We start from the raw sequence: 72,089 nt of genomic DNA, 5'->3' as shown, positions 1-72,089 counted from the left end.
GATTTTAATTCAATTTTAATTACATTTTGTTATTGTTTTGTTATTACATTACATTTGAGTCTAACCTTATTAGCACACAACAATAAAATTGAATTACATCTGAATAGCAAAGTTATAGACCAAGCACTCAGACAATCAACATGTAAAAGTGATGACTCATTGTCATTGTTTTGTCTGCATGTAATGATGGTGGCTCATTTGCAATTGCTTGGTCTATAGGTTTACCATTGAGTTTCACAGAATGATGGGTCATTGTTATAGTCTGATTGCAGTATCACACGTTACAATAATTGTCGTATTTACATGGCATGGTAAACAAGTGGTCATTTGAACTAGAGATGTCCCGATACTATATCGGTATCGGAACAGTACAGCCCTTATTTGGTCATATCGGTATTGGCAAATATGCCAAAATAACCACCGATCCAATACAGGGGTAAAGGTTTGACACTATGTCAGGTAAATAGCCTACAATGTTGGTGCATGTGGAGTGAGGAGTCTGCTATAAACACAACACTATAGCTAGATAGCTAGATAGCTATAAACACTATTCCCGGTCGGTGGACTTCAAAATAAGATCATTATTTTTCCATTATAAATATTATTCCCTGGTATCGGTATTCAGTATCAGCTAACACAGAAATTGTGGGTTCGGACCGGAAACGAATAATCACATTATCTGAGATAATAAACCCTGTTTTTTGTTTGTTTTTTGCAGTTTCTGTGTACTATAAAATGCACTGTGTATTTTAAGATAGGATACTTTCGATATAGTTAGCATATATTGAAGAGGGAATCTTGAAAATACAATAGTTGCAGCACACGCTAATAGCCAAAGTGCCTAGGCCTATATTTGTATTAGGATGCAGAGTAAGACATGAATATGTCTTCATGTCTTCATTATGGGTGAAGTTGACTTTTACCAGTCACTTTCAAGTTAGATATCTGTACTTTTAATCAAGTATGCAGAAGATGCTGTTTCATGTGTTTGTTTACTTGATTAGATGTTTTAGTGTGTTACAATGTTTTCTGTATTATTTTAATTACAATTATATCGCTTTTACAGTCATTAGACATGGGACAAGGTGAGATGACATAGTCAGATGTTTGGTTGTGAAGTTGATAATAATGTACTTGGTTTGAGTAGATAGAGCTAAATGTTAATTTAGATCTGCAGTAATCTGAAGGGTTAAGTGGGGGCAGTTAAACAACTCGTCTGGTTTCTGACCCCCCCCCCCCCTCCACATAAGCTCTCTGATTGGCCCACCAGACCACCCTCTGAGTATTTAGCAGGGCTGTGTTGAGTGGTGATAGTTAGTGCAGCAGAGGATAACACAGTGAGAGGAACCATATCATTTTCTGCTGTACTGGTTTCCATCTTGATCTATTGTCTAGATTTGAACTACTGATTTACTCAAAACACTGGACTTCTTAATCGAGCAACTCCACAAGCCACTATCTACGGCTGCTGCTGAAGAGACATTTGGCATCGCTAGATTAATCACATCAGAGTACGAGGAGGAAGCGCTGCGCTCCAAGCAGGAAATTGACCGCCAGCGCAGACTACTGGATATGGTTTTAAAACCAAACATCAAATTGCACAGAGCAGGTTAGTAAATGTTCTATGATTTGAAGATACAACCAAGTAGTTAAGATTTTGTGTACAGCTGCAAAGGATTGCTAACTTGGAGTTTGTTTTACAGATTAACCACAGTCTATATTACAGTGGATGCTTTGAGAAAATAGAGAACAAAACAATGTAAGCCTATATTTCCCAGTCTAATGTTACTTTGCCCAACATGGGGAAAGATGTTTAATACAAAATAATTGATGAAGTTGTAATGCAACATGTAATTAATTTCTCTCATTTAATCTTTTCTTTAGAATCTCTGCAGATGTGTGAGGGGGTTTCCTTTGAACCACTAGACCTATCGCTATGTCCAGACCAACACCTCCCTGTGTGTAAAGAGGAGGTTTCTTCTGAGCAGCAGGAGGTGTTGGAGTGGGAAGAGGTGTTGGAAGAGGTGTTGGTCTCGCTATGTCCAGACCAACACCTCCCTGTGTGTAAAGAGGAGGTTTCTTCTGAGCAGCAGGAGGTGTTGGAGTGGGAAGAGGTGTTGGAAGAGGTGTTGGTCTCGCTATGTCCAGACCAACACCTCCCTGTGTGTAAAGAGGAGGTTTCTTCTGAGCAGCAGGAGAGGAACCCTGGTCTGGCCCAGGAGGAACCACAGGGTCCACAGGTCAAAGATGAAGAAATCAGAGAGACAGAGTCTCTAGTCAGCACCTCAACTGAAATGGAAAGACAAGCAGAGGACTGTGGAGAACTGACTGATGACCAGCTCCTCATCTCAATCAATAATACATTGAACTGTGACGAGTGGGAAGAGAACAGGCAAGTTCAGAAATCACGCAAACGAAAGAATGTGAATGATGAAATATTGCCTTTGAGCAAAAAGCTGTCCTACTTTGAGGAACTGAAATCATCGAAACAGTCCAAATCCCAAACCATGAAGATTAAAATTGTGAAGAAAAGCAAGAAGAGATACAAGATCATACCAGTTAGTTCTAGTTGTACCGTTTGTGGCAAATCAGTGTACGATATGAACTCCCACATGGAGATTCATACAGGGAGATATAGATATAGATGTCGGATCTGTGCCCAAGGATTTCAACACCATGCCGATTACTGGCCCCACGTGTTAAAGTGCATGCCCTGCTTTCACGGTACACTGTACACCGGCATGTGAATGAAGAGCATGGACTATTGGTCTTGCTTCATAAACACACCTCAACATTTACCACACAATGCATGTACTTATGTTTATATTATCAATTCGTACTACAATTTGTATGCATACAGGGGGAAACAATTTAGTTGTTCATATTCTGATTAATTATTTACTGTTTTAAACCTGTACTTTCCCCCATAGTGCTATATTGCAAGTGACTGCAAAATGCAGAATAATTGCTACCTTTTCTAACAGCAAGATTTGTTTTACTTGCAATTTGACATAGCTCTTTTATTATAAATTTGTTTAATACCATAATTGCACTTTTTTATTCTAGTTTGGTTTTTCTCGTGTCAATACAGTTGATTGAATCAAAAGGGGGCCTATATATAATATAATCACCAGTTTTGAACTGGAACTGGAACTATTTTTTACTACAACAGGCCGTGTAAGTTCATATAGCAGCTCATATAGCTAGTGTTATTGTCTGTTATACAAACTGTACTCAGGAATATGAATAAAGAGATTTTAATTCAATTTTAATTACATTTTGTTATTGTTTTGTTATTACATTACATTTGAGTCTAACCTTATTAGCACACAACAATAAAATTGAATTACATCTGAATAGCAAAGTTATAGACCAAGCACTCAGACAATCAACATGTAAAAGTGATGACTCATTGTCATTGTTTTGTCTGCATGTAATGATGGTGGCTCATTTGCAATTGCTTGGTCTATAGGTTTACCATTGAGTTTCACAGAATGATGGGTCATTGTTATAGTCTGATTGCAGTATCACACGTTACAATAATTGTCGTATTTACATGGCATGGTAAACAAGTGGTCATTTGAACTAGAGATGTCCCGATACTATATCGGTATCGGAACAGTACAGCCCTTATTTGGTCATATCGGTATTGGCAAATATGCCAAAATAACCACCGATCCAATACAGGGGTAAAGGTTTGACACTATGTCAGGTAAATAGCCTACAATGTTGGTGCATGTGGAGTGAGGAGTCTGCTATAAACACAACACTATAGCTAGATAGCTAGATAGCTATAAACACTATTCCCGGTCGGTGGACTTCAAAATAAGATCATTATTTTTCCATTATAAATATTATTCCCTGGTATCGGTATTCAGTATCAGCTAACACAGAAATTGTGGGTTCGGACCGGAAACGAATAATCACATTATCTGAGATAATAAACCCTGTTTTTTGTTTGTTTTTTGCAGTTTCTGTGTACTATAAAATGCACTGTGTATTTTAAGATAGGATACTTTCGATATAGTTAGCATATATTGAAGAGGGAATCTTGAAAATACAATAGTTGCAGCACACGCTAATAGCCAAAGTGCCTAGGCCTATATTTGTATTAGGATGCAGAGTAAGACATGAATATGTCTTCATGTCTTCATTATGGGTGAAGTTGACTTTTACCAGTCACTTTCAAGTTAGATATCTGTACTTTTAATCAAGTATGCAGAAGATGCTGTTTCATGTGTTTGTTTACTTGATTAGATGTTTTAGTGTGTTACAATGTTTTCTGTATTATTTTAATTACAATTATATCGCTTTTACAGTCATTAGACATGGGACAAGGTGAGATGACATAGTCAGATGTTTGGTTGTGAAGTTGATAATAATGTACTTGGTTTGAGTAGATAGAGCTAAATGTTAATTTAGATCTGCAGTAATCTGAAGGGTTAAGTGGGGGCAGTTAAACAACTCGTCTGGTTTCTGACCCCCCCCCCCCCCTCCACATAAGCTCTCTGATTGGCCCACCAGACCACCCTCTGAGTATTTAGCAGGGCTGTGTTGAGTGGTGATAGTTAGTGCAGCAGAGGATAACACAGTGAGAGGAACCATATCATTTTCTGCTGTACTGGTTTCCATCTTGATCTATTGTCTAGATTTGAACTACTGATTTACTCAAAACACTGGACTTCTTAATCGAGCAACTCCACAAGCCACTATCTACGGCTGCTGCTGAAGAGACATTTGGCATCGCTAGATTAATCACATCAGAGTACGAGGAGGAAGCGCTGCGCTCCAAGCAGGAAATTGACCGCCAGCGCAGACTACTGGATATGGTTTTAAAACCAAACATCAAATTGCACAGAGCAGGTTAGTAAATGTTCTATGATTTGAAGATACAACCAAGTAGTTAAGATTTTGTGTACAGCTGCAAAGGATTGCTAACTTGGAGTTTGTTTTACAGATTAACCACAGTCTATATTACAGTGGATGCTTTGAGAAAATAGAGAACAAAACAATGTAAGCCTATATTTCCCAGTCTAATGTTACTTTGCCCAACATGGGGAAAGATGTTTAATACAAAATAATTGATGAAGTTGTAATGCAACATGTAATTAATTTCTCTCATTTAATCTTTTCTTTAGAATCTCTGCAGATGTGTGAGGGGGTTTCCTTTGAACCGCTAGACCTATCGCTATGTCCAGACCAACACCTCCCTGTGTGTAAAGAGGAGGTTTCTTCTGAGCAGCAGGAGGTGTTGGAGTGGGAAGAGGTGTTGGAAGAGGTGTTGGTCTCGCTATGTCCAGACCAACACCTCCCTGTGTGTAAAGAGGAGGTTTCTTCTGAGCAGCAGGAGGTGTTGGAGTGGGAAGAGGTGTTGGAAGAGGTGTTGGTCTCGCTATGTCCAGACCAACACCTCCCTGTGTGTAAAGAGGAGGTTTCTTCTGAGCAGCAGGAGAGGAACCCTGGTCTGGCCCAGGAGGAACCACAGGGTCCACAGGTCAAAGATGAAGAAATCAGAGAGACAGAGTCTCTAGTCAGCACCTCAACTGAAATGGAAAGACAAGCAGAGGACTGTGGAGAACTGACTGATGACCAGCTCCTCATCTCAATCAATAATACATTGAACTGTGACGAGTGGGAAGAGAACAGGCAAGTTCAGAAATCACGCAAACGAAAGAATGTGAATGATGAAATATTGCCTTTGAGCAAAAAGCTGTCCTACTTTGAGGAACTGAAATCATCGAAACAGTCCAAATCCCAAACCATGAAGATTAAAATTGTGAAGAAAAGCAAGAAGAGATACAAGATCATACCAGTTAGTTCTAGTTGTACCGTTTGTGGCAAATCAGTGTACGATATGAACTCCCACATGGAGATTCATACAGGGAGCTATAGATATAGATGTCGGATCTGTGCCCAAGGATTTCAACACCATGCCGATTACTGGCCCCACGTGTTAAAGTGCATGCCCTGCTTTCACGGTACACTGTACACCGGCATGTGAATGAAGAGCATGGACTATTGGTCTTGCTTCATAAACACACCTCAACATTTACCACACAATGCATGTACTTATGTTTATATTATCAATTCGTACTACAATTTGTATGCATACAGGGGGAAACAATTTAGTTGTTCATATTCTGATTAATTATTTACTGTTTTAAACCTGTACTTTCCCCCATAGTGCTATATTGCAAGTGACTGCAAAATGCAGAATAATTGCTACCTTTTCTAACAGCAAGATTTGTTTTACTTGCAATTTGACATAGCTCTTTTATTATAAATTTGTTTAATACCATAATTGCACTTTTTTATTCTAGTTTGGTTTTTCTCGTGTCAATACAGTTGATTGAATCAAAAGGGGGCCTATATATAATATAATCACCAGTTTTGAACTGGAACTGGAACTATTTTTTACTACAACAGGCCGTGTAAGTTCATATAGCAGCTCATATAGCTAGTGTTATTGTCTGTTATACAAACTGTACTCAGGAATGTGAATAAAGAGATTTTAATTCAATTTTAATTACATTTTGTTATTGTTTTGTTATTACATTACATTTGAGTCTAACCTTATTAGCACACAACAATAAAATTGAATTACATCTGAATAGCAAAGTTATAGACCAAGCACTCAGACAATCAACATGTAAAAGTGATGACTCATTGTCATTGTTTTGTCTGCATGTAATGATGGTGGCTCATTTGCAATTGCTTGGTCTATAGGTTTACCATTGAGTTTCACAGAATGATGGGTCATTGTTATAGTCTGATTGCAGTATCACACGTTACAATAATTGTCGTATTTACATGGCATGGTAAACAAGTGGTCATTTGAACTAGAGATGTCCCGATACTATATCGGTATCGGAACAGTACAGCCCTTATTTGGTCATATCGGTATTGGCAAATATGCCAAAATAACCACCGATCCGATACAGGGGTAAAGGTTTGACACTATGTCAGGTAAATAGCCTACAATGTTGGTGCATGTGGAGTGAGGAGTCTGCTATAAACACAACACTATAGCTAGATAGCTAGATAGCTATAAACACTATTCCCGGTCGGTGGACTTCAAAATAAGATCATTATTTTTCCATTATAAATATTATTCCCTGGTATCGGTATTCAGTATCAGCTAACAAAGAAATTGTGGGTTCGGACCGGAAACGAATAATCACATTATCTGAGATAATAAACCCTGTTTTGTTTGTTTTTTGCAGTTTCTGTGTACTATAAAATGCACTGTGTATTTTAAGATAGGATACTTTCGATATAGTTAGCATATATTGAAGAGGGAATCTTGAAAATACAATAGTTGCAGCACACGCTAATAGCCAAAGTGCCTAGGCCTATATTTTTATTAGGATGCAGAGTAAGACATGAATATGTCTTCATGTCTTCATTATGGGTGAAGTTGACTTTTACCAGTCACTTTCAAGTTAGATATCTGTACTTTTAATCAAGTATGCAGAAGATGCTGTTTCATGTGTTTGTTTACTTGATTAGATGTTTTAGTGTGTTACAATGTTTTCTGTATTATTTTAATTACAATTATATCGCTTTTACAGTCATTAGACATGGGACAAGGTGAGATGACATAGTCAGATGTTTGGTTGTGAAGTTGATAATAATGTACTTGGTTTGAGTAGATAGAGCTAAATGTTAATTTAGATCTGCAGTAATCTGAAGGGTTAAGTGGGGGCAGTTAAACAACTCGTCTGGTTTCTGACCCCCCCCCCCCCCTCCACATAAGCTCTCTGATTGGCCCACCAGACCACCCTCTGAGTATTTAGCAGGGCTGTGTTGAGTGGTGATAGTTAGTGCAGCAGAGGATAACACAGTGAGAGGAACCATATCATTTTCTGCTGTACTGGTTTCCATCTTGATCTATTGTCTAGATTTGAACTACTGATTTACTCAAAACACTGGACTTCTTAATCGAGCAACTCCACAAGCCACTATCTACGGCTGCTGCTGAAGAGACATTTGGCATCGCTAGATTAATCACATCAGAGTACGAGGAGGAAGCGCTGCGCTCCAAGCAGGAAATTGACCGCCAGCGCAGACTACTGGATATGGTTTTAAAACCAAACATCAAATTGCACAGAGCAGGTTAGTAAATGTTCTATGATTTGAAGATACAACCAAGTAGTTAAGATTTTGTGTACAGCTGCAAAGGATTGCTAACTTGGAGTTTGTTTTACAGATTAACCACAGTCTATATTACAGTGGATGCTTTGAGAAAATAGAGAACAAAACAATGTAAGCCTATATTTCCCAGTCTAATGTTACTTTGCCCAACATGGGGAAAGATGTTTAATACAAAATAATTGATGAAGTTGTAATGCAACATGTAATTAATTTCTCTCATTTAATCTTTTCTTTAGAATCTCTGCAGATGTGTGAGGGGGTTTCCTTTGAACCGCTAGACCTATCGCTATGTCCAGACCAACACCTCCCTGTGTGTAAAGAGGAGGTTTCTTCTGAGCAGCAGGAGGTGTTGGAGTGGGAAGAGGTGTTGGAAGAGGTGTTGGTCTCGCTATGTCCAGACCAACACCTCCCTGTGTGTAAAGAGGAGGTTTCTTCTGAGCAGCAGGAGGTGTTGGAGTGGGAAGAGGTGTTGGAAGAGGTGTTGGTCTCGCTATGTCCAGACCAACACCTCCCTGTGTGTAAAGAGGAGGTTTCTTCTGAGCAGCAGGAGAGGAACCCTGGTCTGGCCCAGGAGGAACCACAGGGTCCACAGGTCAAAGATGAAGAAATCAGAGAGACAGAGTCTCTAGTCAGCACCTCAACTGAAATGGAAAGACAAGCAGAGGACTGTGGAGAACTGACTGATGACCAGCTCCTCATCTCAATCAATAATACATTGAACTGTGACGAGTGGGAAGAGAACAGGCAAGTTCAGAAATCACGCAAACGAAAGAATGTGAATGATGAAATATTGCCTTTGAGCAAAAAGCTGTCCTACTTTGAGGAACTGAAATCATCGAAACAGTCCAAATCCCAAACCATGAAGATTAAAATTGTGAAGAAAAGCAAGAAGAGATACAAGATCATACCAGTTAGTTCTAGTTGTACCGTTTGTGGCAAATCAGTGTACGATATGAACTCCCACATGGAGATTCATACAGGGAGATATAGATATAGATGTCGGATCTGTGCCCAAGGATTTCAACACCATGCCGATTACTGGCCCCACGTGTTAAAGTGCATGCCCTGCTTTCACGGTACACTGTACACCGGCATGTGAATGAAGAGCATGGACTATTGGTCTTGCTTCATAAACACACCTCAACATTTACCACACAATGCATGTACTTATGTTTATATTATCAATTCGTACTACAATTTGTATGCATACAGGGGGAAACAATTTAGTTGTTCATATTCTGATTAATTATTTACTGTTTTAAACCTGTACTTTCCCCCATAGTGCTATATTGCAAGTGACTGCAAAATGCAGAATAATTGCTACCTTTTCTAACAGCAAGATTTGTTTTACTTGCAATTTGACATAGCTCTTTTATTATAAATTTGTTTAATACCATAATTGCACTTTTTTATTCTAGTTTGGTTTTTCTCGTGTCAATACAGTTGATTGAATCAAAAGGGGGCCTATATATAATATAATCACCAGTTTTGAACTGGAACTGGAACTATTTTTTACTACAACAGGCCGTGTAAGTTCATATAGCAGCTCATATAGCTAGTGTTATTGTCTGTTATACAAACTGTACTCAGGAATGTGAATAAAGAGATTTTAATTCAATTTTAATTACATTTTGTTATTGTTTTGTTATTACATTACATTTGAGTCTAACCTTATTAGCACACAACAATAAAATTGAATTACATCTGAATAGCAAAGTTATAGACCAAGCACTCAGACAATCAACATGTAAAAGTGATGACTCATTGTCATTGTTTTGTCTGCATGTAATGATGGTGGCTCATTTGCAATTGCTTGGTCTATAGGTTTACCATTGAGTTTCACAGAATGATGGGTCATTGTTATAGTCTGATTGCAGTATCACACGTTACAATAATTGTCGTATTTACATGGCATGGTAAACAAGTGGTCATTTGAACTAGAGATGTCCCGATACTATATCGGTATCGGAACAGTACAGCCCTTATTTGGTCATATCGGTATTGGCAAATATGCCAAAATAACCACCGATCCGATACAGGGGTAAAGGTTTGACACTATGTCAGGTAAATAGCCTACAATGTTGGTGCATGTGGAGTGAGGAGTCTGCTATAAACACAACACTATAGCTAGATAGCTAGATAGCTATAAACACTATTCCCGGTCGGTGGACTTCAAAATAAGATCATTATTTTTCCATTATAAATATTATTCCCTGGTATCGGTATTCAGTATCAGCTAACAAAGAAATTGTGGGTTCGGACCGGAAACGAATAATCACATTATCTGAGATAATAAACCCTGTTTTGTTTGTTTTTTGCAGTTTCTGTGTACTATAAAATGCACTGTGTATTTTAAGATAGGATACTTTCGATATAGTTAGCATATATTGAAGAGGGAATCTTGAAAATACAATAGTTGCAGCACACGCTAATAGCCAAAGTGCCTAGGCCTATATTTTTATTAGGATGCAGAGTAAGACATGAATATGTCTTCATGTCTTCATTATGGGTGAAGTTGACTTTTACCAGTCACTTTCAAGTTAGATATCTGTACTTTTAATCAAGTATGCAGAAGATGCTGTTTCATGTGTTTGTTTACTTGATTAGATGTTTTAGTGTGTTACAATGTTTTCTGTATTATTTTAATTACAATTATATCGCTTTTACAGTCATTAGACATGGGACAAGGTGAGATGACATAGTCAGATGTTTGGTTGTGAAGTTGATAATAATGTACTTGGTTTGAGTAGATAGAGCTAAATGTTAATTTAGATCTGCAGTAATCTGAAGGGTTAAGTGGGGGCAGTTAAACAACTCGTCTGGTTTCTGACCCCCCCCCCCCCCCCCTCCACATAAGCTCTCTGATTGGCCCACCAGACCACCCTCTGAGTATTTAGCAGGGCTGTGTTGAGTGGTGATAGTTAGTGCAGCAGAGGATAACACAGTGAGAGGAACCATATCATTTTCTGCTGTACTGGTTTCCATCTTGATCTATTGTCTAGATTTGAACTACTGATTTACTCAAAACACTGGACTTCTTAATCGAGCAACTCCACAAGCCACTATCTACGGCTGCTGCTGAAGAGACATTTGGCATCGCTAGATTAATCACATCAGAGTACGAGGAGGAAGCGCTGCGCTCCAAGCAGGAAATTGACCGCCAGCGCAGACTACTGGATATGGTTTTAAAACCAAACATCAAATTGCACAGAGCAGGTTAGTAAATGTTCTATGATTTGAAGATACAACCAAGTAGTTAAGATTTTGTGTACAGCTGCAAAGGATTGCTAACTTGGAGTTTGTTTTACAGATTAACCACAGTCTATATTACAGTGGATGCTTTGAGAAAATAGAGAACAAAACAATGTAAGCCTATATTTCCCAGTCTAATGTTACTTTGCCCAACATGGGGAAAGATGTTTAATACAAAATAATTGATGAAGTTGTAATGCAACATGTAATTAATTTCTCTCATTTAATCTTTTCTTTAGAATCTCTGCAGATGTGTGAGGGGGTTTCCTTTGAACCGCTAGACCTATCGCTATGTCCAGACCAACACCTCCCTGTGTGTAAAGAGGAGGTTTCTTCTGAGCAGCAGGAGGTGTTGGAGTGGGAAGAGGTGTTGGAAGAGGTGTTGGTCTCGCTATGTCCAGACCAACACCTCCCTGTGTGTAAAGAGGAGGTTTCTTCTGAGCAGCAGGAGGTGTTGGAGTGGGAAGAGGTGTTGGAAGAGGTGTTGGTCTCGCTATGTCCAGACCAACACCTCCCTGTGTGTAAAGAGGAGGTTTCTTCTGAGCAGCAGGAGAGGAACCCTGGTCTGGCCCAGGAGGAACCACATGGTCCACAGGTCAAAGATGAAGAAATCAGAGAGACAGAGTCTCTAGTCAGCACCTCAACTGAAATGGAAAGACAAGCAGAGGACTGTGGAGAACTGACTGATGACCAGCTCCTCTTCTCAATCAATAATACATTGAACTGTGACGAGTGGGAAGAGAACAGGCAAGTTCAGAAATCACGCAAACGAAAGAATGTGAATGATGAAATATTGCCTTTGAGCAAAAAGCTGTCCTACTTTGAGGAACTGAAATCATCGAAACAGTCCAAATCCCAAACCATGAAGATTAAAATTGTGAAGAAAAGCAAGAAGAGATACAAGATCATACCAGTTAGTTCTAGTTGTACCGTTTGTGGCAAATCAGTGTACGATATGAACTCCCACATGGAGATTCATACAGGGAGATATAGATATAGATGTCGGATCTGTGCCCAAGGATTTCAACACCATGCCGATTACTGGCCCCACGTGTTAAAGTGCATGCACTGCTTTCACGGTACACTGTACACCGGCATGTGAATGAAGAGCATGGACTATTGGTCTTGCTTCATAAACACACCTCAACATTTACCACACAATGCATGTACTTATGTTTATATTATCAATTCGTACTACAATTTGTATGCATACAGGGGGAAACAATTTAGTTGTTCATATTCTGATTAATTATTTACTGTTTTAAACCTGTACTTTCCCCCATAGTGCTATATTGCAAGTGACTGCAAAATGCAGAATAATTGCTACCTTTTCTAACAGCAAGATTTGTTTTACTTTGACATAGCTCTTTTATTATACATTTTTTTAATACCATAATTGCACTTTTTTATTCTAGTTTGGTTTTTCTCGTGTCAATACAGTTGATTGAATCAAAAGGGGGCCTATATATAATATAATCACCAGTTTTGAACTGGAACTGGAACTATTTTTTACTACAACAGGCCGTGTAAGTTCATATAGCAGCTCATATAGCTAGTGTTATTGTCTGTTATACAAACTGTACTCAGGAATATGAATAAAGAGATTTTAATTACATGTTGTTATTGTTTTGTTATTACATTACATTTGAGTCTAACCTTATTAGCACACAACAATAAAATTGAATTACATCTGAATAGCAAAGTTATAGACCAAGCACTCAGACAATCAACATGTAAAAGTGATGACTCATTGTCATTGTTTTGTCTGCATGTAATGATGGTGGCTCATTTGCAATTGCTTGGTCTATAGTGTGTGAGAACGTGTACGTCACCAAGAGGGGGGCGGCGTCTGAAAAGCTTGGGACGGCCCTCTCGTGGGCATTAAATTCTAGCCCACATCACTCAGAATAGAGTGACGGTGGTATGTATTTGTAAATATTAAGCTCGTTCTTGGCGACAACATAGTGAACCAACACCAGGATGGATAGAAAGAACGTCGGGCCCAAATACATTACAAGGACAAGGAAAATGTTGTGAACAAACACGGCTGTGCTTAGATACTTTGTTGAACATTATGTATCTGCGCCCGTGCGCCGATCCAAGCCATTCTACGTCTTTTTGTAAACTCGTCAATCTGGGTTCCTTGATGCTGTCTCCATGCTGGAAAGCTGAACATCTAATTCCGTTTTCTGGCTCATTTCCTCGACGTGACCTGCTGTGGCACTTATTTACTGAGCAAGTCTGCACCATTGTGAGGTCAGTTTAAAAAAAGAACGTATACAAGCACACGGATAGTCGCTCAATGTAAACAAACCAGACAAGCCAGCAAGTATGGCGGCCGCTACCACGTGACACATATGTTGACGCCCCCTCCAGGAGATTTTGGTACACCCTATAGGTTTACCATTGAGTTTCACAGAATGATGGGTCATTGTTATAGTCTGATTGCAGTATCACACATTACAATAATTGTCGTATTTACATGGCATGGTAAACAAGTGGTCATTTGAACTAGAGATGTCCCGATACTATATCGGTATCGGAACAGTACGGCCCTTATTTGGTCATATCGGTATCGGCAAATATGCCAAAATAACCACCGATCCGATACAGGGGTAAAGGTTTGACACTATGGCAGGTAAATAGCCTACAATGTTGGTGCATGTGGAGTGAGGAGTCTGCTATAAACACAACACTATAGCTAGATAGCTAGATAGCTATAAACACTATTCCCGGTCGGTGGACTTCAAAATAAGATCATTATTTTTCCATTATAAATATTATTCCCTGGTATCGGTATTCAGTATCAGCTAACACAGAAATTGTGGGTTCGGACCGGAAACGAATAATCACATTATCTGAGATAATAAACCCTGTTTTGTTTGTTTTTTGCAGTTTCTGTGTACTATAAAATGCACTGTGTATTTTAAGATAGGATACTTTCGATATAGTTAGCATATACTATACGCTAACTAACCCTATTGAAGAGGGAATCTTGAAAATACAATAGTTGCAGCACACGCTAATAGCCAAAGTGCCTATATTTGTATTAGGATGCAGAGTAAGACATGAATATGTCTTCATGTCTTCATTATGGGTGAAGTTGACTTTTACCAGTCACTTTCAAGTTAGATATCTGTACTTTTAATCAAGTATGCAGAAGATGCTGTTTCATGTGTTTGTTTACTTGATTAGATGTTTTAGTCACATATATCCTCAATTGCTCATTACCGTCAGCCGGTCAGCAAGTCGACTCATGAATGTATGCATATAAACAATATTTCAGGCAAAAAACTAAACAAAACTAAAACAATATAAATTTCCTTTAAACAAAAGAAGCCTGTTGGCTGCCAGACTACTAGTGGTGTTAGCCCAACTCTCCAACATTTACATTTTTTAATTTACAAGAGGGTCCACCATGTTCAATTCATCAAAACATTTAGAGACGTACAAATAGACACTTCTATATAGTCAAAGAACATAACAGGAATTCATCATAAGGGAGGTAAAAAGGGAAAAGAAAAATGTACAGTGAGGGAAAAGGGGGTGGGCGGTGGGGGGGGGGAATTCAGATTTTACGGAGGCCAGTTTCGAATTGCAGCCGTCCGTAGGTGCCCTTTGAGAGCAGTTTTGAAGGAGTCAAGGGATTCACATTTCTTAATGACTGTTGGTAGGGCGTTCCACATTTTGGTGGCATAAGAGCGAAAATAATTTAGTCCCTTGTTTGTGCCGAATCTGGGTTGTACATGGTTCGTTGCACTTCCTCTGGTGTTGTGGGTGTGGACTTCGTTAACATTAAGGAAGTATCTAGACAGGTACATGGGTATCTTGGTGGTGTATCGAATCTTGTGGACCAGACCCATTGCAAGATGCTGTACTCTGTCGTCGACCCTAAGCCATTCCAGCCTGTCAAAGTGGGCAGGGGTGAGGCCAAGTAGGAGCCTGACCAGTTTGTTTTGGGAAGTCTGGAGCCTAGTTTTAAGGGCCTTTGAGGTGCTGTGGTACCAGGAGGTGCATGCATAGTCAAAGAAACCTTGTACGAGGGCTCCTGTTAAGGTCTTCAAGGTGTTTTTGTTGACCAGTGAGGAGATCCTGTAAAGGAATCTTGTTCTTTGGTTGACTTTTTTGATTACGTTGGTGGCCATTTTATCACCGGAAAGATTAGCCTCCAGGATGGAACCTAGGTAGGTCATTTCATCTTTACGTGTGATAACATTGTCACCCACTCTAACCAAGAAGCCATTTGCCTTGCTGAGATTACTATTAGAACCAAAGAGAATGGATTACGTTTTTCCCAGGTGTAAAGATAGTTTGTTATCAGCGAGCCAGGTGCAGATTCTACCGAGTTCAGAGCTGAGGGCCTTTTCAACCTGTAGTTTGTTCCAGTGCCGAGTCATCTGCGAACAGGAACAAGTTGCAGTCACAAGCTGATGTCATGTCGTTTACATATATTAGGAACAGTAAAGCCCCTACTATGCTTCCTTGTGGAACGCCACAGCTCACTGGGAGGGGGGGGGGGGGGGGGGGACGACGACGACGACACAGGGACAGTGTTCCGTTCACCTCCACCATCTGTTCTTTCCCCTCCAGGTAGGATTGCATCCAGCTCACTGATGTGCTATCGAAACCAATAACCAATTGCTTTTAGCTTGTTAACCAGTATGGAGTTGTTCACGGTGTGTTGTTCCATGTTAAAAGATGAGTCAATAATATAAAAGTAGTAAATAAATAAATGTAGTACAAATTTAGTAAAAATGTAGTAAAAAATGTAGTAAAAACAAGGTGAATCAGTTCATCTTACCTGCTGTGTTTCAGGGTTGAGCTGCTTAACGAACACACTGTTTTCAAACTAGCACAACAATATACTTCCCAACAACAGTATCTGTCAATCAAACAACACGGATGGATAATTTAGTGATTTATATCAAGTGGATTATTCAGAGAGGGTGGATTTCACTCCTACCTCGCAGAGAAACAACATTGTGAACTAAAATGGCCGCCCCCACCAATGAGGTCACCAGCTGCACAGAACAGAAACAATAGAAAATACCACAGTGCCCTCTGGTGGCAGCACCAGTCAATTCACCTCCTTACATTTGTATTGTTGTAGTTAAATGAGGTGAGATTAAGGCTCTTTCCCAATTCCTTTTTTAACCCTACCCCTCATCCCTTGGCCCTAGCCCTTATCCCTTGGCCCTTCCCCTTGCCCCTAGATAATGAGTGTCAAGGGGTAGGGGGATAAATCATCACCCTAGGAATTGGAACGTCCCTAAATATTGAACGTCCCTTGTAGATATTGATATACAACCTGTTCTCAGAAAATAGCTGATATGCAAGCTCACTACAGGCCAGTGGTCCCCAAACTTTTTCATGTCAAGGACCCCCAAATTGACAATAATTAGCCCGCAGACCCCCATTTGAAGAGATATGCCAGGGACCCCATAGATTTTTACGAATCTAGCAGTGTCACGGACCGCCAGTGTGACATGCATTAGTCCATGGACCCCCATTTGATGACATTTCTGTCTCTGGGACCCCCAATTTATATTGTAAAATCAATGTTAATTAACTGAGTGTACAAATGGACCCTTATGGGTCCATTTGGTTACAAACTATCATTTAGCTGGGGACCCCCTAGCTACCTCTCTGGAACCCCTCTGGGGGTCCCCATAACCCACTTTGGAAACAACTTTCTATAAGCTGTAGATCGGCTATTTTGGGAGAAGAGATGGAACGTAAACATTGCTGTGGTTATGATGAAATAAATATATTGTAATTTTGTCTCATCTTGGTAGCCCACCAGAATGTAATTCAGCTAGATATAGCTCATTCTGACACCTGCTCAACAGTTGTCCCTGATTCATTGATTATTGTATTAACAGTTTGTATAGAATGGGTACAGTTATATCATATACAGGGTTAAAAAAAGGAAAAACAATTTACAGTATAGAAAGAAGGGGCTGTGGTCACTGTGTTCATTGTTTTTAATATCATTAAGAAGTAATTTTTTATCATGTCCTATGACAAGTCGTGGTATGCTACATATGAATGATATGAATGACAATGTTTCAAATTCAACAACATTTAGGACAAATGCCATCGTGATTCATCTCCATCCAATTTACAGGCTGTACAGCAGCTTGCAGTCTGTTCCATAGCTGGTTTGCCTGGGGAAAAAAACAACACCATTGCTAATTAGTTATGTAACTTTTGCAACTTGTTGGGATTAGCATAACATTGGTCATGATACAACCATACCAGCTATCACTGCAGCGAGTAGCCAACGTTATGCAGCGACAGCGTTGTGTAGGTACAGTAGGCTATTTCACGGCTTTAAAGAGCTCCAAAAACTGCAGAATGTTGACATATCGTGGTCTGGGGGGGTCTGACTAATGCCTGCTAGTTAAGCTATAGCTTGCATCCGAGTTGTTCCACCGGCGGTAAATAAAAAATAATAAAGCGCCGATGTGAAAAATGAATGGTTAACGTTACCGTAACGTTGTATGAATGCAACGCCGTACGCATATTGTTAGTTCAAGTGAGGTAACGTTAACCTTTGCTAGAGATTGCGATATTTTTGGCGATGCAGATTGTTAACACATTCAAATAATATTGGTTATTATCATATTCTTCCATAATAAAGGACGAAAAAGACGTCTTACCTCGTCCGCCTTCCGCCCTCTGATGTCCCTCCGTTGTGTTGCTCCGTTTTAAGTCTGGTCGCGAAGTCCCTTCGTTTGAAGGGGATCCTAACCCTACCCCTTGGCCCTACCCCTCGTTCCAAAGAGAATTGAGATAACCCTTCCTCCTCACGTGAACGCGCATCAGCAAGGGGAAGGGCTAAGGGCCATGGAGAAGGGGGGAATTGGGAAAGGGCCTAACTGTATAAACCCAACAAGGTTTTCTAAGTCTCACCTGCACAACCCTAAATAAATAATAATCTATATGCAATGCAGTAAAATAGACCCTTACGCGTCCATTTGGTTTCATGTTATGCTCCCAAGAGTTAAATTATTGTTAAACATCTGCATTACTTAATGTACAAGAAGTCTACACAATGTAGAATAATTGTTATTTTGATCAACGTTTGCCTGTTATCTTTCCTAATGGTACCAACATCATGTTCTCTCCTAATTGTACCAACATCATGTTCTCTCCTAATGGTACCAACATCAATACAGCCTGTTATCTCTCCTAATGGTACCAACATCATGTTATTTCTCCTAATGGTACCACCATCAATACAGCCTGTTATCTCTCCTAATGGTACCAACATCAATACAGCCTGTTATCTCTCCTAATGGTACCAACATCAATACAATACATCATGTTATCTCTCCTAATGGTACCAACATCAATACAGCCTGTTATCTCTCCTAATGGTACCAACATCAATACAGCCTGTTATCTCTCCTAATGGTACCAACATCAATACAGCCTGTTATCTCTCCTAATGGTACCAACATCAATACAGCCTGTTATCTCTCCTAATGGTACCAACATCAATACAGCCTGTTATCTCTCCTAATGGTACCAACATCAATACAGCCTGTTATCTCTCCTAATGGTACCAACATCAATACAGCCTGTTATCTCTCCTAATGGTACCAACATCAATACAGCCTGTTATCTCTCCTAATGGTACCAACATCAATACAGCCTGTTATCTCTCCTAATGGTACCAACATCAATACAGCCTGTTATCTCTCCTAATGGTACCAACATCAATACAGCCTGTTATCTCTCCTAATGGTACCAACATCAATACAGCCTGTTATCTCTCCTAATGGTACCAACATCAATACAGCCTGTTATCTCTCCTAATGGTACCAACATCAATACAGCCTGTTATCTCTCCTAATGGTACCAACATCAATACAGCCTGTTATCTCTCCTAATGGTACCAACATCAATACAGCCTGTTATCTCTCCTAATGGCTACCAACATCAATACAGCCTGTTATCTCTCCTAATGGTACCAACATCAATACAGCCTGTTATCTCTCCTAATGGTACCAACATCAATACAGCCTGTTATCTCTCCTAATGGTACCAACATCAATACAGCCTGTTATCTCTCCTAATGGTAACAACATCAATACAGGAAAAGAGAGGAAGCCGCACACTCATATGCTCCGAAGGATAAGTTTATTGACGACGTTTCGAGCCAAGGCTCTTCATCTGGTCAAACTCAAGATGTCAGTGATCCACCCACTTAAGTAGACACCCATGGGTCACGTTACTAGTGTGGGTGGAACCAACACAACATGGTCATTAGATCAATTAGTGAAATATCATTAAATATAGTGTTACACATTTCTCAAATCCACAGACGTGGAATAAACAAAAGGACATCATGATTATTATAGAATCTAGGATAGTGATTCACATAATCAGGTATTATTACTTAGGCAACAATTCGAATATATACAGTGTACAATAAAGAAATTATAAAAAATGGCTGATGGGGAAGTCCTCGTTCATTCCCTTTGGGGACATTGTATTCAAAGTGTAAATCCAAAAGGATTCACGTTGTAGCAATAGTCTATTTAGATCCCCTCCTCGCCTGGGGTATTTTACATGTTCAATCCCCTGATATCTCAGAGTAGCCACAGTATGTTTAGCGGACAAAAAATGCATTGCAACCGGGCTTTTTGGATCTTGGTTGCGAATGCTACTTCTATGTTCGCTCATGCGTGTTTTTAACGCCCTGTTGGTCTTGCCAACATACCCTAGACCACATGGACATTTGAGCAAGTATATAACATTTTTGGTTGTGCATGTTATAGTGCCCTTGATGTCATAGTTTTTACCCGTGAGTGGGTGCGTAAAAGTGTGGCTCTTAGTGGTGAAGTTGCATTGTGCGCAACGGCCGCATTTATAATTACCATCGGGGATTTGAGTAAAAAAGTTATATTCTGGCGAGATAGGAGTGAGATCTGATTTGACAACAGTTTGCCTAATATTGGGAGGACGTTTGTAAACAACCCTAGGTATTTCTTTAAAAGTATTGGCCAGTTTGGGGTCGCTGCTTATGATGTACCAATGTTTCTTTATAGCACTTTCAAATTCTTTTCCCAGGGCTGAGTATTGCACAATGCATAGGACCGTTACTTGAGGGGGTGTCCCGTTTGGATTGAAGAACTTCCTCTTGTGTGCAGTCGCTGAATCTGTCGCGTGCCTTTTTTAGCCATTCATCTGGATAGCCTCTGCTTCTGAAGCGCGCATCTAGGAGATCTGCCTGTGTTTTGTAATCTGCGTCTTCACTACAGAGTCTCCTCATGCGGCTATGTTGGCTTATTGGAAGGCTGCGTTTCAGCGGTAGCGGATGGAAACTATCAGCTCGGAGCAAGGCATTACTGTCTGTGGGTTTTCTATAAACATCTGTTTTGAAACCTTTGCCGTTGCGTATGATGCGTATGTCCAGAAAACTGATTTCCTTTTTGTCAAAGGTGATAGTGAATTTCAGTGATTCATTGCAGGAGTTGATATAGTCAAAAAACATTTTTAGATCATGTTCACTGCCGCTCCATAATAAAAGGATGTCATCCACATAGCGTCGCCAAAGTTTTATGTAGGTTAGGAAGGGATTATTGGGCCCAAAGACTGAATCTTGTTCAAAGAGGCCCATATAGAGGCCTGCGTAATTAGGGGCCATACGGCTTCCCATTGCGGTGCCACGTGTTTGGAGATAATAGTCATTCTCAAACATAAAGAAATTCCTTGTTAAAACTAATTCGGCCAGCTCTCTGATGCAGTTTGTACTGGGTGAGGGGTTTTCACGTCGGTTCATATAATAGGTGAGCGCTTGCAATCCCCCTGTGTGTGGTATACAGGTGTATAAGCTCTCAACATCCAAAGTAACCATGATAACTTCTTCAATTTCCCCCACATTCTTTAGGGTGTTAATCATGTCCATGGAGTCTCTTATATAGGCTGGGAGAGAAGTGACATGTGGTTTTAAAAAATGATCGACATATGTGGATATTTTCTCTGTGAGCGACCCGATTGAGGAGACAATGGGTCTGCCTGGAGGCGATTCAAGGCGTTTGTGGATTTTGGGCAGCGTGTATATGACTGGGGTGAAAGGGTATTCAACTTTCATGAACTCCAATACATTTTTATCAATTTCCTGATTGTCAAAAAAATGCTGTAGTTTTCCATGTATTTCTGTTTTGAACTGGGCTGTAGGACTGGATGGCAACTTTTTATAGAAAGAAAGATCTCCTAGTTGTCTTTTTATTTCATTTTGATAGTCCACCCGGTTCTGAATGACTATAGCGCCGCCTTTATCAGCGGGCTTTTTGAACCCAGCACCTCCATGAAGTGATGTGCGTATTTTACTATAGTTTCTGTACCAACATCAATACAGCCTGTTATCTCTCCTAATGGTACCAACATCAATACAGCCTGTTATCTCTCCTAATGGTACCAACATCAATACAGCCTGTTATCTCTCCTAATGGTACCAACATCAATACAGCATGGAAATGTGGACAAAATCTTATCCAACGACACCAACATATTATTTTTGGGGTCCTGCTAAATGTCATCAAATGGTGGTCGTGGCTCAAATGCAGAATAAATAATGGGTAACTGGATAACTCAACCCTTTTCCAACTGAGACATCTCACCACGAAAGTCCGGATAACTTACCGGTCATGTCGCCCGGAAGTCTGGACATGTCGCCCGAAAGTCTGGACTGTCACCCGAAAGTCTGGACATGTCACCCGAAAGTCTGGACATGTCGCCCGAAAGTCTGGACATGTCACCCGAAAGTCTGGACATGTCACCCGAAAGTCTGGACATGTCGCCCGGAAGTCTGGACATGTCGCCCGAAAGTCTGGACATGTCACCCGGGGTGAGATGTCTCTACTTCCGGGGTGAGTTATCCACTTGTCCCAAAAAAAAATGTGAACAGAGTGGTGCAAATCCCCCCCCCCCCCCCCCTCTCTGTCTCTCTCTCATTAGCAGGCAACATGCAACACTATCTCTCTCTCTCCGTTTCTGGCACAACAGCGCCACTTTTGGTACTGGTCACATAGTCACACACAAACACGGACACGGACATTGCTGTTCGTTGGAGTGGTTGCACCACTCAAAAACAGTGTGTGTGACAGAGAAAGAGAGCGAGAGCGCAAGAGGGAGAGTGAACACTAGATGGCAGGCAATAGAATAGAGTCGTATTTTTTTTAATAGTTTACTGAATATTTCTATTTCTACACAGATATATCAAATATGATGTAAATGGATGATCAAACTTTCTACAGAGATCATTTCTCCCCTAATGAGGTATGAGACCAGACAGTCGCATCGCTTTGCTCTGTGTTTGGTGATTGTGTTTGGCGTGCGCTCGCCCTCTTTTGTGTTCAGTGTATTCATTAATTACAGTTACACATCTTCCGTGAACTAATAGTGCTGTTGTTAATTATATAACGGCGCACTAGAGCCTGTTTATCGGATTGGATTCCAACTTCAAGCCTTGGAGGTAATAAAATGCCCCCAAAAAAGGCCGTGAGTTGGGATGAGATGGAGGAGATAAAAAGGACATTGGACTTTATGTCGGAGGAGCTTTCAACTGTTGTAAACCAGCAAAAGAAAATACTGGGACTGATGGCTGAAGTTCAGCAACTTAAACAACAAAATCTGGAGAAAGAAAAAAAGATTGGAATGCTGGAGGAGCGAGTATCGGATCTCGAGCAATACTCGAGAATGAATGACCTGGTCATTAATGGACTAAAGACAAGACATCAGTCCTATGCCAGGGCAGCCGCAAAGGAGACAGCCGGAGGGAGTGCGGAGCCTACCGAGGCCGAAGTGGAAACACTGGAGCAGCAGGTTGCTGCTTACCTGGAAAGCAAGGGCATAGAAGTGGAAAGGAGAGACATTGAGGCCTGCCACACTCTGCCCTCAAAAATGAAGAACGTTCCACCAGCGATATTAATTCGCTTTACTAATAGGAAGAACAAAAACGCGCTCCTTCGCCAAAGAGGGAAGCTAAAGGAGACCAAGGTGTTTTTGAACGAGCACCTTACTAAAAAGAATGCGGACATCGCCAAGAAAGCTCGCTCACTGTGGAAACAAGATAAAATTCAAGCGACCTGGACATGGAACTGCAAAATATTCATTAAACTTAACGGCGAGACACAAGAGGAAGCAAAAGTCAGCATCATTCGACACATCGGTGAGCTGGACAGTTTTGAGGACTAAAAACAACGAGCGAGGTATGGCTATCCACTCATGCATGCTAACGGCCTATATGACACACACGGCCTTATTCCTTTTATTATTTATTTTATTATTCATTTTATTACGACTGATGCAACGAGTAACCACTACGGATTGGATTGGAAGAGGATTTCCTTATCATAATGCGATGCTGCACGCATGTTTTTCTTTTTTCTTTTTGGAGTTGGCTTTATTAACATTGACTGACACACGGCCTAAAAGTTTCATTTTAACGTTCTATTTAAAATACAGACTTCTTTGCATGCAGGGCTTTCTTTCCTTGGAACATGGAGGACTAGGATGGATTATTTTTATTTTACTTTTTTACCTTTTAATATACATGGCGTTTGCAGGACTGATGTTAACCCACGTTCTAACGGAAACAATGACAGTGGCCGATAAATTGTTTTATTTAATCTCAAATGGACATTTAGCTCCTCAATGCATGACAGTTACTTTAATATCTCATTTTGTATGTATGTATGTATGGATCTCCTATGGATGTAGCATTACCTCAAGCTCAAGCTTTGCAGTTTACTTTCCTCTTGAAAACATCAATTAGATTGCTATTGACTAATAGAAGGTCTAATTCTGTTCTAAATAGAGTATGCTATAGAATCGAGTTTACTTCCTATGGAGTTCATATAGAAATAGGACTGTCCCCCATTCAAGCTATAATCTTCTCAGTAACAACTACACTAATAATGACGATGAAATTGATTTATTCCCAAGTGACTTCAAAGAGCCCTGCTAATCGGTGGTTATATTCTAATGAACATAGAAATCATGACAAGCATTGACATAAACCAGTTGTCTCCAAGTGGAGACAATGATCAACAAAAACTAGGGAAAAAGGATTATGAGACATTAGGACTAAAAACGTTTGAATATACAGAACATAAAATGTATGATATGGATAATGATATTGATCCTGAAAATAATTTCTACAATACTACACACAATCAATACGAATATTACACCGAGGATCAGATCAAAAGGAAGGGAAATATGGAAGGAGCAATAACAATAATCCACTTCAACTGCAGGAGTATGAAAGCAAACTTTTCTAAGATAAAACGGTGCTTGAGTGAACTGGGAAATCATTTCACAGCAATAGCCATCTCAGAGACCTGGCTAGAGGAGGGACAGTCAATTTTATATGAACTAGAGGGATACGAGCTATTCTCTAATAATAGGACCCACAGAAAGGGTGGTGGAGTTAAATTATATATTGACAAAGCGTACAAAACTAAATATGTAGGCAAAATGTCAATGGTAATAGATAATATGATGGAATGCATTACAGTAGAAATTGAGACTGAGAATTCTGGAAATGCACTGATAAGTTGCATTTACAGAACTCCAGGATCCAATATAGAAGCATTTAGAGATCTATTAATGGGGATGTACGATAACATATCTAATAAGAAAATGGTATTTGTCTGTGGGGACACCAATATTAACTTACTTTCCGAGAACAACACAACCACAGACTTTATTAATTCTATGTATAGTATGAGTTTATACCCAACCATCACTAGACCAACTAGAATAACAACAGAAAGTGCTACAATCATTGATAATATCTTCACTAATGTTATTGATAGAAAAATAATGAGCGGAATAATAATAAATGATGCAACTGACCACCTCCCAGTCTTTGCGGTCGTCAAGGGCGGTACTAAGACCAACAAGGACTCAAAAACACGCATAACAAAAAGACTTAAAACACATGAGGCAGAGTCTTTAAAAAGCGATTTAAAGAACCAAGACTGGAACAGGGTCTATGTAGAGGATGTGAATAAATCGTATAATTCGTTTTTATCCACATTTACTGATCTCTATGATAAAAACTGTCCTCTAGTAACGAAAACTCTAAAACAGAAATATGGTGGGAAACCATGGATAACTAAGGGAATACAGAAAGCATGTAAAAAGAAAAACACACTGTATAAAGAATTTCTAAAAAAGGACAACAGAGGCAGAACTAGCTTACAAGATATATAAAAATAAATTAATACGAATAATGAGAAATAGTAAAAGGGATTATTACAGTAAAATACTGGAGGAAAATAAGAATAATATCAAAAATACATGGAAGGTACTGAATGGCATTATAAAAAAGGGGGCGGGGAAAATAGGATATCCAAATTATTTCCGGATGAGAAACAATACAACCATTAATGAAATGAAATTAGTGGCAGATGAATTTAATGACTTTTTTGTTAATCCTGAGTTAGCTAAGAAGATCCCAAAGACTGATGATAAAGACAAGGTGGAAGGTGGGACCAGAAGGATAGCGAACGCTATATTTTAAACGGAACTGATGAAAAAGAAATTATTGACATTGTCAACAAATGTAAGGCCAAGACATCTATAGATAATAATGGAATTGACATGGCATTAGTTAAGAATGTTATAGAATATGTAGCGAAACCCCTTTCTTATATTTGTAACCAATCATTAAAAACAGGAACATTCCCTAATGAGATGAAAATAGCAAAAGTCATACCAATATACAAGACCGGAGATAAACACGAACTAACAAATTATAGACCTGTTTCCCTCCTTCCACAGTTCTCAAAAATATTGGAGGTAAGGTATTCTATAAAAGAATGGACGATTTCATTTGTAAACACAAGGTAATATGCGAACAGCAATATGGCTTCAGGGCAAATAGGACAACAACCCATGCACTTATAGATTTCGTTGAGACTGTAACTACAGCAATAGTAAATAAAGATTATGCAATAGGACTATTTCTAGATCTCAGCAAAGCATTTGATACCGTAGATCATGAATTATTATTAAATAAATTAGAGAAATGTGGAATAAGAGGGTTAGCTCTCTCTTGGATAAGTAGCTATTTGCATAACAGAAACCAGTATGTAGAAATAAATAACTGCAAGTCAAAACGGTTGAATGTTAAATGTGGGGTTCCTCAGGGTTCAGTGTTGGGTCCATTGCTCTTCATCCTGTATGTGAACGAAATCTGTGAGGTCTCAAAAATAATGAAAACCATAATATTTGCGGATGACACAAATTTGATCTGTTCTGGAAATAATTTGGAACAACTTTTGGAGACAGTGGAACAGGAACTAAAAAGATTAAAGATTTGGTTCGATTCAAACAAGTTAACTCTAAATTTAACTAAAACAAAGTATATAATATTCGGGAACCGTATAGTTAGTACAAACAAAAAACTTACAATAAATGAAATAGAAATTGAACAGGTGGCTGAAGTGAAGTTTCTTGGAGTAATAATAGATAACAAAGTATGTTGGAAGCCTCATATTAATTATATAAAAAGTAAAATAGCCAAATCAACTGCAATACTATATAAGGTTAAAGATTTTTTAAATAAAAGCTCATTATACATGCTGTACTGTTCCTTCATATTGTCATACATAACTTACTGTGCTGAAGTATGGGGTAACACATATATAACAAATACAAAGCCAATATTAATCCTACAAAAAAGATAAGAATAGTAAATAAAACTGCTTACAGAGAACCATCTAACCAACTGTTTATTAAAGTAAAAGCACTAAAATTCAAGGATCTAGTTGAGCTAAAAATACTACAAATAATGTATAAAGCAGAACACAAATCTTTACCGGAAAACATCCAAAAGTTGTTCCAAAACAGAGAGAGCCATTATAATTTAAGAGGAATTTGTATGTTTGAGCAGCCACTTGTGAGGACCAATGCAAAATTACACTGTATTTCTGTCAAAGGGGTTACACTATGGAACAAATGTAGAGATGAACTGAAGCTAAGCAGGACATGGAATGGGTTCAAAGGGATGTTCAAAAGCGACATAATTAATAGATATAAGTTAGAAGAATAGCCAATACAATAGTTAGTTATTACCATAATTATTAATTATTAATAATTATTATTATTCATTGTAATTATATATTTAGTTGAATGATCTTATATAGACTTGATTGTTTTTATTTAATTTTTTTGTATTTACATTCTGTTATTAATACTGTGAGTGTGTAAACAAAGAAAAAAAAATCAACAAGAATATAATTTTGATAATTTTTGATGTATTACACAAAGAAGGGGTAGGACTTGATAAGTTTTCAATAAACTTCTTCCTACTCCTTTTTCGAACATAAATATAAGTTAAGGATTATGAAAGATCACTATTATTATTTTTTGGACGCTTCTTTTTTTGTTTTTAATCTTTAATTTGTCTTTTATTGTTTATATTTAAAAATGAAAATGAGTATTATTTTAGATATATTTGCATGCGTACAATTACAATGTTTCATTTCAACAATGCTGTGCATTTCATTTCCGCAGGTCAAGTATAATGTAATATATTGAACAGGTCAAACCAATCAGACAAGTATTAATCTTATAATGAATACACATACTAATATATTAATCAAACCAATGCATTGGAGGGAAAAATAAACATTTTAAACAAATTAGTAACAATTTAGTCATTTCTATGTTGATTGGACATAACAGCAACAGAGTTCAGTCAAACACTGATTCCAAAAGGGAGAACACAAAAACAAAGTCCTTGCGGTCTTGTTTCCATTCAGGCCCTATGCAATCAATTCATAGACATGAAGAATAACAACAATCACACTTGTGTGAAGTGAGGGGCGCTCTTATCATCATACATCACATTCCATGCTCAGCCAATCAAATCATCACAAATGTCATTCCGGCCAATCACTTTTGGCGTCTTCACTTTTTCTGTCCTCACTGTTTTTATCCTCAACATGTACATCAGCCAATCAAATCATCGCTATGGGATGATGATCAGCCAATCAAATCATCGTGTTTGTGTTCACACAAAGACAAAGCCCAATAGGAGGAGCCAGCGCCCCTCAACAAAAAATCAAGTGGGAGAAAGTTAAGAGGGGGCGTGGTCACCTGTTTAAAGGAGAAGTGATCATTTCCTCTCCATTGAGCCTGCTGAAAGGTGGACTTTCAGGCCTGTTTTAAAAGATGTAAGTGATCTGCATTTTTTGAGGGAAGGGGTCAGGGCATTCCACGCCTGGGTGGCCGTGCTGTAGAAGGAGAATTTAGCCATATTTGTTTATTTTTTTCAAATATAAGAGCAGTATAATAATCCATAATATTGTCCTTGTCTATCGACCTCCCTACGAACATACAGCTGTTTAATTTGATCCTCCCAGTGATCTCATTTTTCATTCATTCAAGTTTTGTTTATTCTCAAAATTACACTGAGTAATCAAACTCATTTTCAGTGTCGTCCAGTAATACAATATCATATAGAAAAAACATTACAATACATCAGAAGATCAGGAAAAGAAAAACAAAAGATATACATGTGAATTACATAGGTTTACAAATAAAAAGATAAGACAAATTTCAAAACTATCTATAACAGTTACATATTGTGGGGGTCTGTACGCTCACCAAGGGTTTAAAACGACTTAAGGGTACCAATGTGGTCAGTTTCAATGTCGTTTGCAGGTCATTCCATGTATTAGGGCCACAGAAGCCAAAAGCAAGTTCAGAGCTAACTTTTGGTACCTTGAATTTGGGGAAACTACTTGACCGGGTGCGGGTGTACTTTAGAAAAGATGAGATGTATTTAGGACAATCTCCAAGCATGGCTTTATACAAGAACAGGTGACAATGCAGTTTTCGTCTCTCTGTCAGGGAGGACCATCCAACCTTTGTTATATATAAGATACATTGGTGAGTACCATAGCTATCACCCGTAATAAATCTACTCGATGAGTGATAAACAGAGTCTAGAGATTTAAGAGTGGATGCTGCTGCATGTCTATAGATTATGTCTCCATAGTCCAAGACAGACAGGAACACATAGTGGATACTTTATTTTTTTTACCCCATGGTGTGAATGCAATGGTGTCTTAGCAAGTGACCTGAGTTATTTAAACTTAGGTCACACCGTTTAAAGTGGACTTATTTTGTATTGTGAGAACTGAGGACAAGAAGGTGGTAACGAAGATTACTTGAATATTGAAACTCTTGTCACAATGTTTACATTGGAAAGATTTTTCTTCAGTGTGGACACAAAGGTGTGACTTCAGATGACTTGAATAATTGAAACTCTTGTCACAATGTTTACATTGGAAAGGTTTTTCTCCAGTGTGGACATGCTGGTGTGTCTTCAGGAGAGATGAGATTCTGAAACTCTTGTCACAATGTTTACATTGGAAAGGTTTTTCTCCAGTGTGGACACGAAGGTGTGTTTTCAAGGAGATGATGCAGTAAAACTCTTGTCACAATGTTTACATTGGAAAGATCTTTCTTCAGTGTGGACACAAAGGTGACTAAATTTGACTGAGGGACTGCCATTGGATTTTTTTTGAATTTTCGTTTTTTCATGTCATATGAAAGCAGGGAATCATAGCTTCAAATTGACATATTGGTTGTTCAGTTTCACCCACCGGTTTTGGAGATATGGCTTATAGAGTAATGTCTTGCAGAAAACAGCGAGTTGAGAAAACGGGCTTGAAAGGTTCACTTATGTGTTCTCTAACATTACACCTAGCTACATGTTTAAGCATTTATTTCATATTTACATGTCGATTTAAGCTCTGACACTTATTTCAGACATGCTCTAGTATGTGAAGAGTCTGCCTGTGCTATAAACTCATTTTGGGGAAAATAAATTAAAAAAAGTTTTTCTCCTCTGGTGAAAAGCTGTAATTTGCGCGATGGCAGTCTCTCAGTCAAATCTGGTCACAAAGGTGTGACTTCAGATGACTTGAATAATTGAAACTCTTGTCACAATGTTTACATTGGAAAGGTTTTTCTCCAGTGTGGACATGCTGGTGTGTCTTCAGGAGAGATGAGATTCTGAAACTCTTGTCACAATGTTTACATTGGAAAGGTTTTTCTCCAGTGTGGACACGAATGTGAGACTTATAATTAGATAACTGATTGAAACTCTTGTCACAATGTTTACATTGGAAAGGTTTTTCTCCAGTGTGGACACGAAGGTGTTTCTTCAGGTAAGATGACCTCTTGAAACTCTTGTCACAATGTTTACATTGGAAAGGTTTTTCTCCTGTGTGGACATACTGGTGTCTGTTCAGTTCATCTGGCCTACTGAAACTCTTGTCACAGTGTTCACATTGGAAAGGTTTTTCTCCAGTATGGACACGAAGGTGTGTCTTCAGGTTACCTGACTGTCTGAAACTCTTGTCACAATGTTTACATTGGAAAGGTTTTTCTCCAGTGTGGACACGCATGTGAGACTTATAATTAGATAACTGATTGAAACTCTTGTCACAATGTTTACATTGGAAAGGTTTTTCTCCAGTGTGGACACGAAGGTGTGTTTTCAGGGAAGATGGGGTAGTAAAACTCTTGTCACAATGTTTACATTGGAAAGGTTTTTCTCCAGTATGGACACGAAGGTGTTTCTTCTGGTAAGATGACCTCTTGAAACTCTTGTCACAATGTTTACATTGGAAAGGTTTTTCTCCTGTGTGGACATACTGGTGTCTGTTCAGTTCATCTGGCATACTGAAACTCTTGTCACAGTGTTCACATTGGAAAGGTTTTTCTCCAGTGTGGACACGCTGGTGCTTCTTCAGGGAACCTGAGTCACTGAAAGTCTTGTCACGCCGTTCGTCATCATCGTCTTCACTGGTCTCCTCCCAATCATCACTGTCTTCAGTGACTTCAGTGTCAGATTCAAGTTCAACTTCAACCTCAGAGCAGTGGGAAGATATGTCTTCTTCAACTTTCACTGCTAGTAATGTCAACGTTGACCCAACAGGTTCCTCTGGTTTTTGAAGTAGCTTATCCTGTTCATGTTTAAGCTCCTCCTGTTCTTCTTTAAGCTCCTCCTGTTCATCTTTAATGTGTGGAGGCTCTGGTTCCTCCTGGAGCAGACTGGGGCTCCTCGCCTGTTCAGGAGAAACCTCCTCTTTACACACAACCATGTGCAGGATGTCTAGGAGCAGAAACATAACATGATGGTCAACACTGGATTCCTAAAATGTAAACACATTCTTCTTCCATGTTCCATGTACAAAATGAGCTACTACCTACCAAGATAAGATTGACTAAACCGTTACTAACTAGAGGTTATTACTGTTCTGAAAGATTTTAGCAAAATATATTGTTTCTTCAGGAACAATATTTTCTTTCACATGAAACTTACTGAGGTGTGGCTGCTCTTCAGCTTCCTGTTTAATAGAAACGTCTTCAGCTTCCTGTTTAATAGAAACGTCTTCAGCTTCCTGTTTAATAGAAACGTCCCTGGCTGAGTCTGGAGAGTTCATCTTCACCTGGGAGTGATGCATCATGGGTATTGTAGTTCTTATGAGTCTGGAGAGTTCGTCTTCACCTGCAGTCTGGACTCCGGTCTGAAATCAAGTGAATAAGGAAGGACTTTATTAACTGCAGATATAGTCCGGCAGCCGGGGGTGTGGAGTGGGAAATGTGTTATATCGTTGGCCTAAAATATTGCCTATATACACTTACATAAATTAATGAGTCCACTTGCTGACCGGCCGTCGGTATTGAGCAATGTATTTTATAAGGTTTTATATGTGACCATACCATTACCTATATACGGCAAGATGTCAACATTTCATTATGCTTTAACGATTAGGCCGCCAGCATTTGATAACTTGTGATATAATTCACGCCAGCATTATTCCCTGTTTAACTCTTATTTTGAAGAGCAAAAAACCCAGACCGGAAGTTATGATCTTATGTTAGGGTCGATGCATCATCATTCCATGTTTACCGCGGGTGCTGCTAAAACATAATGGAGGCGCATCACAGTGCCGGCTCTGGGCCGTGGAATAAACCTTGTTTGGACGAAAAATGCCATGCCATGCCAATGCACAAGGAATAGGAGATACAGGTGATTTAAAGAAACAGATTTTTGGATTTTTATGGGCACGGCGATCAAGATGACACGATTCAGCGTTATTGACAACACCAACTAGCAACCCGATGCTAACGTGAGTAGCATTATGAGTTGATCAATCACAAGCACTATAAAAGACCAATTGCCGTTGATCTACGCCGGCAATGGCGGACTAAGTGTTAAGTAGCATGTGACGTGTCATGTGACTTGTCATGTGACGTGATGTCATGTGATGTGTCAAACTAGGGGGTTGTCATGATTCTGAATCCATTCCAAGCATTCGTTATGCACAAAAAACACTCATTGGGCTAAAAACGACCATAGCCGTCATCACAAATGTGACGCTCTTTCACTCATCACAGATGAGTGAAAGAGCGCCACCCTTTGGTCAACAATAAAAGTACAACCAATTAATCTATTTGGAAACACTTTGGTTTCAAGGAGTGTGGTGACGAACAAGAGACCAATACCGTGTTAAGATTTATTACAATAGGGCTTGCAAACCTCGCACCTTTGGTATGCAAATTCGGGGGGTGTGCCATTTTGGCTGTGATGAGTCACTACTATACCTGGCCAACGGATAGGCATAAAGTGGTGGAAAAAGTACTCAATTGTTTTACTTAAGTAAAAGTACCAATACTGACTGTAGAAAGTAACAGTACAGTAAAGAACTTGGGGGTCATTATTGATTCTGAATTGAATTTTAATTCACACATTAATCATGTTACCAAGATCGCCTTTTTTCATCTTAGAAATATTGCACGAATCAGAGCCTATTTGTCATTGGACGATGCAAAAACGCTAATCCACGCCTTTGTTTTTTCTCGGCTTGATTACTGCAATGCACTTTTTTCTGGACTGCCTAAGAAAACAACTGACAGATTACAACTTGTCCAAAATGCAGCAGCCAGAGTTTTAACTAGAACTAAGATGAGAGAACATATTACTCCAGTTTTGGCTTCATTGCACTGGCTTCCGGTTGTTTTTAGGATTGATTTTAAAATTATTTTACTTGTTTATAAAGCTCTCAATGGTCTCACACCTTCCTACCTACATGACTGCCTGCCTAAATATGTCCCAAACCGTCCCCTAAGGTCTTCCACTGCTGGCCTGCTCGCTTTGCCTAAAAAAATGGCAACTAAAAAATACGGGAAAGCAGCTTTTTGCTTCTACGGGCCGACGGCGTGGAACAAACTCCCACTGTACCTTCGACAGGCAGCCTCTGTAGACATTTTTAAAGCACAGCTCAAGACCCACTTCTACACCCTTGCTTTTAATTGATTTGTTTTTTTAATTTATTTTGTTATTCATGTCCTCACTGTATTGCATTACTGCTCTTGTTTTTTAATGTTTATGCCTTGCTTTTCTTTTCTTTTTTTTTCCTCTCTCTTCATTGCTCTGTAAAGCACTTTGAGCTGCATTTCATGTCATGAAAGGTGCTATACAAATAAAGTTGTATTATTATTATTATTATTAATACTGCAATTTAGAACTACTCTGTTACAAGTAAAAGTATGGAATTGAAAATGTACTTGAGTAAAAGTACAAAAGTATCGGCATCAAAATGTACTTAAAGTACTAAAAGTAAAAGTACTCATATTGCAGGGCCAGCAGACCACCATGGCCCATCACCATTACTTTTTTTTAACCGATATTGATAACATCCTGCTTCTCAAGACCGATACCGAAACTGATAATAAATTAAAATATATATATAACAAATTATAACGATATAGGCTATTTGTAAATGTATATTAATCTGTGTAGTATTAGCACACCTGAGGGTAACAAATACTAGTAGTGGGCAAAGATGGATTTAACATAGCTTTGACTTAACCAAATACAGTATATCATTATTCATTATCATGACTATTAAAACAAAACCCAGAATAGTTCTGACTGAATGAACATGTTTATTGTTTCAAGTCCTATGACACTGTTTTCCCCACAAGCAGGACTAAAAGCCTATGGGTGCTTTGTCACTTGTCATGAAAATAAAATGGACAATACAAATATGGTATAGCCTACCCTAATAATACTAGGGACTGTCTGAGAAGGACACTTCTCATTGAGGTTTTTACACACTAATAACACGAGTGTTCATTTAACTCTGACTCAGAGTTAAATGTAACTACTGAGGTTACTGAGAGTGTACGGGAGAGGTGCGCAAACGCATCCGCGATGTATTGTGGTGACCAGCTGTTGTAAATCACAGATGAAGAGACTCTCCGAATCAAATCTCCGCTTTGAAATTGTTTTTACGAAATAATGACTTTGACTCTCGTCTCTAAGAGTCTCAGTCACTCGATCTGTCCCAGACTAGTCGCTGCCTCAGTCAGACAGAAGCAGAAAGATAACGCATGAAGCTTAGCTAACAGGCAACATTGCCTGGATCATGCCTTCAAAGGAAAATCAACAGCAAACGCATCGATTATGTCACATCACCACATCGATGCAGAATCATGCACGTGTGTGTGTGTGTGTGTGTGTGTGTGTGTGTGTGTGTGTGTGTGTGTGTGTGTGTGTGTGTGTGTGTGTGTGTGTGTGACTGTGACTGTGTGTGTGTGTGTGTGTGTGTGTGTGTGTGTGTGTGTACAACAACTCTATGGTAACACACGGCTCGTTAAAAGAACCGGTGCGATGCATATTGGCAATGTTCACAACATACTAGATGAGTGGAGTTGTGCACGACGCACGTGGACATATCCTTATGGGAGATGGGGAAACACCACAAGAGTGACAACTGACAAGTGATCATCAGGCAAACTGCAAATATGTGTTCTATCTGCAGTAAATAAATAGAGGTTTTATGTTGCAGGCTAGTTTGTTGTGTTAGCCACCTATAGCCGAGCTTGACTGTCGCCGTCGGTCGGAGATATTAAATAATGAAATGACCGAGGTGGTGGTTTGACAGACAGATGGAGCAGCAGGTAGGAAACGGGTCGCCGATCTACTCACACACACAAATGTATAACGTGTGTGAGATATATGAGAAAGAGAGACAGAGAGAGGGAGAGAATAGTAGATCCATAATATAGCGCGAGAGAGAGTCACACTCAGGCGGCAGTGAGATGAATGCGTTTCACCGGCACATTCATCTATTTTATCCCCTTTATTCTGATTATTATGTATTACCTTTATGGTGAGAAGCCTACTTGTTGTATTTCACACAACAGTAGGCTACTCAAGTAGGCTTAATAAATCCCATGTTGGCGAACTGAAAGAGCTCTAGCACTGTGCACTAAACACTCAAACACCAACTTTATACACTTGATGCCGATCTAATATGTAGGGCTTGTAGGCCATCACAATGGCGCCGGTAGGCGTGACAGCCTACCGTGACGTCAGCCTTGCATTCCCAATGGTGTGTGTTAGGGTTACATTTCATGATTTCAATGGTGTGTGTGCACCACAACACAATAGGACATTAGTCAACTTCATTGTCACAAGTCAACTCCCACCATACCAGGAGAAGTTGAAAAAATAATTACAAATCAGATTGACTAAGATGTATGTGTTAACATTACAGTGGACAGAGTACAAATCCTGCTCATTTACAAACTACGTTTGCACCTTTGACAATCTGCAGCTTGAAAAGGCCTTCAACTCAGCTCTGAACTCTAGAATAGAGTAGAATCTGCACCTGGCTCGCTGATAACAAACTATCATTACACCTGAGAAAAACTGAATCCATTCTCTTTGGATCAGATAGTAATCTCAACAAGGCAGATGGCATCTTGGTTAGAGTGGGTGACAATATTATCACACGGAAAGAGGAAATTACCTACCTAGGTTCCATCCTGGAGGCAAATTTTCCCTGTGATAAAATGGCCACCAATGTAAAAAAAAAAAAAAAAAAAAAGGAAGTCAACCAAAAAACAAGATTCCTGTAAAGGATCTCCTCACTGGTCAACAAAAACACCTTGAAGACCCTAACAGGAGCCCTAGTACAAGGTTTCTTCGACTATGCATGCACCTCTTGGTACCACAGCGCCTCAAAGGCCCTTAAAACAAGGCTTAGGTTGACGACAGTACAGCATTTTGCAATGGGCCTGGCCTACAAGATTCACTACCACCTTAAGATACCCATGTAACTGTCGAAATACTTCCTTAATGTAAATGAAGTCCACAATCTCAACACCAGAGGGAGTTCAACAAACTACATGCAACCCAGATTCGGCTCAAACAATGGATTAAATTAATTTTGCTCCTATGCCATGTGGAACGCCCTACCAACAGCAATTAAGAAATGTGAATCCCAAATCCTCCCCCCCACCAACAAGTTACCATAGTATTACTGCTGCTACTATTAACTACTGCTTGTTTAGGATCATTTATAACGAACTGATTGATTGATGTATTTATTAACAGTTTGCAGAATTACAGTACATTTCAAGTACAACTCAATAAAGAAACTGTTGACTGTGGACGACACCAGAAAGCATTACTTGTTTACAATCGGGTCCACCCTTTTCAATTCGGAACATGTAGATACACTTCTATATAGTAACCAAAAACAGGAAATCATCATAAAAGGAGGTAAAAGGGGAAAACATCTAGGGCTCCATCTTGCGCCACCCTTAACCCTTATCCCTAAACATATTCGCCATTTTTTACTATTTTGAAAAACATTTTAAAATAGTTAAACTAGCCGATCTACATCTACACGTTGTGAGCTTGTAGATCGGCTATTTGAACTATTTTATAATGTTTTTTATTTAAATATAAAAAAATAACAAATTAGTTCAGGGATAAGGGGTGGCGCAAGATATACCCCATAGTGAGGGGAAAAGGGGTGGGTGGGGTGGTATTCAGACTCTACGGGGGGCAGTTTCAAATTGCAGCCGTCCGTAGGTGGCCTTAAAACAAGTTACAATATTATTACTGCTGCTAGTATTAACTACTGCTTGTTTATAACAAGTTACAATATTATTACTGCTGCTAGTATTAACTACTGCTTGTTTATAACAAGTTACAATATTATTACTGCTGCTAGTATTAACTACTGCTTGTTTATAACAAGTTACAATATTATTACTGCTGCTAGTATTAACTACTGCTTGTAGTTAATATGAGCGACCACATCAAACAAGAGGTGGACGCTGGCAAATACTGCGGCATGGTCATGCTGGACCTCCAAAAGGCTTTTGACACAGTGAACCACTCCATACTGGTTAACAAGCTAAAAGCAATTGGTTTCGAGCTGGATGCAATCCTACCTGGAGGGGAGAGAACAGATGGTGGAAGTGAACGGAACACTGTCCCCCCCCCCTCCCAGTGAGCTGTGGCGTTCCACAAGGAAGCATACTAGGGCCTCTACTGTTCCTAATATATGTTAACGACATGACTTCAGCTTGTGACTGCAACTTGTTCCTGTTCGCAGATGACTCGGCACTGCTGGTCTCGGACAGGGACAAACTGCAGGTTGAAAATGCCCTCAGCTCTGAACTCGGTAGAATCTGCACCTGGCTCGCTGATAACAAACTATCTTTACACCTGGGAAAAACTGAATCCATTCTCTTTGGATCTAATAGTAATCTCAGCAAGGCAAATGGCTTCTTGGTTAGAGTGGGTTACAATGTTATCACACGTAAAGATGAAATTACCTACCTAGGTTCCATCCTGGAGGCTAATCTTTCCGGTGATAAAATGGCCACCAACGTAATCAAAAAAGTCAACCAAAGAACAAGATTCCTTTACAGGATCTCCTCACTGGTCGACAAAAACACCTTGAAGACCTTAACAGGAGCCCTTGTACAAGGCTTCTTTGACTATGCATGCACCTCCTGGTACCACAGCACCTCAAAGGCCCTTAAAACTAGGCTCCAGACCTCCCAAAACAAACTGGTCAGGCTCCTACTTGGCCTCACCCCCCGAACCCACCTCACCCCTGCCCACTTTGACAGACTGGCATGGCTTAGGGTCGGCGACAGAGTACAGCATCTTGCAATGGGTCTGGTCCACAAGATTCGATACTCCACCAAGATACCCATGTACCTGTGTAGATACTTCCTTAAAGCGCAAATAACATGCATTTTAAAACTGCTTTTAATATTTAATATCATATTGTCTACGTCCCTCAAAGTTATTTCTAATGGTTTGAGCCTCAATCACCACTCTGATATAACCAGGCCTTGTCATTTCTTTCTGGACTTTGAAAGCAGTTTTGGCTGCAGTACCACAATGTCCTGAGGTGGTGGGGGTGCTGATATGCAGATTATTTAATATTTGAGTCATTATAATACTGATGCTAGATAAAACCAGGCTTGTTTCCATTCCATGCCAGCTTGGAAAATCAACAATGGTGGATATTGTAAACAAAGTGGAAATGCAAATTTGCAACTGAAGACTGAAGAAGAGGAGGAATTATACAAAGTAGGGTGACATTGATGACATCACGATGAGGCCAAAATCAGTTGAGCTGTTCCTGAGAGCAATTTCCAGTAAAACACCCATATGATATGAAAGCCTGATTGTTCAAAATTGGTTATTTGTGGGGTTAGAAAACACATATGGGAGCCCCAAAAACACAAAAGAAATTGAAAAAGTTGAATTTGATGTTATAGGTCCTTTAATGTTAACGAAGTCCACACCCACAACACCAGAGGGAGTGCAACGAATCATGTTCAACCCAGATTTGGCACAAACAAGGGACTAAATTATTTTCGCTCCTATGCCACCAAAATGTGGAACGCCCTACCAACAGTCATTAAGACATGCGAATCCCTTGAATCCTTCAAAACCGCTCTCAAAGGGCACCTACGGATGGCTGCAATTCGAAACTGGCCCCCGTAAAATCTGAATCCCCCCCCCCTTTTTCCCCTCACTGTATATGTTTCTTTTCCCTTTTTACCTCCATTATGATGAATTCCTGTACTGTTCTTTGTCTATATAGAAGTGTCTATTTGTACGTCTCTAAATGTTTTGATGAATTGAACATGGTGGACCCTGTTGTAAACAAGTGTAATGCTTAATTGGGTCGTCCACTCACAGTTAACAGCCTTTGTATTGAGTTTGTGCTTGAAATGTACTGTAATGGCATAGACTTACTTTATTCTGTTATTCTATTGGATCATAAAAGGCAAATGTACTCTTGAATAAATATACAAATTGATTCATTGTCTAAAAATAATATTTTGATTTATGAGTTGATTTACTAAACAGTGTAATGAAGTTACAGCACTGCTTTGCCCGTTAGAGTAAGCACGTTTATTTGTACATTTCAACAAGGAAGGCAGTGTGCTTTACACACACAACATCTGGGCGGGAACCCCTTTTGGTGTTTTAAGCATTAGGTTATACTTTAGCTATTGGAAAATAGCAGAAAGCTTGTAGATCTGCTATTTTTACATTTTTTTTTAAAAATGTGGTGCAAATCTTTGAATATATATTCTTTCACAGCGAACGTTTTTAACTCTAATCTTTGCTCCTGGGGGGTCCCTGGAACTACATATTTCCAGATGGGGGGTCTAAATGGGTTAAGAGCAATGTAAAGTGTGATGCATTCACAATAAAAGGACATTTGAATATAATCAAAACTATTGGTTTAGAATAGAAAAAAAAGAATAAAATAAAAAGCAAACTGAATACAGACCCATAACCTCAGTAAAAAGCAGCAGTAAACATAAACGTCTTGGGCTTTGATTTCAAACAAAGTGTTGTAGATGTGACAGGAGTTGGGTTAGGTAGAGGTTCAGACAGACTGTTGAACACTCAACATTGTTTTACTTACTTTATTCTTTAATTCAATACATTTTTCCACACATTGTTAACAATACATTTTCAAAACTTCCAAAGTATTTTATCTAGGGATGGACAATATTTTATCGTTATGGGTCGATGTTGGCCTTAAAATGCAATATTGGTATTAGCCGATGTTTTAAAATAAAAATACTACATCGAAGCTGTTTATATCCAGACATGGGCTAACATTTCAATAACTGTGAATCCCTATAGTATTTGGAATAAAATGCACTGTTTTCCAAAATGTCAGTTTGTCACTTTCCTCTTCACGTTAAATAGATCCTGTGATCTTTTGTGGCCAGATGTAATTTCCTGGGGTCTAGTAGGACTATAGAAAACGATAATTAAGAAATCGCTGTACAATTTGGTTAAACAAATACATTTAATGCCCCCGCCCCCTGCCAAAAAGTGTTTAAACGAAATAAAGCAGAAAATGAAAATATATATAACACTCATCTTTTACTTTCTCTAATAACCTAAAACATGAACCTTGGTTGAAAAAAACCCAAAGTTGTCCTTTAAGGTTTAACATGAGGAGAAAAACTAAAGATCAGGAGAATGGAGGCCTCTATTGACAGGATTGATTGAATAGTTTATTAGACATGAATGTAAAACAGCAACAGAGTTCAGTCAAACACTGATTCCAAAAGGGAGAACACAAAAACAAAGTCCTTGCCGTTTTGTTTCCATTCAGGTCCTATGCAATCAATTCATAATAGCAGAACAAGAAAAATCACATCATACATCACATTCCATGCTCAGCCAATCACTTTAAGCGTCTTAACTTCTTCTGCCGTCACTGTTTTTATTCTCAATATCATCATCATCATCATATCAGCCAATCAAATCATCGCTATGGGATAATGATCAGCCAATCAAATCGTGTTTGTGTTCACACAAAGACAAAGCACAATAGGAGGAGCTAGCGCCCCTCAACAAAAAATCAACACCATCAAAAACAACAACAAAATATAGCTGCAAGCAGCGATAAGGTGGGACCAAGAAAGAAGACAATACGCAATAAGAACAATATGCACAAATAAGAATCACAGGCTGAGTTGTCGTTACCCGGATTTGAACACACAACCTTGTGGTCTGAAGGCGAGAGCTCTACTATCACAGGCATTCTAGGTCTACAGCTAATCCAGCTCTTTCCATTCCCTCCTTTCTTGTGTATACTTCCTGCAATATAGAACTATATGCTCTACTGCAGTGGTTTTCAACCAGTGGTCCTTGAGGGGTTCCAGGTGGTCCCCAGCTCAATGATGGAGAGTTGCTAACCAAATGGACCCTTATTACATATTTAACACTTATTTAACTCTTGAGAGTGTAAAATGAAACCAAATGGACCCTTACGCGTCCATTTGGTTTCATTTTATGCTCTCAAGAGTTAATTACCCAGCACCTATCGCAAGGCACCTGCCAATTGTGTGACCCAAACTTTTGTGTTTCCCTGGTGAGTATTATTTTCAGATATATTTGCATGCATACAATTACAATGTTTCATTTCAACAATGCTGTGCATTTCATTTCCGCAGGTAAAGTATAATGTAATATATTGAACAGGTCAAACCAAAAGTATCAATCTTAATGAATACACATACTAATGAATTAATCAAACCAATGAATTGGAGGAAAAAAAACATTTTAAAACAAATTTGTAACAATGTAGTCCTGCCCTATGCGGGAGCTAACTATTTCCGTAGACAACGCCCTGGTAACGTCTGTCCCAACAGCCAGGAACCTTGGTGTTGTCCTGGACAGTCAGCTCTCGTTTAAAACTCACATCACAGCTGTCACTCGATCATGTAGGTTCACACTCTATAACATACGACGAATTAGACCGTTCCTCACCCAGGAATCAGCCCAGCTCCTAATCCAGACAACAGTCTTGTCAAAACTTGACTATTGTAATTCGCTCCTTACTGGCCTACCGGCATGTGCACTTAAGCCTCTCCAACTGATCTAAAATGCCGCAGCTCGTTTGGTCTTCAACCAGCCAAAATTCTCACATGTCTCCCCCCTGCTCCGCTCCCTGCACTGGCTCCCGGTCACTGCCCGCACAGAATACAAAACTCTGATGCTGGCATTCAAAGCAACCAAAGGTGTGCCCCACCCATATCTTGCAAGCATGATTGAACCCTACAAACCCTCCCGCGCACTCAGATCAGCCAACGCAGGAAAGCTGGAAGTACCCTCACTAAAAACGCCGGGACAACGCTCCACACGTCCCAAACTCTTCTCCCTTCTGGCCCCAAAACTGTGGAATGCACTCCCCGTTGCAATCAGAACTGCAGCATCACTCCCAATCTTCCGCCGTAGTCTGAAGACCCACCTTTTCAGACTCCATCATGGCCCATAGCACTTATCCTACCCCCTTAGATAGCACTTTTAGACTTAGATAGCATTTGAAACAGACTTATAGCATGTCATGTAGACAGCACAATAATTGCATTGTATGTAGTCATAGCACATCATAGTACATATGTATAGCATAGTATAGTATATATGTATAGTTAATATGTATAGTGTCATTATATAGATATGTTCTAGTTACGTTCTTAGCTTATGCATGTTTCATGATAAATGCATTTTATATATGTGATGTATTCCCATGCTTTTGTTCTTGCCTAATGTAAATCGCTCTGGATTAAGAGCGTCTGCTAAATGCCTAAATTGTAAATTGTAGTCATTTCTATGTTCTATTGATTGGACATAACAGCAACAGAGTTCAGTCAAACACTGATTCCAAAAGGGAGAAAACAAAAAATCCTTGCGGTCTTGTTTCCATTCAGGTCCTATGCAATCAATTCATAGTCATGAAGAATAACAACAATCACACTTGTGTGAAGTGCTCTTATCATCATACATCACATTCCATGCTCACAGCCAATCAAATCATCACAAATGTCATTCCGGCCAATCACTTTTGGCGTCTTCACTTTTTCTGCTAGCTGGGTCCCAATTCGTCCAAAATCAACAAGATTGTGCACTTGGTGACACGTTTTTGATTTTTGGCATGGTGTTAGGTATGGTTATAAGGGTTTCAAAAACCATCGCAAACGATGACCTAGTGGTCTGTTTGCAATGAATCTAAAATTAAAGTATATGGTTAAAAAACAAAATAATTGATAAAAGAGATTTTCCAATGGATTCTATTAGCAGTGGGTATGCTAAATACCTTCTGGAAAGGCATAATTTTCAAGATGGCGTCCATGATGACTGCCGTGAGTTTAAAATGCCTATAAACTGGGATTTAATACATAAACAATCATAACAATTATGCACTTGGTGACAAGTGTTTGATTTGTGGTATGGTATGGGCATAAGGTTTTCAAAAACCATCGCAAACGAGTTGGGCTCGCCCCCTAGTGGTCTTTTTGCAATGAATCCTATGTTAAATAGGCCAGCATTGGATTAATTGCAAACAGACCACTAGGGGGCGAGCCCAACTTGTTTGCGATGGTTTTTGAAAGCATTATGCCCATACCTAACATCATGCCAAATATCTAAAACTTGTCACCAAGTGCATAATTGATTTTTTAATTGATTTTTTACATATTAAATCCCAGCTTTATAGGCATTTTAAGCAGCTCGTGGATGCAATCTGGAAAATGATGCCTTTCCAGAAGTTGTTATTTCCTACATTTTTTGTATGTTATTTAGCATACCCAATACTAATGGAATCCATTGGAATTTTTCTTTTATCAATTATTATGGTTCTTAACCATATACTGGCCCATTTAATATTAGATTCATTGCAAACGGACCACTAGGGGGCGAGCCCAACTTGTTTGCAATGGATCTTTACCTAACACCATGGCAAAAATCAAAACCTTTTCACCAAGTGCATAATTGTTATGTTTTTTATGTATTAAATCCCAGTTTATAGGCATTTTAAGCTCACTGCAGCAACCATGGACACCATCTTGAAAATGATGCCTTTTCAGAAGTTATTTTCCCCCAAACTATTTGTTGTTTTTGATTTGTAACCATATACTGAGCCATTGAATATTAGATTCATTGCAAACGGACCACTAGGGGGCGAGCCCACCTCGTTTGCGATGGTTTTTGAAAACCTTATAACCATACCTAACACCATGCCAAAAATCAAAAACTTGTCACCAAGTGCACGATTTAAACAAATTGGGACCCAGCTATGCCCTCACTGTTTTTATCCTCAATATGTACATCAGTCAATCAAATCATCCCTATTGGATGATGATCAGCCAATCAAATCATCGTGTTTGTGTTCACACAAAGACAAAGCCCAATAGGAGGAGCTAGCGCCCCTCAACAAAAAATAAATATCATCAAAAACAACAAAATATATCATTACAGGAAATAATAAAACACTAAATGTACAGAGTGGGAGAAAGTTAGGAGGGGGCGTGGTCACCTGTTTAAAGGAGAAGTGATAATTTCCTCTCCATTGGGCCTGCTGAAAGGTGGACTTTCAGGCCTGTTTTAAAAGATGTAAGTGATCTGCATTTTTTGAGGGAAGGGGTCAGGGCCTTCCACGCCTGGGTGGCCGTGCTGTAGAAGGAGAATTTACCCATATTTGTTTTGAAATATAGGAGCAGTATAATAATCCATAATATTGTCCTTGTCTATCGACCTCCCTACGAACATACAGCTGTTTAATTTGATGCTCCCAGTGAGCTCATTTATAGTGTAAACTTTCCATGTTTTACCCCATGGTGTGAATGCAAGGGTGTCTTAGCAAGTGACCCGAGAAATTTAAACTTTGGTCACACCGTTTACAGTGGACATCTTTTTATTTGTCCTGTGAGAACTGTGGACACGAAGGTGTCTCTTCAGATGACTTGAATCCTTGAAACTCTTGTCACAATGTTTACATTGGAAAGGTTTTTCTCCAGTGTGGACACGAAGGTGTGGCTTCAGGAGAGATGAGTGACTGAAACTCTTGTCACAATGTTTACATTAGAAAGGTTTTTCTCCAGTGTGGACATGAAGGTGTGTCTTCAGGTTACCTGAATGACTGAAACTCTTGTCACAATGTTTACAGTGGAAAGGTTTTTCTCCAGTATGGACATACTGGTGCTTCTTCAGGGTACTTGAATCGCTGAAACTCTTGTTGCAATATTTACATTGGAAAGGTTTTTCTCCAGTGTGGACACGAAGGTGTCTCTTCAGTTTATCTGACACACTGAAACTCTTGTCACAATGTTTACATTGGAAAGGTTTTTCTCCAGTGTGGACATGAAGGTGTGTCTTCAGGTTACCTGACTGACTGAAACTCTTGTCACAATGTTTACAGTGGAAAGGTTTTTCTCCAGTATGGACATACTGGTGCTTCCTCAGGGTACTTGACTGTCTGAAACTCTTGTCACAATGTTTACATCGTAAAGGTTTTTCTCCAGTGTGGACACGAAGGTGTGTCTTCAGTTGATCTGACACTCTGAAACTCTTGTTACAATGTTTACAGTGGAAAGGTTTTTCTCCTGTGTGGACACGAAGGTGTGTCTTCAGTTGATCTGACTTACTGAAACTCTTGTTACAATGTTTACAGTGGAAAGGTTTTTCTCCTGTGTGGACACGCTGGTGTATTTTCAGGTCACCTGCCACTTTGAAACTCTTGTCACAATGTTTACATTGGAAAGGTTTTTCTCCAGTGTGGACATGAAGGTGTGTCTTCAGGTTACCTGACTGACTGAAACTCTTGTCACAATGTTTACATTGGAAAAGTTTTTTTCCAGTATGGATACGCTGGTGCTTCTTCAGGGAACCTGAGTCACTGAAACTCTTGTCACGCCATTCGTCATCATCGTCTTCACTGGTCTCCTCCCAATCATCACTGTCTTCAGTGACTTCAGTGTCAGATTCAACTTCAACTTCAACCTCAGAGCAGTGGGAAGATATGTGTTCTTCTACATCATCATCATCATCTACTTCTTCACCTTTCACTGCTAGTAATGTCAACATTGACCCAACAGGTTCCTCTGGTCTTTGAATTAGTTCCTCCTGTTCCTCTTTAAGCTCCTCCTGTTCAACTTTAAGCTCCTCCTGTTCATCCTTAATGTGTGGAGGCTCTGGTTCCTCCTGGAGCAGACTGGGGCTCCTCTCCTGTTCAGGAGAAACCTCCTCTTTACACACAACCATGTGCAGGATGTCTAGGAGCAGAAACATAACATGATGGTCAACACTGGATTACTAAAATGTAAATACATTCTTCTTCCATGTTCCATGTACAAAATTAATTATTACCTACCAAGATAAGATTGACTAAACCGTTACTAACTAGAGGTTATTACTGTTCTGAAAGATTTTAGCAAAATACTGAAAAAGTAATGTGAAGTAATATACATTTAGTTACTTTAACACCAAAATGAATAATGATATTACAGCAAATATTTAATTTGAATCATGACATTTTGAAACAATGTTAAAAACATGTTACTTCAAACCCGAGCTCTGATTTGGAAGTACATTAGTCATGCCACTCAGTGCATGACATTATGAAAAAGAAGCACTTTTGACAATGAAAGCTTGAAATGTGGACCGGAAGTACCGGTAGCTTAACAATCTATGTAAAAGATTTCCACTGAGTAGCTCTGTACGTCTGGAAATGGGTCTCTGAGTCTGTCTGCCTGTGTGTCTGTATGTCTGGAAATGGGTCTCTGAGTCTGTCTGCCTGTGTGTCTGTATGTCTGGAAATGTGTCTGAGCCTGTGAATCTGTCTGCCTGTGTGTCTGGGGCAAATCTCACAAACTACAGTAGCGATCAGTGCTAAATGTCTTGTTCACGCTGCCAGTCGGCCGAGCAAGTATTTCTCCACACCTGATAGAAATTGTGTTGCACATAAAGGTAATGTTTCAGTTGTGTAACGAGTAAGAAAGTGCAGATTCTAAGCCAGGGGTATTCAACTAGATTAGGCCACTAGGGGGCCACAGCTGTAGAATGATTGTGTGGGGGCGGGGCCACACAGCACGCTTTGTGCCATTTGTGGCACGCGGAAAATGTGTGTGTTCTCAAAATGCACCCTAACCTAAAAACCTAAACCCTACAGAACAGAACATATTAAAGAAAGGAAGAGAACATGAAACTTACTGAGGTGTGGCTGGTCTTCAACTTCCTGTTCAATAGAAACGTCTTCAGCTTCCTGTTTAATAGAAACGTCTTCAGCTTCCTGTTTAATAGAAACGTCTTCCTGTTTAATAGAAACGTCTTCAGCTTCCTGTTTAATAGAAACGTCTTCAGCTTCCTGTTTAATAGAAACGTCTTCAGCTTCCTGTTTAATAGAAACGTCTTCAGCTTCCTGTTTAATAGAAACGTCCCTGGCTGAGTCTGGAGAGTTCATATTCACTTGGGAGCGATGCATCATGGATATTGTAGTTCTTGTGAGTCTGGAGAGTTCGTCTTCACCTGCAGTCTGGACTCCGGTCTGAAATCAAGTGAATAAGGAAGGACTTTAATAGCTGGAGACGTATAGTCCGGCAGCCGTCAACAACAGAGGAAATGCCAACAAACAGTAGAACAAAACCAAAATACAGCCAGAGGGATGTCTTTCTGCAAAGAAACACCCCAGAACAATGGTTCGTGGCTTCGTGGCTCATCTGGTTCAGAATTTAGAGCCAAACCTATTTTCTGGGTGCTAGTATTGTGGTGGCCATATTGGATATCATGGAAACTTCCAATACAAACAAATATGGTATTCATATCATTGATCACCTGTGAAGTTTCGTGGAAATATCCCTCAGTTAAAAATGTTGCCCTATTCACCCGCATTATAGGCTAATGGGGGCTAATATTGTGGCGGCCATATTGGATTTCCAGCAAAGAAATTGACCGGTATGTCCATATAGGTTGTGATTCTATTGGGTCATAGATATTTCTGGTGGACAACCTTTGATGTTATCAGGGTTTCCTGCACAATGTTGTTGGCATGGCGCTGCGCCATGCTTGAAATAAATCGAGCCATGCCAAGCTGCAAAAAAAAAGAAAATAAAAAAAAAACCTTTTTTGTGAGGGGGCTAGTGAATCATGGTGTGTGTGATATGAAATGTCCAGTACCTCCCCAGTGTCTGCCCAGTGCCTCCCCAGTGTCCCCCTGAGTGCCTCCCCAGTGCCTGCCCAGTGCCTCCCCAGTGTCCCCCTGAGTGCCTACCCAGTGCCTGCCCAGTGCCTCCCCAGTGTCCCCCCAGTGCCTCCCCAGTGTGCCCCTGAGTGCCTCCCCAGTGCCTCCCCAGTGTCCCCACAGTGCCTCCCGCGTGTCCCCCCAGTGCCTCCCCAGTGTCTCCCCAGTGCCTCCCCAGTGTCCCCCCAGTGCCTCCCCAGTGTCCCCCCAGTGCCTCCCCAGTGTCTTCCCAGTGCCTCCCCAGTGCCTGCCCAGTGCCTCCCCAGTGCCTCCCCAGTGTCCCTCAGTGCCTCCCCAGTGTCTCCCCAGTGTCTCCAATAGCAATACAAGAGCAATAATACAAATGAATCTTAATGTATTAATCAAATTAATTAATTAATTAATCAAAATTTTCAGCGCGCCAGAAGGTCCCCCCAGGCCCAGCTCCATGCCAAAGCTTTTTCCTGCAGGAAACACTGTGGCAAATGCACGTATCCAAAAAAGGGGTGGTTTGCCCCCCTGGGTAATAGACAGGAAATGTAATGTCTCTTTTCTTTTTAATGTTTGCAGCCATTTTGACAATATGCAAGCTCAAGAATATATGTCTTCTGTGCCATGAATCTTAGCCAATGGATTAATATTGCTTGTGTTTGCCAAAACAGTCAACAATCATGGTAGAAATCATGGTAAAGCACTATTTCGGGTAGCCACTATCTTGTAAATATGCAGAATAAGGGTCCAGACACACCCAATAATAAAAATGGGTATCCCATTGAGTCTCTCATGGTCAGAAACCATGAAATAGACACCAAGTTTGCATTTCTAGCTCATCTGGTTCAGAAGTTAGAGCCAAAACCTATTTTCTTGGTGCTAATATTGTGGCGGCCATATTGGATTTCATGGAAACTTGCATACAAAAAATGTTCGTATTCATATCATTGATCAACCTGAGAAGTTTCGTGGAAATATCTGTTTAAAACTTTGCCCTATTCACCCCCCATTATAACTAATAGCCTAGGGGCTAATATTGGGGCGGCCATATTGGACATTCGCCCAAAAAATTACTGGGTTGTCCATATAGGTTTGATCCTACTGGGTCATAGATATTATTTCTGGTGGACAACTTTGTTATCTTTATAACTATCTTTATCTTTTATGTTATGACAAATGCAGGTCAACCCCCTTTGCCCCCTGGGTATATATACTTAGATACATTAATGAATCCACTTGCTGACCGGCTGTCGGTATTGAGCAATTTATTTTACAAGGTTTTATATGTGACCATACCATTAGGCCACGCAAAATAATACATTGGTCTCCGGTTTCCGACCGACTCTATTAAATATGTGCGACCCAAATTATTTTATTGGCATTTGGTGAAAAAAAAAGTCAAACAAGATAGTCAGTAGCTCTCTGCTTCAAAACACTAGTTCATGTTTCAGCTTTATTACTTGAAGATTTTTTTTTACATTTGTATAAGGCTGTCAAAGTTAACGCACGCAAATTCCTTTAACGGCGTCAATTGCATTGACGCGCGATTAACACAACGCACGGTGAAGTTTGAAAGAGTGCATGCCTCCCTCTCTCTCTCTCCGCTCTGATCATTCAATCAGAATCAGCAGCAGTGCAGCAAGCAGGCAGGGCTGCCTCTCTCCCTGTACTCATCGCGGAGCTAGTTGTCTTTTACCCAACACTGTCAGTAGCTCATTATTAATTAATTTGCTCCACGTGTAAGATCAGATGGTCAAAAACAAAAGCTCTGACAGTTTTGTTTGACAAAGATAGCAGTTTGTTGTGAAAGCTTGAAGCTACACTCATGCTAATGTTGACTGCTAACGCTAACAACATACTGACGTGTGTGCGGGAGAGAGTGAGGGGGGGGGGGGGGGGGGGGGGTCTGAGAGAGTGTGTGTGTGTACGCCTGTACGGTGTATTAAAAACGATCTGTTCAAGTCAGTGGTTCTGAACCAGTGACCCAGGTGGTCCTTGAGGGAGTTCTCTCTCACCCCAGCCAGCCCCAGCCTGTGCTCTACATACTGTCTATCATTCCTTTCATTCAGTGGTTCTCAACCAATGGTCCGGGGACCACCAGTGGTCCTTGAGGGGGTTCCAAGTGGTCCCCAGCTATGGAGAGTTGGTAACCAAATGAACCCCTATACCAGTAGATCTTTAACTCTTGAGTGTAAAATGAAACCAAGTGGACCCTTATGGGTCCATGTGGTTCCATTTTCCACTCTCAAGAGTTGAATTATTGTTAAACATCAGCATTACTTAAGTTAAAACTCAAAAGTATTCAACCAGTATGTGGACATTCTATTCAAAGTTTTCAAATGCTGTAGGCATACAGTGTTATGTTTCTGACACTCTTTTGTAAGTATAGCCTACAGTGTACTTTAGAATTAGAATTATTTAAAAGATGGTAAATCAGGCAAATATTGAAGTTATTAAAAAAGATGCCTATCCATCATTGCCATAAGGAAAAATAAATAAAATAAAAAATAAAATAAAATCCTTGCTACCCTCCTTCCCATGAAAAAAATAAAAAAATCCCTACCTACTCAGCCCAAAAATGACAGCCAATCGGAGACCACATTTTTTTTTGCATGGCATTACCTATATGGTATAACGCTATGGCCGCCAGCATTTATTGATAACTTGTGATGTAATTCACGCCAGCATTTTTTCCTGTTTAACTCTTATTTTGAAGAGCAAAAAACCTAGACCGGAAGTTATGATCTTATGTTAGGGTGTGTGACGATGCATCATCATTCCATGTTTACCGCGGGTGCTGCTAAAACATAATGGAGGCGCATCACAGCGCCGGCTCTGGGCCGTGGAATAAACCTTGTTTGGACCAAAAATGCCATGCCATGCCAATGCACAAGGAATAGGAGATACAGGTGATTTAAAGAAACAGATTTTTATGGGCACGACGATCAAGATGACGCGATTCAGTGTTATTGACAACACCAACTAGCAACCCGATGCTAACGTGAGTAGCATTATGACTTGATCAATCACAAGCACTATAAAAGACCAATGCCGTTGATCTACGGCAATGGTGGACTAATTGTTAAGTAGCATGTGACGTGTCAAACTAGGGGGTTGTCATGATTCTGAATCCATTCCAAGCATTAGTTATGCACAAAAAACACTCATTGGGCTAAAAACGGCCATAGCCGATTAGCCGCCATCACAAATGTGATGCTCTTTCACTCATCACATATGAGTGAAAGAGCGCCACCCTTTGGTCAACAATAAAAGTACAACCAATTAATGTATTTGGAAAGACTTTGGTTTCAAGGAGTGTGGTGAGGAACAAGAGACCAATATCGTGTTAAGATTTGTTACAATGGTGTGTGTTAGGGTTACATTTCAATTGTGTGTGCACCACAACACAATAGGACATTAACCAAAGTCGACTTTTCAACAAGTCAACTTCATTGTCACAAGTAAACTCCCACCAGGAGGGGTCAAAAAAAGAGTTAAAAAATCAGATTGACTAAGATGCACGTGTTAACATTACAGTGGACAGATTACAAATCCTGCTCATTTACAAACTACGTTTGCACCTTTGACAACCTGCAGCTTGAAAAGGCCTTCAGCTCAGCTCTGAACTCGGTAGAATGCACCTGGCTCGCTGATAACAAACTATCAATATAGCTGCAAGCAGCGATAAAGCGGGACCAAGATAGAAGAAGAACAATGCGCAATAAGAACAACATGCACAAATGAGACTGACGAGCTGAGTTGTCGGTACCGGGATTTGAACTCGCAACCTTGTGGACCGAAGGCGGGAGCTCTACTGACTGACCTACACAGAGACAATCAGTGACTATATTGTAAACAGTAAAACCATTCAGTGATTTGGTAACAAGAAGGTGTGTCCTCATTTTGGGCATGTCTTTATCCATTACTACAGTGTGTTTTCACGCACAGTTAAAGCCAGCCTGCCTTCTGCCCGCCCGCCTGCCTGCCTGCCCGCCCGCCCGCCCGTGTGTGACAGACAATCGTTCATAACCATGGATTTGGATTGAAGATCATCTCTTTAGTTTTTGTGGTGTTTAACATAAGGTGGCTATTATCACACCAGTCTTTAAAGTTATTGATCTCACTGATATAGCCCACAGGGTGTTCAACAATATGTCAAATGTAATCTACTTCAATATTTCTATAGTTGAGTCATCACAAATCTTGCAGCACACAATGCATACACTGAGTTGTCTTTACCCGGATTTGAACACACAACCTTGTGGTCCAACGGCGAGAGCTCTACCAACTGAGCTATGCAGACACAGTCAGTTGACTCATTCTAAACAGTAACATCATTCAGTATTCATATAGGTATTAGGTGCAGAAGAAGTTTCACAAAACCGCAATTGTCATTGGTTCATAAAAACATCATTTTTTCACTTAGAAAAATGTGCTACGATTATTTGTCCGTATAGGTCCAAAGTTCACGTGTAGACGTTTTCGTGCATTTTGAGCAAAGATTCTGGGAGGAGTTACATTTGAACTGTTTTTCATATAATTCAAAATGGCGGGTGATCTAAAGGTCAGAGGTCAAAAGTCAGAACACGAAAGTTGTTCGGCATGAGGACACACATATGTGTATCAAAGTGTCATTGCCAACGGTCAAACGGTGTATGCACGTTCAATGTTTGCAAGTTTGCAAGTTTCGCATCAATTGAGTGCTATAGCGCCACCATTTGGCCAATCATGATGGGCTTCGCATAGTCACCGTTTGGCATGGTCCTCTATTGTCGTGTTATTTATGGGTGTGCAAGATTTGTACTCATAATGGGAGAAATTATATATTGGGTCAGATTGATTGGAGATATATGCAGCTCTCTAGAGTGGGAGAGCTTCAGGTCCCCACATTCCATTATACATACAGACCGGTGGATTCGGGGGTTTTACGGCCTCTTCTTGTGTGGGGGAGGATTTATGACACCTTCTCAGAGGAGAGACTCACTAGGCTGGGCACATGTCAATGTGGAATAAGTAACTTTAATCTTTAATTCCTTTTCAATTGTTTAATGTGTTCAAATAACCTATCATATATTGGGTTGGTAAAAAGCCTAAATAATAAATATGTGATAGTCTAACAGCTAAGGTCAGCGGTGCAGGCAGGAAGCTGACTGCATCACAAACTGCCTCTCAGAAGAGAAAGGCAGGAAGTTCTGTGGCTCCTGATTGGCTTACAGTGTTAGCAGGGAGGTGTGACTTCGGTCAGGGCTTGCATTGACTATTCTGTGTAGGACAATATTGGACCAGATTCACCAATACCAACGAACGTGATACATGTAGCAGGCAGAGGCCAGCGGTATGTATAAATGCTATATATATAATTGTGCATTATTCATAATCGATGTAATATGATGTTTAGATTGTAACCAAGTGTTATATGTGTTTCTTGTCTCCCGATTGATTAATGGCAATTAATTAATGAATGAAGATTTAAAACCACATAATGTGTGATACACCTACCACACATAGTGTCACTTAGTGACACATACTGAACTAAGTCTGAAACCCATCAAGGAAGCTAAGTTGTACCAAGATCTGAAAGTCCTGAGAACAGGGCCGATTCTGGTCAGCTTAGAGTGTTCAAATGATAGCTAGAATTCCTACCGACAGAGCAGGATAGAACCAGACCATTAGGACAGACAAGCTCCAGGGTACTGAATTCATCTTGCGTTGGGGGAAGTGTGAACAGAACGTGTGAATGTATGTTGTAAGTGTTTATGATTAATATGAATTAATAAAAACCCTATAAAATGCACGTTTGAGTTCATCAAATATAAGCTATTATTGGAACATTTAGTTCACCCCTGTGCGTATTAGTCTCTATAATCTGCCTACTGCAGGGCTGGTCGGAGCCCCGGCACAACATCGCCAAATAACCGAACATCTATCATGTTGACAAGTTTTGCGAAAACCGACTGCACAGTTCAGTCAGAACAGCTATTTTTGGCGGAAGGAGAAGAAGTACTGATCATATAATTCAAAATGGCGGGTTCAAAAAGGTCAGAGGTCAAAAGTCAGAACACGAAAGTTGTTCAGCATGAGGAGACGCATATGGGTATCGAAGTGTCATTGCCAACGGTCAAACGGTTCATGAGCTATGCACGTTCAAAGTTAGCATTTTCAATTGAGCGCTATAGCGCCACCATTTGGCCAATCGTAGTAATCTCAGCAAGGCAGATGGCTTCTCGGTTGGGTGACAATATTATCACACAGAAAGATGAAATTACCTACCTAGTCCCTAGGTTCTAATCTGAGAGAAAATCATTCCTATGATAAAATGTAATGTAAAAATGTAAAATATAAATTAAAAAAGTCAACCAAAGAACAAGATTGCTGTACAGCTAACGCTCCGGTTCGGTCTCTATCCTTTATACTCTATGCTCCAGACTTCCCAAAACAAACTGGTCAGGCTACTACTTGGCCTCACTCCCAGAACCCACCTCACCCCTGCCCATTTCCATAGACTGCTGCTGGAATGGCTTACAAGATTCACTACACCTTAAGATACCCATGTACCTGTCTAAATACTTCCTTAATGTAAATGAAGTCCACAATCTCAACACCAGAGGGAGTTCAACAAACCACATGCAACCCAGATTCGGCTCAAACAATGGATTAAATACATTTTGCTCCTATGCCACTAAAATGTGGAACGCCCTACCAACAGCAATAAAGAAATGTGAATCTCAAATTACTTCAAAACCTGGGCGTCTGCAGTTCGAAACTGGTCCCCATAGCCCCCCCCCCCCCCCCCCCCCCCCCACATCAGAACATGTAGAGACGTACAGAGATACACTTCTATATAGTAACCAAAAACAGGAAATCATCATAAAAGGAGGTAAAAGGGGAAAACATCTAGGGCTCCATCTTGCGCCACCCTTAACCCTTATCCCTAAACGTATTCGCCATGTTTTACTATTTTGAAAAACATTTTGAAATAGTTCAACTAGCCGATCTACATCTACACGTTGTGAGCTTGTAGATCGGCTATTAGATAGATTTATATGAAAAAATAACAAATTAGTTTAGGGATAAGGGGTGGCACAATATATACCCCATAGTGAGGGGAAAAGGGGGCCAGTTTTGAATTGCAGCCGTCCGTAGGTGGCCTTAAAACAAGTTACAATATTATTACTGCTGCTAGTATTAACTACTGCTTGTTTATAACAAGTTACAATATTATTACTGCTGCTAGTATTAACTACTGCTTGTTTATAACAAGTTACAATATTATTAGTGCTGCTAGTATTAACTACTGCTTGTTTATAACAAGTTACAATATTATTACTGCTGCTAGTATTAACTACTGCTTGTTTATAACAAGTTACAATATTATTACTGCTGCTAGTATTAACTACTGCTTGTTTATAACAAGTTACACTATTATTACTGCTGCTAGTATTAACTACTGCTAGTTTATAACAAGTTACAATAGTATTACTGCTGCTAGTATTAACTACTGCTGGTTTATAACAAGTTACAATATTATTACTGCTGCTAGTATTAACTACTGCTTGTTTATAACAAGTTACAATATTATTACTAGAGTGGTCCTCTGTTACTTATGTTGCACAGCATATTGGCACTTTATTAACTTGCACAGTTGTATTTTGCAGTCATGATTTTATTGTTTAATACTGTTTCCTGTTTAGCTGAGATGGCCACTCAGACAACGAGTTCCATCTGGGGAAATGCTTGGTGATTAACAAACATGAGGGGCAAGTGCAATGTGGGTTATAGATGCAATATGTTTGGGAAGTGCAATAATGTGGAGTTCTATTGTTGAGGTTTGATTGAATGCCTAACAATTGCCTGTGATGTGTTTCAGTAAAGATTGGGCTGGACCATGTCAGGATAGCAGGGGGGGTTAAGATGTGCTGTTGCTTATTGATGTTGTAGTGTGAAGGACTTATTATATAACTTGTATAGTTCATGTAGTTCACAGAAACTTGTAACATTTGTATGGTTTAAAGTTATTTATTTATATGTATTTATTGTATGCTTATTTATGGTTCTCATTTGAAGACACCCCTGTAAATGGCATAGTCCATTATCTCCAGCTGGGTATAAAGGGCTGCCATTTTGCAGGTGAACTGAAGTCTGTGCTGGGAGTAGAGAGCTTATTGTATTCATGCCAGTTGGTAGTGCTCTTTGGTGAATAATGGTGGTATAAAAGTGACCTTTATCAGTAAGTACCGTTACTTACAAGAGTGTACACACTAGCTGTGCTCAAGCAAGGTCACAGAGGGACAGGGAGATTTTCTATATAGTGTCTGAGAAAGGGAAGACACGTCAGAATTCTCCATGACAGAACAAGCCTTCTGTCCTGCTTCCAGGGGCCCCGACCGACGAGCTGATATGGAGCGAATCTGATTCGCAATATAACAGGTCATATATCATGTTATTCATATTCAAATGCTGTTCTTATTCATTTCAGGGGAATGCCCCCGTGTAATCAATACATATACGCCAGTCTAGGGCTAATCGGTAACACTGAGTTCTGCCTTTCATTGTACGGTGGAATGATTTAGAAGATCAAAGCTTTGGGTAGTGGGTAATCTCTGTGTGTGTATTATGCCCCCGGACCTCAGGATAAACAGAGCACCCACACATCGTGTAGCATCAGATGGTGACCCCGTCGCTGAGCATTTCCCGTCCGGAGATTCTCACACAACAGAGATAAACCAACCCAAAAGACCAAACAGCCGTTTTCCTGCAAAAACTTGGGTGTTGCACTACTTGGGGTCCCATAACAAAAGGTATGCATATATTCTATGCTTATTATAGGCGGAGTGCACCACCTTAAAGCTACTTGTAGGAGAACTAAATTAAACTAAATTTAGGCCAAAACCATTCATGAGATAGAAGAGAAAAAATAAACATATACATATTATGTGATTTGAATGGGGAACAGCGCTTGAATAGCATTTAGTGTATCAATAAATGTATATCTGATCGATTAGTGCATTGCACGCTCACTCTGGGGAGTAAGGGATCGATTGGCTTAACTGATCGATTAGTGCAAATGTATATAAGGTCAAACACTCTGGGGACATGACATGCACGCTCACTCATGTGGAGTAAGGGATCGATTGGTTTTATCTGATCGATTAGTGCATTGCACGCTCACTCTGGGGAGTAAGGGATCGATTGGCTTAACTGATCGATTAGTGCAAATGTATATAAGTTTCATGTCTCTGGGGGACATGACATGCACGCTCACTCATGTGGAGTAAGGGATCGATTGGCTTAATGATTGATCATAAATGTGTAATTGATTACTGTAAATTTTAATTCATCCCTTCTGTAAAACTTATTTGTACATACAACAGATACTGATATACAGGAATTTAGAAAAAAATGCCGGATGTACAGGCTCACAGTGTACACTGTGAGCTTGTACATCAGTAGAGCTTGCAGATCACATTTGGGTTATATAAGAAAAATAAGTGAATATAACATTATATTCATATTTAATGTCAGGGGTAGACTACTCATGGTAGGCCCCCCTAGAGGGGGAGAGCCAGGCAGGTTGATGTGCGACAGGAAAGGAGACGGACTGCCACGTGGTGCCCCAGCTCACCGCCATTAAAGTACTCTAGATTTGTAACTAAGTAAAAATACTCTCCCAGTAGGGCACAAGGAGACAGTAAAGTTTCTCACTTCACCCATTCTTTTCTTTTATTTCAGTTATTACCTTACGAACACATTCTCATTTTTTATTTTTTTTGGAGTCAGATAAAGAGGTGAATGTGTTGTTTGAATTCAGGTTAAGATCAATTCTCATAATAACATCTGGTCGGATACACCCCACCCCCACCTCGTGTCTCTCCCCTCTTGTTTCAAAACTTTAGACACTATACATCAATTGAGTGGTACTGCTTAGTTGTATGTATAATATTTTCCGTTTCTCACCTGGCCAGTGGGAAACTGAATAAACAAATAATAAGTGAACAGAGAAGAAGGTTCTGATATCTGAGAGGAGAGACACTCATATCTATGTCGTTCTGTTCATATGCATATTGCAGCGCCACCATTCATTTGGGCAATCACTACAAATATGCCAGAGCTTATGCTAAATGCTAAAATAATAGTGATAATTGGGTGTGATACCATATTGACAGGTCTGAATGCATTGACCTGTTGGGTGATTGTGTTGTATGCATGTATTATGTGTATTATTCATTTTGTAAACTAGTGTAAACTCTTCATTTCCAGTTTCCAGCCATTCAATTTAAAATAATAATAATAATAATAATAAATACAATACACATGTATAAAAAAAACAAAAAAACACTGACATGCCTATGCTCTGATTGTTGCCAACTGTGTTGTGTTTAGATAGCTAAACATTCAGCTCTGTTGATGTGATGTATTGTTGGGCAAAAGTTTAGTTTTAGACAAGCTGCTTAGCGCTTGCTCTAATGTTGTTATTCATTCCCAGATGTGTGCGTGTGAATGCGCGTGGCTTCAGCTCTTCCCTCTAGTCTCCTAGGAATGCAAATGAGAGTGCGCGGGCAGAAACTCCTATAATTTAGCTGGTAGCTGAGTGCAACGCCATCTTGTTTCAAAACTTCAGACACAACCACATTTAATTTATTTTACTTGATAAAGTTTGAGTTAAAGACTGCTTTGTGTTTCAAGCAGCGAACATGGTTACAAAACACTTACCATTTATAATTTTTATATCACCCCAAAACAAGGTAACATCAATGATGCCATTATTGAATTTGGCTATTTAATTCCCAGATTTAATTTTAAATTTTTTAAAGATTACATTTGGCTATTTATCGGCTATCCATTATGGTTTAAATGTCACCTTTTTATTGTGAATGCTTGTCTGCTTGTCTTGTCTTATCTGTGTCCTGGAATGTATATCTGTGGGGGAGTTGGGGAGAGCTATTTCTCCTTTCTGCTTCTCTGTGTTTAGGTCTCTGCCCTGAATGTGTGTGCGTGTAAAAATGAGAGTGCATGTGCGCGGGCATGTGTATGTAAGTAAATGTACTCAGGCTGCCACGTGGTGCCCCAGCTCCCAGCAAGGAGCTAAAATAACGCCATTGAAATATACAACATTTGTAATTAAGGAGTAACAGACAAGGAGATAGTAATTTTTATTTTATTTTTATTTTCATTTTACTACCATGAACAATTTCCCATTTTCTGTGGAGTCAGATAACGAAGTGAACTTTTGTTGTTTAAACTCCATACTAGGTTTAAGAGACACCTTTTATTTAGAGACCTCATCTCAGGAATGTGCCTAGGAGAGGAGAAGCTGCTTAGTGCATGTGTGCGTGTGTGTGCGTGCGTGTCTCTCCCTCAGTGGCGTGCACAGATAGACACTAGGGGGTGCTAGAGCACCCCCTGCCCTTTTGGCAATGTGCCCTTTTGGGAAAAAAAAGAAGAAAAACTTTATTTCTTTTTTTTTTTTGATTTTTCAAAAATAGCAGACCTACAAGCTCGTAGCGCGCCACTCGGTGGCGCGCTATGAGCTTGTAGATCTGCTATTTTTCAATAGCTAAAGCATAACATAATGCTAACACCAAAAGGGGTTCCCGCCCAAAATGGATTAAGGCAACCGGACGGTTCCACGCGCTGCACAAGGTGCCCTTTTTTAACTTGAGCACCTGCCCCTCTAAATGTCTGTGCACGCCACTGCTCTCCCTCCCAGTCTCTGTGTATGTGTGGTGTGGGAATACTGTCTTGTTTAATATCTTCAGAAATGTATCAGGATTCAGGAATAGTTAATTTTACAGTTTTTACTGCATTTAAATTTCTTATCATTGCCTTAAGATTACATCTGGATATTTTTCATAATATTACATGTAGCATTAGGTACACATTTCAGTGTATCCTATTTTGTGTGTTTGTGTCAGTATGCCTGTTGTAAAGAGAACCCTGGGTCAATCTCCTTCTCTCTCTCCCTGTGTAGGTGTGGAACACTTCCCATTTGATTATTTTTAGAGTGACATACGTATTTGCGTATAGCTTCCATTCTCCCCATTTGATTATTGTGTGATTATGGTTTAGAGGAATGCGCGACGACAATTTCACTATTGATTTCTTAATCTGTCAGGCTCAGTTTTCCGCCATTTATCATCATTTAATAAACTTTATAATTGCCATCTTACATGTAGTAAGTAATACCGTATTCAGTCATGTAACCTCACAGCTCGCTCCAATGCGTTTGTGTGCGTGTATGTGCGTGCGAGGTGCGTGTTGGGACTGCGTGTGCGCGTGCACGGGTCTATTGGGAAAATCACTACTCAGGCGCTAATGTTTGGTCTGCAGTAATATTGTGGGAGAATACAGCTCCGCGATGGGAAACATCCTTTGTTTTGTCTTTGCTAGGCGAGCGTGGTCAAATGTTATGCAAGGTTGGCACAAATGGTAACACAGTCAAAACATAGAGGTTTTGCGACATTGAGTATAAATCTACATAGTTACATAAAGTGGCCCAGCTCCGGTGCATTTACGCCTACTTCCGGACCAGGACGTCCCTATTTGGCATAACACTGTCTTACTGTATGACTTTGACCACGCCCGGCCTGCACCGTAGGAGCGGAGAGTAAATGGCGACATTACTAATGCAAACTAGCTAAGTCAGATGAGGAATCTAAAATGCATTTATGATCTGCTGTTTACATTTCATGTAGGAATCTCTCTCATAATATGCATCTGTCTCTGGGCGAATAAGGCATGTGGCCTGGTACACCCAGATGTCTTACAAAACACTCACAATATTTCCACCTAATCTTAATTTTTCCCCCTTTCTTTTATGACAATGTGTCACTGTGAGCTTGTAGATCAGCTATTTGTTCAAGTGTATTTGTTTTCATAGCTCGGCCCACTTGTTTCACTTGCAAAGTTACAAACATAGAAAGGAACAGAGGTCCTTGTATATTATGAAGACAAGTAGAGGGTGCTTAGTTATTTGCACTATAGATATAATACTGAGAACCACTTTTATATAGCAATTCACATAATATTACAATGAGTATATACATTTGTGGAATTAGGACTTGACAAAGGTCAAGGCTCAACATGAGTGGGAATATTTATTTACCCCCTAATTGTTTATGTCCCCAGTAACACGACCGCGGCGTGCGACGCCTACTGCTGTGACCAGCCCATGCACGGGTCAGCCTATACTGCTTCCTATAGTCCCAAATCTTGGGGTAAGTGACAAGGGGCGTGGCAACCTACAGTAGATGATCCCTACCCATAGTAACACACGTTTTGCATGCACTTAGCTCCCAGCCACAGACATCAAATACATTTTATTCGGCTAAATAAAAACACTTCAGTTTTATTGAGGCATATTCCCCTGGAAATTGACATATAGCAGCCCATAGGGACCAGGAAACACAATTATAAAAAAAAAAAAACCCTTTCTCTCACAATTAAAGTCCACCTTGTACTCTTGTGAAAGTTTCCAAAATGGTGACCACCTTTGAACAACAATTCGCTCAATATGAAAAAGAACTCCAATCAACACATGGGAGGAAGTCCACTCATTTGGTCAGTCAGACCAAGGAGTTGTTGATCGAATGGCGAGATAAGGGTGTCTTAACTTTGACTTCACACCCATGGGGCTGTTGCTGTACACCGAATGCTCCAGACACAGGGAGACAACATCATGCACGTATCACATGTGAGCAAATGCATCAGCTTTATGTCGTTGAAGGTGATAATTTGCGAGCTAGGCAAGCTGACCAGAAGAACCCCTCCTCACGGGCCACAGTGAAGATGGCAGAATTTCGCTATAAGTGTATTTCCCTATTCTATCACAATCTCTTGCTGACTGCCCCGGAAGTCAAAATACAGACTCCTGATCTCATAACAAAGACCCAGCTGGCCCTGGACGCTGAGATAAAGGCTTTGTCGACACCCACGAGACCTGTACATCCCCCATATGACTCCCCAACACTTATGGGTCCATTTGAGGCTACGTTGCACGATTCTGAGTTTGCCAGAGTTTCACGTGGGGGGCCACAGAGAGGAAGAAGAGGAGGGCAACGGCCCCGAACAAACACCAGTAGCTGGTTTACACCAATAGAGGCAGTCCAATGTTGGTGTTGCCGTGATTATGGCCACTTTGCTGGAGACTGCCCCGCGAACCCATACCCGGGACTTGGCCAACCGAAAAAGCAACCTCAGAATAGTGGGACCATACAGAGCCACCACAACCCAGTTCAACAACCACAGGCCCCACAACAAAGAGAGTCTGCGCCCAACCTGCAACGTATTTCCGAGACACGATACAACCAGTATGCCGAGCCGCTAATCAATCAATACCACCCACGACATAACTGAGATTGTGGCCATACCATCACATATCCTACGGGATCTTGCCCCCTGCCGTCACTGCCTTGGCAGAACGTATGCATCGATTATATAGACATGCACCACACAGTAGGAGGACTAAGATACCTCTTGGTGGCCATTGATTATTGCACAGGGTGGGCAGAAGCGAGGGCATGTCAAAATCAGAGTATAGTCAACATATACGACTGGCTTATAAGAGATTTGATTCCACGCTGGGGGGTCCCGCGGACTGTTTCATCCGTTCATGGGATTCATTTTGAAAACGAACGGATGAAACAACTGCTCGACCATTTTGCCGTGCGACACCATTTCGCACCCCAGGGTCAATCACAAATGGAGGCCGCTGATCGCGTGGTTAAACAGAAGACAGGTAAAAGCTGTACTGAAGAGAGAATTTGTGCAGAGGCAAAGGTCACAGCAGGGGGGGCCATCCACACCATTAAGGAGAAACTAGGCACAATTTGTGCAAAGCAAAAGGTTAATTGGGTTCAGGCATTACCGATAGCCCTTATTCAGATAAGGGCTCAGCAAAATGTGCGTACGCATTTGTCCCCTTATGAGTTAATGACAGGGAGACGTATGCCTGGCACCAGCGGGGACCAGACATTTGATAACCGCACGGTCTGGCATTTGAACGACCACAAAGAATATCTAAAACTGTTGACTGAAACTCTTAATCAGTTCTCCTCACAGGGGCTTGATGACCAGGCAAAGCGCGAGGGGGTGGCCCCTCTTCAAAAGAACCCACCCAAAGTGGGCGATAGACTGAGAGTTAAAGTTAGGCACGCACATTACCCTGAGCCCAGGTGGACAACACCAGAAGGCCCAGACAGCTCTGATGACTCTGATTACAGAGAGTTCAACGACAGAACACATAGAAAGTAAACACTTTCACTGCCATAAGGCATTATTCTGTGAGTGAATTTTGGTTTTGTTTTGTTTTTTGTTGTTTTTTGTTTTGTTTTTATTATTAAACACACCGTTAAAACTACACATAAATGGGTCAGAGGGGTGTCATAAAATTAATATGATTGTGGCCAATTTGTTACAACTACATATATGTCTACGTACAGCTAAGTACGGCCAAGGAGCGGGACTTGTATTTCCCTACAACATTAACTGGACTTAAAAGTAGACGCCACATAAAATATCTACTTGTTTGCATCTCTGGGGAACATTGATAATTCAATAAGTCCCATAGCTACACTCAGTTGTATGCTATACACTGAGTTCTATAACTAGGAGGGAGAAGCTTAACCTCCAAAATACACGTTATGGTATACGGTGCCATTGTCAGACCCTGTAGATTATTACACATTGCACATACACCCCCCCAAGAAGATCCATGCCCCCCACCAATCAAGAGCACGAAGCAGCAAGGTCGTGGACAGTAGCCGCATGGGAGGGGACCCCCGTTCTGGGGGGGCTTGGGAAGGTCTATTAAATGACACTTAAGCCGTCCAAGGATGGGAGCGGACCCCGGGAGAAGGTCACACCACTAAATAACTGTAGGTTGATCTGATAGAATAACAATAAGGTATAGCCAACAAAGAAGTGGCTGTAGATATTTAGTTATTGCTTAGAGTTAAGTAATAACTATGGGGGGGCTATAGGTTTATTTAAAGGTTAGTTAACCGGGGAATACAATTTTTTTCATCATATGGTGGTGCTCTGGAGCCAACACTACGCGCTCTGTCCCGATCGTCCTGATCAACGACGCCCGTCTCCTCTCACCAGGACGCCGGGAGAAGAGAACATTGGTGCACATACAATAGAGAAAGTGCATGGTACTTTGGTGTGGAAATATTAGTACCTGGACTGACTTTTTCATTTTTTTGATTAATTTCAAACAAAAAAACAACAACAACAACATTCAGTTGAATGTTTTTGTATGGTACAATTGAGAGACTTAAGCAAGCATACGATACCCCAGGGGGGGAATGTTACACACAGTACAGTGTGTGGGTTATGGAACCCAAAATTTCCATATTGTCCTACGAAAGTCAGCCCGAGTTCAAAGGTGAAACATGGCCGAATGGTATGGTGTGGGATTTGCCCCACCCATAGTGCCAGGCTTTCCACAAGAATACAAACAAATAACAAATAGGGTGTGGTTTTCCCTGTCTACTTGGATTCATCATCGCTCGCGGGAACTGACTGGAGTAGCTTAGGCCGAGCAAAAATAAAGATTGGTCTCCGGTTTCCGACCGACTCTATTAAATATGCGCGACCCAAATTATTTTATTGGCATTTGGTGAAAAAAAAAGAAAAAAAAAAAAGAAAGTCAAAATCCGACCGAGTCAAACCAGATAGTCAGTAGCTCTCTGCTTCAAAACACTATCCTGTTTCAGCTTTATTACTTGAAGATTTGTTTTTTTACATTTGTATAAGGCTGTCAAAGTTCCTTTTAACCTCCCTCTCTCTCCGCTCTGATCATTCAGCAGCAGCCAGCAGTGCAGCAAGCAGGCAGGGCTGCCTGCTCTCTGAGTCTACTCATCGCGGAGCTAGTTGTCTTTTACCCAACACTGTCAGTAGCTCATTATTAATTAATTTGCTCCACGTGTAAGATCAGATGATCTTTGAAGTGGGCATTGGTCAAAAACAAAAGCTGACAGTTTTGTTTGACAAAGATAGCAGAAAGCTTGAAGATACACTCATGCTAATGTTGACTGCTAACGCTAACAACATACTGACGTGCGTGCGGGAGAGAGTGAGGGGGGGGGGGGGGGGGGGGGGGGGGGGGTGTGTGTGTGTGCGCGCGCGCGCGCGCCTGTACGGTGTATTACAAACTTAAAAAGTCAGTGGTTCTGAACCAGTGACCCGGGTGGTCCTTGAGGGAGTTCTCTCACCCCCCTCTGCTAATACAGACTCTGTCAGCCCCAGCCTGTGCTCTACATACTGTCTATCAATCATTCCTTTCATTCAGTGGTTCTCAACCAGTGGTCCGGGGACCACCAGTGGTCCTTGAGGGGGTTCCAGGTGGTCCCCAGCTAAATAATGGAGAGTTGGTTTAAATGAACCCCTATACCAGTAGATCTTTAACTCTTGAGTGGGTCCATTTGGTTCCATTTTCCACTCTCAAGAGTTGAATTATTGTTAAACATCAGCATTACTTAGTATTACTAAGTATTCAACCAGTGTGTGGACATTCTATTCAAAGTTTTCAAATGCTGTAGGCATACAGTGTTATGTTTGTCTCCACCAGGCCGAAGGCATGGGGAGAGAGTATGTTTTGCACTCCGTCCGTGTGTGTGTGTGTCCTTCCGTCCGTCTGTTACCAGATTATCTCCGGCACCGTTAACCCGGTCGATGCCAAACTTTGCACACACACTCCCTGGATGCCAACGATGAACCTCTGCCCCACATTTTCCAGAACGGCCTGTTATAGCGCCACCATGAGGCAGCTTTTCACATGTTTTACCTAAAACTGCACCGATCTGCGTGAAACGTTGCATGCACACTCCCTAGAGGCCAAGGACAAACCTTTGACCTGCATTTTCCGCATCTGCCTTTATAGCGCCACCAGGAGGCCGACTTTTGTAAAACACATTTTTTGATATTACTCCTCCAGATTCTGTCCAAAAATCTCACAAATCGTTACCTGTCCGATATTTCATATTCCATCCTAATTGGCTATAATTGGCTTTCACAGTTTGCAAGATTGCCCCGTTTTGAATAAAAGCCTCAAATCATGAACGCAGCATGCAATTTACGTGAAATCTTTCACACATTTTCTTACTAGGCTGAGGAATATATCCCACCCTTTTCACATTGGCCTGTTATAGCGCCACCAACAGGTTGATTTTTGCAAAACACATTTTTGGAACAAAATGCCTCAAATCATCCAATTGCCATCAAAGGCGTATGAAGAAATGCAGGCCCGCGGGAAGTACTTTACACTAGCAGGGGCTGAACGTGTACCTGGGGGTGCGCGCGCTTAGCGCGCGCCGCAAAAATGCGCGTGCACGTGCATCATGCACGCGCATTTTCGCGCATTTTCACGCGCAAACGTGGCCTTTACTTTCCCTCTCCACACGCAAGTTATATATGAACGAACTGACACAGGCAATTAACCAGGATAAGGTGCCAATACTGTGATACAGCATATTTAAATCTCTTTTTCTTTTCTTTCTCTCCTGTTCGAGGGGGGGCTGTGCCTGGGGGGAGGGGGTGCTACAGCCCCCCCAGCACCCCTACTTCCCTCAGCCATGAAGAAATGGCACCCTTTTCACATTGGCCTATTATAGCGCCACCAGGAGGCCATAACCTGACCTGCCCTGGTGGAGACCTGTGCCCCGAGGGGCACTTTTTCTAGTTCTGACACTCTTTTGTAAGTAGCCTACAGTGTACTTTAGAATTAGAATTATTTAAAAGATGGTAACTCAGGCACATATTGAATTTATTAAAAAAGAAGCTACCCATGCTACCCATCCTTCCCACGAAAAATAAAATAAAAAAATAAAATAAAATAAATTCCCTACCTACTCAGCCCAAAAATGACAGCAAATCGGAGACCAATGTTTTTTTTTGCTTGGCCTTAATCCACATGTTATTTACAATGTCATATATGTGTAGTACATTGAAGTGATTCAAATAATCAGCAGGTTATTTAGAATGTCATATATGTGTTTCACATTATTCAAATAATCTTTCTTTTATGATCCAATTTTAGAGCCAATTTTAGAGCGATCTTAGTAATCACACTGATTTAGTATGATTTCATCCCCTTGTGGGAGATTTTGAGTTACATAATTAATTACATAGAGATTCTACTTATGTTAATGTACATGATTGAATTACAGGATTTCTAATCAAGTAATTAGTAGTTGTTATAAGTGTTGATCTCTTGACTTTAATGTTTGGCCATGAGCTGTTCCCCCTGGAGTGCCTGACCACTGGTCCGCTGGCCCTGAGATTGAATGGACACAGACCAGTGGTTGGATAAGATTCCAGAATCTCCCCCCACCCCATGCAAGCTCAGCTTAAGTTTGAAATATATTATGTTACTCATGCGGCGTGTCCTTTTGAATGATGTTACCTTAGCAGGTTAAACTTTTATTAATTGGTGTGGTCATGACCAAGAGAGGCTGGTGGTATAAAAGTGACCTTTATCAGTAAGTACCGTTACTTACAAGAGTGTACACACTAGCTGTGCTCAAGCAAGGTCACAGAGGGACAGGGAGATTTTCTATATAGTGTCTGAGAAAGGGAAGACACGTCAGAATTCTCCATGACAGAACAAGCCTTCTGTCCTGCTTCCAGGGGCCCCGACCGACGAGCTGATATGGAGCGAATCTGATTCGCAATATAACAGGTCATATATCATGTTATTCATATTCAAATGCTGTTCTTATTCATTTCAGGGGAATGCCCCCGTGTAATCAATAAATATACGCCAGTCTAGGGCTAATCGGTAACACTGAGTTCTGCCTTTCATTGTACGGTGGAATGATTTAGAAGATCAAAGCTTTGGGTAGTGGGTAATCGACTGTGTGTGTATTATGCCCCCGGACCTCAGGATAAACAGAGCACCCACACATACCTTTTACGGAGGGTCCCTTTTCAGCTGTCGCCCGCAACATGGCGATTCTGGGATACACACGGACTTGGCCTCGCATATGTCCTTGCTATGCGCTATTTGAGTGATGGTTATGTCTCTAAAGAAGCATATATCTGCAATAGGAGACAACGGAGACAACCGAACCCCCCGCGAACGGTGCAGAAGCCGTTACGTATTTTTAATCTTTGTCAGACCGTTTTGGCAGCTCTGAAAAACATCCTGCATGTATGCGGTCGGCCAATCAGAGGCAGTAACAGCTAGCCAGCCACCGCTCGGGAGGCGGGACATGGGAAGTGAGGAAGGGAGAATTTCAGAGCTGCCAAAACGGTCTGACAAAGATTAAAAATACGTAACGGCTTCTGCACCGTTCGCGGGGGGTTCGGTTGTCTCCTATTGCAGATATATGCTTCTTTAGAGACATAACCATCACTCAAATAGCGCATAGCAAGGACATATGCGAGGCCAAGTCCGTGTGTATCCCAGAATCGCCATGTTGCGGGCGACAGCTGAAAAGGGACCCTCCGTAAAAGGTAAACATCCAAATGTCAAACCTTTTACGAGGGTTCCGAGAGGGGCTACCACACATCGTGTAGCATCAATAAACATACTATTGGTTAACCTTTACCAATGCCTGTTGTACTGTTTCTCCAGCCACTAACACGGTCATTCTTACACTGCTGCTTGTTTAGGATCATTTATAACTAACAAGCAGATATGAGAGAAATACTCGTCGTGTTGTTCCATGTTAAAAGATGAGTCAATAATATAAAAGATAAATGTTAGTAAAAAACAAGGTGAATCAGTTCATCTTACCTGCTGTGTTTCAGGGTTGAGCTGCTTAACGATCACACTGTTTTCAAACCGTTTCAAACCTTTTACTATTATTATTATTATTAAAGTGTTTTCTACGACGACACTGCTAACAGGCTAACAGCTAGCTGTGTGTGAACGCACATATGCCTACTGTGCAAGGTCTGCGCACTAGCCCTGCTGCTACAGAGCCATATAAAGTGAGACAGAGTTACGACAACTCTGTTCACGTCACGGGGCTTCAGTCCAATGGCGACTCTTCTACATAGACTTCTATTGAAGCGGGACATCCGGGAGTTTACGGAATGCATTGGAGTCTATGGGCTCGCGCGAGAACAAGAACCACGTGACCAGGCTGTTTTCTGCCCCCTCAATATCATAACTCTCTGTGGCTCTGCCCTGCTGGAGCCTGGAGCGTGCACGGTGCACCTACCATAAACGGTCACTAGGGGGAGCCATGGTACAGTGTAACAGTGAGGAGCAGCTATGGAACAGCTATAGAGCTGAAAACTCTCCCATAGAGATTTACTAAAATATTGATATCAATTACTCTGAGCCTAGAATCAGTACATCCAGGATCCTGGTGAGTCATGACCATAACACCTCTGACTCTGAGAAAACAAACAAACAACAAGATTGCATATTTAATTATATGATTTACTACATTTAATAAATGCTCTTTGTTTAGCGTCTTTCATTTTCATTTATTCACAGAATCAGAGGTTTTATGGTTATGATTCACCAGGATCCTGGAAGGCTTGATTCTAGGCTTAAATACATTTAAGTATATTTTTTTAAATAAATGTATAAATATTTTTGGGAAAAAAACGAATGGCCGATTTTTTCAGTGGGTCCAGAAAACCACGCCCACTTCTATGTTCTATACTGTGATGTCATCAAAGTCTATCTTCACTAAATAATTTTAAATATAAACTTAAAACCATTTGATGAATCACATCTAACAATTCAATGTCAGTCTCTTCCACACACACTACACATTCTACTAATGTGTATTTTTACTTTTTCATTTATACTGTGTATCCATTGTTGTTGTTGATTTTTATGGTTTATTTTGTTAAATTAGATTAACCTTATAAATCCCCACAGGGTTTTCTAAATCTTACCGTACAATATGTTGTTGTTCCAAATGTGTTGTTTTAAAATGTGCGAATGTGGTGTAAATCTTTGAATATATATCCTTTCACAGCGAACGTTTTTAACTCTAATCTTTGCTCCTGGGGGGTCCCTGGAACTACATATTTTCAGATGGGGGGTCTAAATGGGTTAAGAGCAATGTAAAGTGTGATGCATTCACAATAAAAGGACATTTGAATACATTTAAAACTATTGGTTTAGAATAGAAAAATAAGAATAAAATAAAAAGCAAACTGAATACAGACCCATAAACCTCAGTAAAAAGCAGCAGTAAACATAAACGTCTTGGGCTTTGATTTCAAACAGAAAAGTGTTGTAGATGTGACAGGAGTTGGGTTAGGTAGAGGTTCAGCCAGACTGTTGAACACTCAACATTGTTTTACTTACTTTATTTTTAATTCAATACATTTTGTTAACAATGAATTTTTAAAACTTCCAAAGTATTTTATCTAGGGATGGACAATATTTTATCAAATCGTTATGGGTCGATGTTGGCCTTAAAATGCAATATTGGTATTAGCCGATGTTTTAAAATAAAAAATACTACATCGAAGCTGTTTATATTCAGACATGGGCTAACATTTCAATAACTGTGAATCCCTATAGTATTTGGAATAAAATGCACTGTTTTCCAAAATGTCAGTTTGTCACCTCCCTCTTCACATTCAATAGATCCTGTGATCTTTTGTGGCCAGATGTAATTTCCTGGGGTCTAGTAGGACTATAGAAAACGATAATTAAGAAATCGCTGTACAATTTGGTAAAACAAATACATTTAATGCCCCCGCCCCCTGCCAAAAAGTGTTTAAACGAAATAAAGCAGCAAATGAAAATATATATAACACTCATCTTTTACTTTCTCTACTAACCAAAAACATGAACCTTGGTTGAAGAAAATCCAAAGTTTAACATGAGGAGAAAAACTAAAGATCAGGAGAACGGAGGCCTCTATTGACAGGATTGATTGAATAGTTTATTAGACATAAATGTAAAACAGCAACAGAGTTCAGTCAAACACTGATTCCAAAAGGGAGAGCACAAAAACAAAGTCCTGGCAGTCTTGTTTCCATTCAGGTCCTATGTAATCAATTCATAATAGCAGAACAACAAAAATCACACTTTGTGTGAAGGGGCGCTCTTATCACATTCCATGCTCAGCCAATCAAATCATCACAAATGTAATTCGGGTCGATCACTTTAAGCGTCTTCACTTTTCTGCCCTCACTGTTTTTATCCTCAATATGTACATCAGCCAATCAAAGCATCGCTATGGGGTGATGATCAGCCAATCAAATCATCGTGTTTGTGTTCACACAAAGACAAAGCCCAATAGGAGGAGCTAGCGCCCCTCAACAATAATTCAATATCATCAAAAACAACAACAAAATATATCATTACAGGAAATAATAAAACACTAAATGTACAGAGTGGGAGAAAGTTAGGAGGGGGCGTGGTCACCTGTTTAAAGGAGAAGTGATCATTTCCTCTCCATTGGGCCTGCTGAAAGGTGGACTTTCAGGCCTGTTTTAAAAGATGTAAGTGATCTGCATTTTTTGAGGGAAGGGGTCAGGGCATTCCACGCCTGGGTGGCCGTGCTGTAGAAGAATAATTTACCCATATTTGTTTTGAAAAATAGGAGCAGTATAATAATCCATAATCGACCTCCCTACGAACATACAGCCATTTAATTTGATGCTCCCAGTGAGCTCATTTATAGTGTAAACTTTCCATGTTTTACCCCATGGTGTGAATGCAATGGTGTCTTAGCAAGTGACCCGAGAAATTTAAACTTTGGTCAAACCGTTTACAGTGGACATCTTTTTATTTGTCCTGTGAGAACTGTGGGCACGAAGGTGGCTCTTCAGATTACTTGAATCCTTGAAACTCTTGTCACAATG

The 72,089-nt window shown here is 40.2% G+C and overlaps 1 protein-coding gene across 1 annotated transcript; it reads right to left on the bottom strand.

Annotated features, from left to right (window-relative positions):
• Positions 1-24,756: 24,756 nt before the first annotated feature.
• Positions 24,757-69,096, bottom strand: LOC306913786 (uncharacterized protein; the record flags this gene model as incomplete). The annotated part of the gene is made up of 5 exons (XM_079490598.1): positions 69,040-69,096; positions 31,775-31,979; positions 31,381-31,564; positions 25,282-25,315; positions 24,757-24,768 (listed from the first exon to the last, which is right to left on the bottom strand). The coding sequence occupies exons 2-5, from the start codon at positions 31,917-31,919 to the stop codon at positions 24,757-24,759; spliced, it is 375 nt and encodes a 124-aa protein (XP_079346724.1). The 5' UTR covers positions 31,920-31,979; positions 69,040-69,096.
• Positions 69,097-72,089: the final 2,993 nt, after the last annotated feature.

This window comes from Electrona antarctica (genome assembly GCF_951216825.1).
Source record: "Electrona antarctica genome assembly, chromosome: 21".
Lineage (NCBI taxonomy): Eukaryota > Metazoa > Chordata > Actinopteri > Myctophiformes > Myctophidae > Electrona > Electrona antarctica.
The sequence above is the reverse complement of the archived record's forward strand: the minus strand, read 5'-3'. Positions and strand labels throughout refer to the sequence as shown.